This window comes from Canis lupus, chromosome 5 (genome assembly GCF_011100685.1).
Source record: "Canis lupus familiaris isolate Mischka breed German Shepherd chromosome 5, alternate assembly UU_Cfam_GSD_1.0, whole genome shotgun sequence".
NCBI lineage: Eukaryota > Metazoa > Chordata > Mammalia > Carnivora > Canidae > Canis > Canis lupus.
Genome location: NC_049226.1, coordinates 83,916,169 through 83,978,502, shown reverse-complemented (window position 1 = coordinate 83,978,502; position 62,334 = coordinate 83,916,169). Strand labels below are relative to the sequence as shown.

General features: G+C 49.4%; 1 long non-coding RNA gene across 3 annotated transcripts; it reads left to right on the top strand.

The window, feature by feature from the left end:
- Positions 1–3,679: 3,679 nt before the first annotated feature.
- LOC111096059 lies at positions 3,680–17,014 on the top strand. Of its 3 annotated transcripts, none has more exons than XR_005360237.1 (4): positions 3,680–3,750; positions 7,192–7,406; positions 15,172–15,390; positions 16,800–17,014. It is a non-coding gene; the product is annotated as an uncharacterized LOC111096059 (long non-coding RNA). The 3 variants fall into 3 exon arrangements; XR_005360236.1 differs by having other exon boundaries at positions 3,693–3,871; XR_005360238.1 differs by lacking the exon at positions 7,192–7,406 and having other exon boundaries at positions 3,696–3,871.
- Positions 17,015–62,334: the final 45,320 nt, after the last annotated feature.

Sequence of the window (62,334 nt, the reverse complement as noted above, 5' to 3'; positions counted from 1 at the left end):
GTCTTGTCCTCTTTCAGCAGTTCTGAAATGAAATAAGGCTGCAGTGACCCTATATTCCAAAGAATAAATCATGGTTTGCTGCCCCCGGCACAGCAAAGAATGTGTGTGCCCCGTACAAGTATGAGGTTCAAGGTAGAAGATGGAGTGTGGATGCCTGCATATTGGACATATTGGAACACCTCAGTTAATAAAGATGCATGGGGACCACAGTGGAGAATACTTAAAACATGATATTGGTTCATCGACCACTGTTCATGATAGGAAATGGGCTCTAGCTCGAGGTTGCTGAACTTGCAGTGGAATCTCTAATTATTCAGAGGGGAAAATGGCATTTCTAGCATTGTGCGCTACTCCCCAACAACACGGACTGAGCATCCTGAAAGAGTTTCAAAGAAGCAGAAGAAATGAGCTTGAAGACGATGCAGTTGTGAATGGCCCCACTCATATCGGGGTACGACCTGGGCAGTGTGACTTGGTTTTGTGAAGAGGAAGCTAGTTAGATTTAAGCAGAACCACAGGGCCCTAACCGAGCTTCTCGAACTCCAGGCAAGATCTCCATTCAATATGAACAGCATCTTGCTGTGTACAGGGATTTTCTCCATGATGTAGATAAACAGTGAACTAGACCATTTCTCTTACATGCTCAGCAGGAACCCACGTATTAAGCCAAAGCTAAAGCTGTGGCCGCTTTGGACGTGCCCATAGATAGTGGTGGGAGCAAGGAGAGGAGTGAGAGCGAGGCTGATGTCATGGTAACAGTTAAGGGGGCAGTAAGAATCAATCCATGGCCACCCAGGCAGGACTGGCCTTGTGTCCCTGGGCTGGAGAATTCAGGCAGGAGAACCAACCATCCTAGTTCTCCAGGAATTGAAGGGTTTCTAGGCACAATGGATTTTCCCTTTGTTTGGGAAAGTCCTTGGTAAACTGGATGAGAGGTAAAGTCCCTAGAGAGGAGATGCTGCCTTTTGCAGCTGAGGGGGGCTGGAGCAGAGGAAATCGCAAGCCTGAAGCCAGCCTGGACTCTGTTCACTCCTACTTGGATGCCCTTCCTGCTTGTCCTGTTTCACCATGCTCCACCTCAGCTCTGTCCCATTTTACTTCTCGAGGCTTCGCCATGTGCCGTGAACTGGTTTACCCAACTGAAGTCTCTGAGTCTTATTTGAACACTGCTGGCACGACTGCCACTGGCATTAAGATAACTGCCATTCATTGGACACCTTATACCCGGTGGGTAGGTACTTTGCACAATGTATGGAATGAATCTTCATATCTGTGACATAAGAATTCTTCCCGTGGTAGAGATCGGAAATTGAGACTCAGGGACATTGGACATTGGTGAGTCCAAGAGACTCACCTCCAGATCTGCTCGCAAGTAGGATGCTCCCCGTAATGGCAGACTTTGGAGTCCTGTAGCACCTGCCCAGCTAGATCATCCTCCCACTCCAATTTTAAAAAAAGGTGGGGGGCATTTCACAGCACCCACATTTGTATGTTTCTGTGACGATTCAGAATGCCCTTGGAAGCTAAACCAGGGAAAACCACCATAGGGTGAAATAGTCCCATCTATACCGGCAATATTTGCTGGCTTATAACCTTCAATGTGAAAAATCTCCTTGAGGCCTTTGTAAGTGATATATTCCCTTACAGCAGACTTTGAGCAATGTAACACTTTTCCAACACCTCAGACCCTTAGGAACACAGAGAATTCCCATCATCAACTCTGCTCTGTACCAGGCATTAAATGCAACACAGAGCATCTAGTGTCTGGGACTTCCTTCTCGAGCAGCTCCTGCAATGAATCTCTTTGTTTGTACCTTTAGTTTTCCTATAAAGAAAGAAAGGGAACCTAAAGCTGTGTCACAAACCGCATGCCCTTCAGCTCAGCCTTTCCAACAACCGTTTACAGATGATGAAATGGCATTTGGGAGAGGAGCAGCTCGTTTTTTTTTTTAATATTTTATTTAAATTCAATTTGCCAACATCTAGTATAACACCCAGTGCTCATCTCATCAAGTGCCCTCCTTAGTGCCCGTCACCCAGTTACCCCATCGCCCCACCTCCTCCCCTTCTGCAACCCTCTGTTTCCCAGAGTTAGGAGTCTTTTACGGGTTGTCTTCCGAGAGAGGGGCAGTTCTTTAAACAAGGCCACAAGGCTAATAAGGAAAGAGCCATGATTTGAGCCCAAACTTTAGATCTAAACCCGCTGCTCTCTTTCCTCTTGGCCTCTTCACCCCTGCTCATGATGGAGTGGGGGGTGGGGGACAAGAGAACCACTGGGGTACTTTTCAAAATGTCCACGTCTCATCCCTTGACACCTTCAGGTTTCTCTTCCTGGAAGGTTGTGAAAATCCACTCTCATATGACACGGGGGAAATGTGTATCATGAAGTTTCATAGGCAATTCTGCTAAGATGCCTCATATTTGCAGTTGGAAACCTGTGCGCTAGACCATAGGGCCCCTTAGGAGCAGGGATTCATGACTAGAATTCACAGAAGGTAATCTCAGAAATCTATGAGCCCCTGAGAAACATAAAGTGGTGTGTGCAGGTACCACATGCATTATTCTAGGATAGCCTCGGTCATTTTTACCAGATTCTCAAACTAGTTCCTGACTCAAAAAAGCTTAGAATGCACTCCTTTGGAGAAAATGGGTTGCTTCTCCAGCAGAAATGTTAATTCAATCCTTTCCAGCCTCAACAGGCCCTGGACTTGTGTGATTTTAAGCCATTATTCAGGGCGCTCGTTCAGCTTGCATTTAAGGGAATGATGTTTCCTCAACTTAATGTAATATTGCTATTGGCAAATAGATCACTCTTAGAGTCATCGAACTGCCAACTTTTATAACCACCAAGGTAAAAAACGTTCATCAGATTTTGTCTTTTCGTTCTCTCAACAGGCTTTAATAGATTTCTGTCTAGGATCAAAAGGTTGGTTGAATACTGGCCATGCATAAAGTTTCGTGGGTTAATTAAGACGATCATTAGTTGCTCGAGCTCACTCTTCGCTTCATGATTTGTAGGTAGAAGAGTTTGCTTCTATCAGACACGTTGCCCCCCTGGGATTAAGCTGTGTATGTGGAACGTTCAAGCCAACACACGACCCTTGCAGAAAGCCTGGCTGGTTTCTGAGGATCGGTCTTGGTGTTGGTCATCTGGCAGGGTGCTCCTCCCTTCGTTTGGTCCATTAGGCCGTTCCAGTGGGAATTTTTGTCGAGACATCTGTGGGGGATCTTATTGCTGTTTTAATTGCTTCCTGATATTCTCTACTGGTATGTTTCTTTTTCACCTGTGGTTGTAGGAATACATCCACTGTCTCTCTTTCCTTCTGTGCAGTGTACATCATTATGTTCATTGATCCAAACACTTATTGAGCGCCTATAGTGTGCCAGGGAAACTGCTAGGCTCTAAAGAATAAAAGTGAGATGGGACATGTGGCCTCCATCCTCAGAGAGCCTCTCAGGGCAACATGGGAGAGGGGGAGACAGGTGAACACATCATAGAAAGAGCTCTGGTGGAGGCAGGTTGCCAGAAAGAAACAACACTGAGTCTCGAAAGGTCGCTCGGAATTAGATGGGAGAATAGAGAGTAGGTAAAGGCTCTGTAGGCAGAGGGAATGGAATGTGCCGGAGCACGGAGGCAAGCAGCAATCCGTGTCTCACAGGCCATACCTATGTCACAATGGCCAGAATAGAGACTGTGGATCACACAGGAACCCCCATGCTTCTTTTAGAAATGTGAACAATCTCCACAAGGTTAGTTGCTTTGCTAACAAGTGAAGAAGCTGTTCTGGGCTGAATATTTGTGCCCTTCCAGATTCAGACGTTGAAGCAATAAACCTCAACGCAACGGTATTTTCGGTGCAGGCTGTGGGAGGTAATTAGGTTTTGATGAGGTCATGAGGCGGGACCCTTGTGATGGAATTAGTGTCCTCCATTTGAGAAGAAGAGAGCTGTTTGTAAGTTCAGGTCACGGGCCGTAGCAAGTACCTGTGGTGAATCCTAACTCTTGACGAGCTAGAGAGGGATAAAAGAGGTGGAATGACCATTTCTTGTTTATTGAATCTTCAACAAAATAAGGCAGCTCTTTTCAGAAAACCCAAGATGACCAATGATAGAAAAGGATGTGATAGGAGATTAAAACTAGGTGTTTTATACCCAGAGTGAATTTCTCACAATCTTCCAGGCATTTCTTTTAGGAAGGCTAAGTAAGAACTTTGATCCCTTAAAAAGTTTGGTTGGTGGGTGGGGGACATTTGGAGAAGAGGAGGGATTCCATAAGGCAGCCTACTTGGCAGACAGCCCTTCCCCCAGGAGCCTTGAGTACATTGAGCGTCCACGAGTGTGAATCCTCCAGTTGAAAACTGTTCAAGTTTTTATTTTGGTCACTATTAGCATTTTCCAAAGATGGTGACCTTGGATCCACCTCCACTACACCTTTTGCGTTGTTGTTGTCACTTTGGGTTTCATTGGGTTTGTTTTTGTTGTATTGCTCATAATGCTACTTAACATCCCAAGGATGCCAATTTAGGAAACCTGCGTCTGACCAGGGCAAAGACCTAAGGAAACACAGTCACTGGGCAAAAATGACGGGAGGCTAGCCTGTTCACAGCTGTTATGGCTATGTGATGCACTTCCATCTAATTGTGTTTTTATTTTTATACTTTTTGAGTTTCAAAGGCTTCCAAACTGAATATCTTACTTTCAAAATGCAGGGGAAATTATTTCTTGGCTTGAAATCAAGTAAATAACTATTTATGGTACCCAGGGACACTTTTTACTTACTGCTCTGCCAGTTGTACAACTTGAAATTGTTTATTTTTACAACTATTTGGGGGCATTTTTGAGGCGATTGAAGATGCTGGGCTAAGGAATCAGAGGACCAGTAGATATTCTCCTCCTTCCTCCTTCTTCTTCCTCCTCCCCCCTCCCCCCTCCTCCCTCCTCCCTCCTCCTTCTCCTTCTTCTTCCTCTTCTTCCTCCTCCTCCTCCCTGTGTCACTGGTTCTCAAAGTGTGGTTCCTAACCAGCAGCATCACCTGGGAATTTAGAAATGCGAAACTCCCACCACCACTCACACATACATCTCCATCGAACCAGAAGCTCCGAGAACAGGGAGTGTTTTACCAAAAGCAAACAGTAGTTTGAGCAGCACTTATTCGAGGTTCAGGGAGTCATGGGCGGGCTGTCAGCATTGAAGGTGACTTGACCCCGACAACCTCCTTCCAACCACCTCACCACCCCAGCAGCGTGCCTGCTCCTTGGGTCAGCGGGGGACGGGGAAGAGGCCAAGGCCTAAGCAGATCCTTCAGGTGTCTGTGAGGAGGAACAAACGGCCTCATCGTCTTGGTCAGCCTTCGGCTGCAGCCGCTTTCACGCATCAGGCCTCACCCATCGGCGAGCGGGTCCTGCAGCTGGAGAACACCAGGCACGGAGGCAGGAAGGAGGGACTTCCCCTCACCGGGTTGAGGCCTCCGCCTGCCCCCCAGTCAGGGAGCCTGGCCTTGCAGATGCTCTGCGGGGGGGGGCGAGGGGGGCTCTCTCCTCCCGGACTTCAGCACGGTGTCCCCACCCCCCCGCCGCGGCAGGTGGGATCTTTCAGCTGGGACACGACTCTGAGATCGTCCCTCCCGAGTCCCTCACTGTACAGGTGAGAATTCGAGGTGCAGGGAAGAAAGGACAGGATATACCCAACAAGGGCTTTCAAATTGTGTCCCTTGGCTGAAATCCGTGCGCATCCTAACGGGAGACGGGATTTTTACAAAATAAATACACGTAGCAATGAATCAATCATCCCCTTGTTATTGCAACAGATATAATGTACACGAGTAGTTATGTCTCACACACCGGTCACCATTTAAAACACGGCCACCGTGGAGGACAGATTGCAAATTATACAAAACGGCCCTGAATCGCCCTCTTGCCTAGGCCTCTCGTGCTGGATCCCAGTCTGCCCTTTGCTCAAATCAGAGCAATCAGGAGCCATTCTGCCCCTGGTGCTTTCAGCCGCTGCCAACTCATGATTGAGGCAGTGGGAAGTGTGGGGGACAGACGACAGGCTTCCAGCAGTCCCAGGCCTGCTGCTCGCCAATCAGCGTGACCTTGAGCCAGTCGCTGAAAATGTCTGGCCTCAGTCTCCCCGTCTCTGAAACCCAGGGGTTAGTTAATGCTCAAAGGCCTTCTCACTGACAATGACACACACTTCACACACATTTCCAATTTGCCTGCTTGGGACCGACAAAAATACCCGCCTTGAGCCCGGCGAGGCGGGCCACCCGGGTCATCTGTGCCTGGGTGTCCTCGTCCCCTGCACCCTTCCGCAGCTTCCTCTGTCACGAGGCTTAATCCCATTTGAGGTTCTTGGGAGGCCCCAGCCCTGACTAATTTGTCTGCTCGGCCAGCAAGCCGGCCTTGGCGGGCTCATTTGGCATCCCAGTGACATTTGGCGCTGGCTCCAGCAGGAATCGGCCTTGTCCCTCCAAATGGCCACCTTGGATACTACGAAATTAAAGATTAGATACCGAACACTGCAGCAGCCCACTCCATCCACTGAGCGTCGGAGATGCTTCTGCCATTTAAGGCCCCAAGAAGGGCTGGTCCCCACTTGGGCAGCTGGAGTCAGCCCTAAATTACCTAAAGAGCCCGAGTGCTGGGCCTGGGCTCCATTTGTTTACAAAATAGGCACTTTCAAAGGCCCTTTACTAGGGACTGGCAATTCCCAGGTCCCCTGCTATAGGCTGATGCATAATGCATAAGATGCTGGGAAATGTGTATTCATGAGGGCGGCTTGGCTTTTGTCAAAAAGAACTGTGAAATATTATGATGGAACAATTTTCATTTCTGCCACATTGTTTTTATAGTGCATTCATGACTGGGGATTGAGGGCTTTTCGAGTTTGTCTGGTGCAGATGTTGCCGGGCTGAGAGCTGCTTCAGACATCCTAATTTTCCAACTTTGCTGCTGACAATTACATGGGGGGGGGGGGGGTTCTCACAGGAGACAAAGGATATATGTCCTCGAGTGATCTTGTCCTGAATTCATTCAGGAGGGTGGGGGCGAGGAGGGAAGGATGAGAAGGAGCGAAGGAGGAAGGAACAGGGAAGGAGGGAAAGAAGGGGGCAGAAACTGATGTTGGGAGAGGCCTCCTGAGTGCCAGCATAGGCGAGGGCTTCTCCCGTCGTTCCTCCCTTACTCCTAGAAAGGAGCTGTCATCTCCATCTGACGTATGAGGAAATGGAGGCCCAGTAAGGCGGAGCCACTGCTCTCAAATCATGTTGCCTCTGAGTTGTGAAATGGGGTTTGAATCCACCGTGACATGGTCAAGCTTCTACTCTTCTCCAGCACCAGGCTACAAAGAAGTGAAGCCAAGGAGGACTCTCCTTCTGCAGGCCATCGAGGAACATGGGACATGGGGTGAGCGGCACATAAGCGGCCACTGGGTGAGGAAGACACAGGAAATCCTGAAAAAGAAGGGCTGGGAAGCGGGTCAGGCATCTGGGTGCCACATTGAGACAGGCACACATCTTGGGAGGTTGGGGAACTTGCCGACACCCTACAGCTCCTGCCCTCTGGAACCAACATTGCACCAGCTCAGATCTCCAGCACCACAGATCCCAGCTCTGTGTCACACGCCACTGGCTGCCTCCCAGTCTGCGAAATGCTGGCCCCTTTGATCGAGCCCCTGAGCCAGGAGGGAATGGATTCCTGGAGGTGGGAATTGTGGCTTAATTTTCCCCGGATCCCCGGGGCTGGCGTGGCTCCAGGCAAGCTCCGAGGGCGGGCTCCCACACACACTTTAAATGTATCCAGCATGACAGAGAGGCCCGGCTCCAGGCAAACTGGGCGGCAAGAGGCAAGAGGAGAATTCATCCCAGGATGGTCAGAGTTCGCACAGAAGGGTGGTGGGGGTACCCAGGGCCTGGCCCCCGGTGATCGGGGTAGGTGGGCACAGCACAGGGGTTCCCCTAAGACCAACACACACTCAGGGCACTGAGCAGGCCAATGGCAGAGGCCCGAGAGCAGGAGGGGGTGTGAAGGAGCGCCACAGGCACAGGTGTGTCCCTGCCACAGGCCGGGCAGAGGCCGAGACTCCAAGTCCAGGCTGCAGGGAGAAAAGGCAGGGCTTTCAGCTCAAGGAGGACCCACCACCCCAGCTCATGGACACGACCCAAATGAGTTAGAAAGTTCTGGGAAGAAACAGACACAAGGAGACATGGATGTGTCTCCGGAGCATCCGTCAGGCAGGAGTTCCTGAGGCGCTCGGGCCACCCCCAGGTCCACTTTCTTTCCCACACCCAAGCCTTCATTGTTCTGGAACTCTTGTCCGTAGGGCGATTCACTGGAAGCTCCGGTGGCCAAGAGCTCGTCATGGAGGGTGGGTCTCGCTGCAGACGCAGCCCCCCCATCCACTCCGCAGATGACGCTCTTTCTCCCTGGCGAGTCTTGGCATTGGCCGTTCTCTGCCTCCAGCACCGTCCGCCCCGCGTCGTCAAGGCTGCTGCCTGCCCACCCTTCAGACCTCAGGGTACCCGGTTGGCGCTCCCATCCCCGTATTTCCCATCCGAGCAGGCCGTCCCGTTCTGCTGTTGCCGGCGTGCTTAGCACCCGGGTGTCCGTCTCCAGCTGTCATGAGAGCCTGTGATAGCAGCACCGGGCCGGACCTGCTCACCCTTCTCCCCTCGGCACCCAACATCATGCCTAGGACGTGGCCAGACCTCGCTAAAGGTTCGGGAATGAACGAACCGGCTCACAGCGTGTTGTGCAAGAGCATTAATAAGGCGTATCTAAGGGGATTAAAATCCGACAATTTGCTCTCATGCAGCACAGGGCGCTTCTACCCAACTGGAGAAGCAAAACTAGGCCGGGGGCAAGTACCAAAGCATGAAAAAGCAGATCAAAGCTCACGGCGACCAGGTCCAAGAGTTGGCCCTGACCCTCCTTCCCCTCGGCAGTCAGGCACAGGCTTGAAACACATCGGAACAAACGTGCTTTCACGACCCCACACTCCCAGGCACAAGTTTTGTAACCGCTAGCCTCCGTTTTTCTACGTCAGGGTTAAAGGGAGTAGCCTGGGCTCGCGTGGCTGTGAACAGCGAGTTAGAGCAGTGTTTCAGCCAAGGGTGACTTTGCCCCTCAGGGGACATTGGTCAAATGTCCGAAGATGTTTCTGGCTGTCATAATAGGGAGAGCGCTGAGCGGGACTGTTAAACACCCCACAGAGCACAAGACAGCCCCCACGCAAAGGGATCAACTCAGCTCACGTGTCAGCAGTACCAAGGGTCAGTACCGAGTCCGCGAGGTGGCAGCCGTACAACAGGTACTCATCGCCCCCCTTCTCCTGTGACTGGGGCCCCCTGAGGACACCCGCGAGGGGTCTGCTCAGCTTTGTCCGAGTGCTCCCTGAGAGCTCCTCCTCCTGGAATACCTGTTGTCTTCGTCTGTCTGGGCCGCTGTGGGAGAGTGCCCAAGAGGGGGGACGGGGGCCCCGGGGCTGGAGGCTCAGGCCCAAACACTATTTCTCAAAGTTCTGGAAGATGGTAAGTCCAAGAGCAATGCATGGACAGATCCGTGTCTGGTAGGCGGATGGCCGCCTTTTCGGGGCGTCCTCCCAAGGTGGAAGGGGTGGGGGAGCTCTCTGGGGTCTCTGTCATAAGGGCACGAGCCCCATCACGAGGGCTCCGGCTTCATGAAGCAACCACCTCCCAAAGGCCTCGCCTCCGACACCATCAGCTTGGAAATTCGGTCTCAACATCTGAAGTGGGTGGGGCGGGGCAGTCAGTCTCTAGCGTCCGTCTTCCACCTGCTTCCACGAAGCAAGGGCCTTCGTTCACGTCTAAGCTCAGATCTGCGCATCCAGGAGCCCCCACCTGTCTGCCCTCCTGTCCTGCGCGTCCACAGCAGCGTGAGGCTTTCTCGTTGGGCACAGCCGCCTCTTCCAGCCGACCCTGGGTCGGAGCCCGAAGCATTGCCTCCTAAGGACAGACTTGATCTGTAGACGAGGAGAGGGCTTCCCAGGCAGGCAGATCCAGAGTCCTAATTAGAGGGCTTCTTCCTGTCTGGCTTTGCTCATTTGCAAAATGGGCCCAACCAAACCCAAGTATCAGGCTCCCCTTGAGCATCTGAGACACTGGATGTGACACGTTGCGTGTCGGCAATAAAATTCCATTTTTTTCTCCTCTCCTGCAGAGCTTAGTAAAAGCCCAGTAAGTCGACTGCTAAATCAACCTCTCCTGAATGGAATGGTTCTTGTTTCCTAATCCTCGAGAGCCAAGCATACTGCCAGGTAGGGGAGAAAGTCAACAGGCTTCAAGGTGTATATTTGGAGGAGCCCATTTTCTTCTAAGATCTCTTTCCATTTCATTGCTCTCCCACACAAGGCCAAAGGGGTTCTCCTTCCCTCAGCAAGGTCTGGGAGCATGGATTCCCCGCCCTCCTGATCCAACCGCCCTCCCGAGGATGAGCCTGCCACCCGTGACCAACGCTAGGCTACCTGCCAGGTGTGCGCCCCAACTCTAGCTGCTTGATCCAGTGTGTTCTGAGGGCCGGCAGGGTTTACAAGAACAACATCCTTAAAAAACAAAGAGACTCACGGCTCTTCGGACTCGTGAACATAATTTCCAAGACACACAGCGATTCCAGCAGGAGCACGTCAGAGGGGGCTGGTGGCTCAGAGCGTGGGCAGGACGTCAGTCACCTCCTGCCACTGAGGCGAGTCCGACGGCATCAGGGCCATAGAGCCAGCCTGTGGGCCTCCTTCACCTCATTCACAGCCCACTTTCTGTGAGGTTCATGCAGAAACATCAAGGGTAGGAATGTGCCGACACCGTCCGGGGGCACACCTGTTTCATTTGTTGGGAGGCCACCCAGGATGGCACCCATCGCTTTGTTCATGATTCTAGTCCCGGTGGAGGCCAGGGGGCAATGCTACTGTAGCCCTGAATGAGCCAACTAACGAGGCCCGGGTGGGAGCGGACCTCCCGTGTCGGTGCTATTACCGTGTGGGCTCTCAGGAGGGCCCCGGGGCCGCCCCCGCCCCCACCGAGGGCCCGAGGAGAGCTGGGCCTTTGCACGTCCACGCTCCTCCACCTCGTCTCCGTTACGTCTTGCTCCGGAAGACAAAGGACCAAGCAGAAGACACACCGAGAACCGGGGCGGCTTCCTCTGAAGATCGTGCTACGGTCGGTGTGCAGCTGTCTGTGCAAAGACGGGGAACCAGCACAGGAGGCCTCAGGCAGGAGGGGATAAGGATTTGGGAGGAGACGGCAGGAGCTGGAACAGACACTTGGCCACAGACCTGGGAACGGCCACATTTGAAGAGGCCAGCCGATGGGAGCAGCTGCAAAATATTTCATTTCAGTGACTCAGAGTCTTACCACTTCTGAGAGACCAGTCACAGCTAAGTCTGATCAGACTTAATCCGTAAAGCATAACCCAGAAACTGGCAGATAGAAACACTCTCCTCGCCAGGCTGGCGGACACGGGGGACAGCGCGCGCCCCTGGGGCACACCAGGCTCTAGGGAGGGGGAGATCTGCTCCGGCCCCCTCCGTGCCTCACGGGCCCCATCTGCCACATGGGGACCGTAACTCTGCCGGGCTTCTCTATCGTGAGGACCAGCGTAGAGGAGGATCCAGAAAAGATTAACCCTTACGTACTGAAGGACTTGGAATCACCCTCAGCAGAGGACAGTTCTAGTATCGTTTCTTCTGGAAGCTTCTCAGGTCCTCCCCGACCCAATCAATTTTCAGCATTAGCTCTCATGGTACCCCATCCCCCTCCCTCAAAACACTTACCATGTTGTCGTCTCACATTTCTCCATTTGACTCTCTAGATAGTATTGGCTCACACGCGAGGATGTGAACCCCAAGCGGGCTTCTGTGTCCGCCACTTTTTGTCCTCATCATGGCCTCTCAGCGTAGGTCTTGACATAGGCCAAATGCCTGGACAAATGAATGGGCACGAGCTCCGTGGTGCTGGGCACCCCTCCCTCCCCATCATGCCGCTATCATTCGGAGAAAAGTGATCCCAGGCTCGATGACCGACCAGATGCCTCTCCCGGAGACCATTCCCTCTTCCTGAAGTTTAGCAGGTTGATGACGGCCGCCACTATTTACCCCATTTGGGGGACGGGGCCATGGAACCTTCCCTTAATCTATAAACCACTGAAATAGATGGTGCAGGCGTCCTGAAACGGCGACTGATTTTATCAGGTTTGCTCTTTAAAAAAAAAAAAAAGAAAGAAAAGAAACAAAAAACTGGTTTTGCATTTAAGGTTTCCAGCAACCACAAAGAGCAAAAGGCAGAAAGGAGAAGTGTTGGGTGCGTTTTAAAAAGAAACCACGCAGACAGTAAGCGAGGTACTGCTTTGTGCTGGCGGCACAACGCGTGGCAATTATTAATCCTTCATTATGCAGAGAGCTAAAGACGTACGACCCTGCAATGAAGCGTCCAGTGGTTTCCGACAGGCGCTCACCACCGCGACTGCACCCGTTAGGGAAAAGCAGGACCCTGTGCTTCGCGCCCTGTGGCCCCGTGTTTGGGTCGACTCCATTTTCCCCAAAATTTTGAGCAAAAAAAAAAAAAAAAAAAAAAAAAATCCAAGGAACGGTACTTTTTTAAAAATTAATCTTTATTTGTTTATATATTTATTTGCTCCCTTGTCCCAGGCTGGATTTGCCCTCTTTTTGCAGTGAGCTCTGGATAATGGCATTATTAACTCGGTTACGTGCCCATTTGGCAGGGGAACAGGTGCGCAGCACAGAGGTAATGGTGTTAGAATGATGAGAAGAGCAAAAAGTAAATTGTGTAAAGGCCCCAGATGATTAAACAATTACTCTCTTTGTAGTTCATATTTTAGAGTAAACAGCATTTACCCTCGACTGCATTTATTTTTTCTGTCTCGGAAACTCTGCCTCTGCGGGCTGTGCGTGCGTCCCGTTTGTCCCCAACGAAATGAGATCCCGCCCGGGACAGCTCGGTGGCCAGAGGCTGCTGATCGGGGCCGACGGAAAAGGCCGCCCTCCCGCTCCTGGTCCCTCGCACATCAGCTCTGACTCCCAAGCGCGGGGCGCCCCTCGCTGCTCTCCGCCCGCTCATTCAGGGGTTCACCTCCTCTCCCTAATATGTACCAACGTGCCCACCAGCCAGCCTCCCCTTTTCAAGGGGTTTCTGACTTCCAGAGGCGCTTTGCCATTCGGCTCCCCGCTCTGACGCCCGCATTCTCGAAGCTTCTGCGAGTGGATTACAACGAGGTGACCGCGGAGCACGCGGCTGCCAGAGCTAACCTGAGCCGGGCGTCTGGACATTGCTCACGGCCGCAGCATCTACATGGGAGTCGGGGAGGGGGGCTGGGAACTAAGCGAGGCCCAAGTGTTGCCGAGATGTGAACCGATCTGAAAATTTTGACCAGAAAAGATGAAGAATGCAGGTGCCTGTCTGTGATAACACAGTCACTCCCGACCTGGGGGGTGGAGGGTTTGTTTGTTTTTGTTTTTGTTTTTTTTTTTTAATTGAGACGAAAAGTGGATTGTGGATTGACGGCTTCTCCTAAAAGCACAAAGTGATAAAAGCGTCATAAATTTGGACCGAGTTCAAGTTCTACACCATGCGGGGCGGCCCTCAAAATCTAGCACCGGCAGGATATCCAGCAGCAGTGAGGCCTGTTCCTGCAATCTGCTCCACTGCAGGCAAGAGTCGTGACTCCAAGACTCAGATGACTGTACCTCTTCGAGGTCTCTATCTGCGCCCAGAGGGGATCTTTATCTCCGGCCTCTTCCTCGAGATGATAAATGGGTTTATTGAGTATGCTGAAGTCCAGGCTCCGGAAGGAGAACTTGATTCATGGGAGTCCACACACTGAAGTAAATAGACCACATAGAAAATACGGTGGGCTTTGAGCCCAAGCTTCACCATTAACATCGAGGATGGGAAAACACCAGCAGTGGCGGTGGCGGCCGGGACTTGGGGGAAATGCAGATTCCTGGGCCCCAGCCCAGACATTCTGAATCAGAATCTGCATTCCAACAAGACCCCCATTTGGAATGTGCTGCCCTAAGAAGTCTCTGATCATCTGCAACCCGTGTAGGGGAGGCTGCAGTTATTTCCAGTCCACATCACCAGCATTTAGAAAGTGCGCTCTAGGGGCACCTGGGTGGCTCAGCGGTTGAGCGCCTGCCTTTGGTTCAGGTTGTGATCCCCGGGTCCCGGGATCGAGTCCCACATCTGGCTCCCTGCACGGAGCCTGCGTCTCCCTCTGCCTCTCTCTCTCTCTGTATGTGTCTCTCATGAGTAAATAAATAAATTCTTAAAAAAAAATGTGGGCTCCAAGGGCAGTGGGTTCATCTCCCGTTCTCTAGGAGGCCCTCAACAAATAGGCTTTGAATGAATGACTCTTCTCCTCTGTGCTCTGTATGCACTGGACTGCCCACTTCTGGCTTCAGGAACCACGCTCCTAACTTTTGAAGTTTGCTTACTAGTTGCTGGCTTATTCTCAGCCCAACCTGTGGGGTCCTGGTGTTTGCAGGCTAACCTCAGGATGAGCAAGCAGCATTGTGCAGCAACCAGAGCTCCAATGTGACCCCTGGGGCAAAACTTCTATTTTTACTTCAGCTCTGTGATTTTTTTTTTTAAATTCACTTATTTATTTCAGAGAAACAGAGAGAGCATGAGCAGGAGAGGCAGAGGGAGACATCATCTCAAGCTGACTCCATGCTAAGCACAGAGCCCAGTGCAGGGCTCGATCTCATGATCCAGAGACCCAGACCCGGTGTCTGTCCCACCATCATCACCTTTCTCAAGATATTGAAAGGGAGGCAGGGAATGTGAAATAAGGAGAATGTTTAGGGCAAATATGAAGATTGTTTCTTTTTTTTTTTAGTTTTCACATAGGGGGTGCATGAGAATCTCCAAGGAGATGCTCATTACCTTTAATTCCATCTTTTCTAATGTCACATATGGAGGGTGAGAGGCCCTCCCTACTTTCTCTCCGAGTCTGGAGTTGGCCTGCCGCACACTGAGCCAGGACAAGGGTTTGCTTGAGCACAGATGGGCTCAGCCGCAGCCCTGCCCTCCCTGAAGGCCACCTCCTGTGCCAACTCCTCTCCCAGAAGCTGGCCTCCTCCGTGTGCCACTCCCTCCCCAAACACAGCTGCTAACTTACTATCACCTTCGCTTATTCACAGACACTCATCACCCTCCCCCCTCCCCCAAAGGGAGACATGGTGACCCATGGATTTTGAAGTTAGATGCCAGTGGCTTAAAGTCTCTTCCTGTCTCCTGCTTGTCAAATGATACTGGGTAACTCGCTCATCACCTCTATGTCTCTCTACTTCGTCCTCTGAACGATGGAAAGAATAGTATATACCACATGTTCTGCAAAGTAAAAACTGAGCCCGTATCAGGTACGTAGGATAAAGGTCAGGGCACCGTATCTGCTCCCATACTATCCACCAGGCCCTGCCGCCTGGGGTCCCGAGGCATCTCTATAAATCAGGCCTAGAGCGGAGGAGAAGAGGCTTATGGGAGCCCACCTCCCCTCATCTGTGAGATCAGATGCGACTCTTTCTTAATCCTGTATCTTTCCCAAGTGCCACAGAAAACACACAAGAGTCAGAGCCGTCTTGAAAATCAGTAAGTGGGATTCTAAGGCCGAGGAGGGGAAATGTATTATAGAGGAAAGAGACACCGATTTTCCAACCAGACAAACCCAAGCCAGACAAGCTGTGTGACCTCAGGCAAATCACTTGAGCTCTCTGAGCTTCCATTTCCTCATCTGGAGAGTGGAGGTAGCCACGGCTCCTTGTAGAGGTTGCAGTGGGATTAAATAAATGTGTTTAAACATCGAAAACAGCAGATTCGTAATTGGGGATAAACAAGTGAGAGCCTGTCGTCTCTCTTGCCTTTTCATAAAAGGTCAGGGAACATGGACACGGAGGAGGCTGACATCATAACCTGCTCCTCGGGCAGTGACAGCTACTCCTGAGCCATCAGCGCAGGAGTGATCACTTGAGCTATTCATTAGCATAAATATTCCACAACAATGTCATTTTAATGCTCCCAAAAGAGCACCTGTTATCTATCCCACAAATTGGGCCTTCCATGGCATAAATCATCAAGAAGCACTTCCCATGTGCCTTAAATGAAGGAGTGCCATTCCAACCAATAAAGCAAATAGTAAACAAAACAAAAAACAGACAAAGCGCAGAAACACCCCATGCTGGGACTTTAATAGCTGATCAATTGCAGATCAAGAGCTTTAATTTCTCCTTAGCACTGGGTTGGCAGCAGGAGCTGAGTTCCCACTCACTTAGAGATGATTACTTTGGTGAAAAACAAAGGCTCCTTTCATCAGACCTTGGCCAATAAACACCCCTGAACTTGGGGCTCTCTCCCAGAGAAAGATCCAGAAAATAGACCATACCACAGACCTGCAAAATGACCCCCTCAGAACAGGGCTGGATAGTGACCATCTTGCCACCATGTGGCCAAGGTGTGAAGCCGCTTCCGTTTCCCTGAGTAGATCACGGGTTATTGGAAGGTACAGGACACGCTCCGTCTACGGCAGGATTGAGACCCAACCACGTTTGTTTAATTTCCTCAGGCGAGCCAGTGGTGGTCAAGCCAAACTTTGCCTCTCCCGCAGGCCTGGCACCCACCTGCTGCTCAAGGTCTGTCACTGACCATCACATAAAGGTTGCAAAGCTCTAATTCCACTGGGCCCACCTACTTGCCACCTTCTCTTTGAGCTCTCCTCTGGTATTTTGCAGAAAAACATAACAGTAATTACAATAATGACGCACACTTCCTCCAGCCCACCTAGAACTCCTGGTTCACACCCATGGCCCGGTTCAGATGACAGCATCTGTGCCCTTACTTGAGGACAATGAGTCATCGCGCAAGACTGGGAGAGGATGCGGACATGGAGACGCCATGTCCACTGGAGTCGAACAGACCAGACGAGAATCATGGCTCTGCCACATAATGTAGCTCAATGGACTTTGACAAATGATTCAACTTCTCCATAAAATGGTACAATACTATCTACCTCATAGTCTATTCATTCATTTTTTTTTTCTCCAAATACTATGGAGTACCTTATTTGCCAGTCACGGATCTAGGCACTGGGGATTGAGCAGTGAACAAAATAGACCTGAGTCCTGGTCCTATTCAAGGAGGCATCGAGAGATAGCCTCTTTAGAGGCAGCTAGTCCGTGGAAGTTACTCAACCCAACAAATATACAGTTGTTTCATTTATAATGCCCAGGACCAGGCCTTGACATATAACACTGGTTCCATAAATAATGAGAGAATAAAGTAAGTAATTGCTTCTAAATTAGCCAGAGCCAAATCCAGCTTACTTTAAGTAATACGATCATTTCTCTGCCTAGTGAAGTGCAGTTCAGTTCAACCATCATGTCACGTCATGGTGCCTTCACGGGGCCACACTTAGCTCAAGGTTCGGGGAATACCTAGGAGATGTAGACAGCTCAGTATAATTACCACATGATACGCACGTAAAGTTGACAAACGTGCAAGACTCGACAAAGGAAGGGGTGAACTCTCAAGTTAGAGATGGCCTCGCCAAGGCAGTCACACCTGAGCAGGTATGGCTGAGGGAGTGAGGGAGGAGCTTTGTTACTGGGTGTCCACATCACTCCAGTGCTCGTTGAGGGGCTGTGTGTGCCCAGCTCCGCACTAGGTTCTGAAGGCCAGGCTCAGAGTCAGAGGCTCTGTCCCCAAAAGTTTCTCCACAGCATAAGCAGGGCTGTCCCAGAGCACTCGGAAAGCCGTGTGCCTACCGTAGTCAGGGAGGCCTTGGAAGAGGGAATGTGGATCTGGAGGGGAGAGCAACATTGAAGCCAGGGGAGAACATTGAGACACACGGGCAGGTTGGTTGCATTTTCTACTTCTCTTGGCCTAGAGTTTTTCTCTTAGACATGACTTCAAAAATGAGCTATCACCTCTGGGGAAGAATAGAACAAAAGGGGCCCCTGGGGGGCTCAGCGGTTGAGTGTCTGCCTTTGGCTCAGGGCGAGATCCCGAGGTCCTGGGACGCACCTGCATCGGGCTCCCCGCAGGGAGCCTGCTTCTCCCTCTGCCTGCGTCTCTGCCTCTCTCTCATTCTGTGTCTCTCATGAATCAATAAATAAAATCTAAAAAAAAAAAAAAAAAAGAAAAGAAAGAAAAGAAAAAGAATAGAACCAGAGAGGGCAATGACCCCTCAAGAACAGCTATTTTGGGCTTCCAAGGGCAAGGAGCAACGAGCTGAGTGGCCTTCAGCTGCAGGGCATTGCTTGCTTAATCCTGGGCAGAGCACAGCTGCAGGCAGACGGGTCTTGGGGTGCTGGGGAAGCGGGCTCCCCGTGAGGTAGCCGTCCCCAGGCCTCCCCAGCAGACAGGAGCCAGGACAGGCTCAGGCAGGGGCCCGGAGTGGGCAGGGGATGTGGCCGGTGGTCCTGGTGGTCCCGGCCCTTCCTTCCTGCCCGGAGGCCGTGAATCCTAAGCTGCCTTCCAGCAGCCAGGTGCTGTGCCAAGCCGAGCTGCCCGGAGCGAGGCACCTGGGGCCAGGCCACAGCCCTGCTGCCCTCCTGCCCTCTTACTTGCATCTGCTGGTCAGAGGCCGTGCAGCCTCCAACAGCTGCACCGTTAGGGGAGGGGACAGGAGAAGGCGGAGGGCTGTGATGGATCAAGGACCGAAACTGCAAAACAAAGGGCTGAGCTCTAACCTCCCCCCAGGGTCTCTGTATTTTTTCACCTCCATCCCCAAATATCTATCATCACTAGTAAAACCTTGTTCACAATATCAACCGAACAGTAAAATTCAGCAAGAGAGACGGGCCCCCTCTGTGGTATGTGAGGACGTGTCCTGGCAGGAGGGGGGCAGGAAAAGCCTTGTCACCTCCTGGACAGAAGAAGGGGTGCAGGGCTGGAGCCACGTGGAGGGGGCCTGAAGCCCGCGTGAAGGAAGGATCCTGTCTCTGTCTCCATGAGTCTCCCCAAGAGCATCTCTGCCCCAGACTCTTCACAGGTCTTCACTTAACCTTCAGCCTCAAACACTTGGCTCTTGGTAATGTGGGGGTAGGGGACAGGACAACTGTTATGAGCTGAATTATGTCCCCAAAACGTAGACGTCGAAGCTCTCATCTCTACATAGGGCTTTCAAAGAGGCCATTAGGTCAAAAGAAGGCCACTTGGGTGGGCCCTGATCCCATATGACTGGTGTTCTCACAAGAAGAGGGGATGAGGACACGGGAGAGACACCAGGGATGCACACGCATGGAGAAATGACCATGCGAGGACACAGCGAGAAGGCAGCCGTCTGCAAACCAAGGGGAGAGGCCTCAGAGATTGACCCTGCTGGCACTCTGACCCCAGCCTTCCAGCCTCCAGAACCGGGAGAAAGTGTACGTCTGCTGCGGGACCACCCTGGTCTGTGGCAGCCCCGAGCTCCAGCCCCAAGCAGGCCCCAAGCCCCAGCCCTGAGCCCCAGCCCCAAGTGGGTCCCGAGCCCCAGCCCTGAGCCCCAGCCCCAAGCAGGCCCCGAGCCCCAGCCCCGAGCGCCCTGCCAGAGCAAGCCCCAAGCCCTGAGCCCCAGACCCGGGCCCCAGCCCCAAGCCCAAGCCCCAGCCCCAAGCAGGCCCCAAGCCCCAGCCCCAGCCCCGAGTCCCAGCACCGAGTCCCAGCCCCAGCCCTAAACCCCAGGCCCGGGCAGGCCCCAAGCCCCAGCCCCAAGTAAGCCCCAGGCCCCAGCCCCAAGTTCCAGCCCCAGGCCCCAGCCCAGCCCCGAGCAGGCCCCGAACCCCAGCCCCAGCCCCGAGCCCCAGCCCTGAGCCCCAGGCCCCAGCCCCAAGCAGGCTTCACCTGGTCCTGTCACCTGTGCAGTGGCCTCCACGCGTCCTCCAAGAAGGAACAGGCCGGATTGCTCATTAAAAGCTAGAGAGAGAAAGCAATTAAAATACAAAAAGCCGAGCAGAGCTTAGCCCTTGGAAGTTGCAAGTTGAGCAAAGCCTTGTGGGAAGGAGGGGAGGCCGATTCGGGGGGTGGGAGCCGGAGAGAGGCTGGAGGGCCGAGGCCGAGAATCCGCCAGGCGGACAGAGGCAAAGCGGAGAGTGGACGGGGGCAGGCCTGGTGCCGAGCATGCCTTTCCTCTTCTTCCATTTAATTTATATCCATTTAAATTCATTTAATTCACTGAAATGAGCTGGGCATGAAATATTATTTCTTTTTTTTTTTAATTTAACTTCAATTTGCCAACATGTAGTGTAACACCCAGCTATTTTCTTTTTTTAAAAAAAAGGGCAAATAAAAAAAAAGGCAAATAAAAAAAAATGTCCCCTTCCTTTTTCTCTACGAAGGTCACTTGCAGCAGACAGGGGCAGCAGGCTTCGTGAGCATGGCGGCTGCACAGCAGAACAGCCCCCCCCCCCCCTTGCTTCGAGGGGCCACACTTGGTTTAATGTCGTACTGTCATCATCTTAAATGGACATTATTTCCAAACAAGGGATCCTGCGTCTTCATTTTGCACTGGGCTCCCCCCAAATTATGCAGCCAGTTCTGCTGCTAGAATAAATGACCAGTCCCACCACAATTGTTCTTTCCAAACCCTTTTCCAGAACCCCAGCTGGGACAGGCCCCGGGCCCTCCCAGCCCCCTGCTCTTCGCAGGTTTGTCGCCAGACCCATTGGAGTCCCTTGCCAATAGGATCAGGGTTGATTTGAAAGAGGATCCACGATGTATTACAAATTAAAATAAGAATCCCGGATGGCATTTCCTGGGAGGATTTTTGGTGGGCCTGAAGTATTTGTGGGGAAGTGTGTCTCCCTTCAAATTGTTTTGCTCCTGGGTAAGCAGCAGAGAACTATCACCCTACAACCATTGTCCCAGGCAATGAAAATTTATCCTAGGTGTTAATTAGCTCAATATTTATCTCATCTAATATGCAAATTAAGACACTGCGGTCTCATTAGCGTCATCTGTGTTTCCTTTAAGCAAAACTAAATCTCTTGCCAATGTAAGAAAAAGGCAAAAAAAAGAAAAAAAACAAACATCAGTATTTCTCTTTGAAGCTAATGAGGGTGTGATTTGGCTCTTTCTTTCTTATGAGGTAGCAAGTAAAGAAAAATGCATTTTAAATATGCCAAGTGGGGCCCGACCTCATCTATCAGAGGCAAGAACACGGCGTGGACTGGTTATTAGGCTTTCTGCTCCAGCTTGTCCAAAGAACTGGGGCCTGTGGAGCCAGCGGGTGAGTTTGCAACAACCCTCCCCCCCCCCAAGGAGGAGGACTAGGAAGGGGCCTTCGAGAAGAGCCCACTTAGCAAACAGATGTGGTATTACTGCAATGAGAAGAGAGGTAAGAAGTAACTTATGCCACAAATCTTAAAATGAGAAAATGTCTCTCAAATTGAGAGAAGAACAAGATTTTAGCTCAAAATTTCTACTCCTTCCAGCTTCCCTTCTTAAGATTTTAGAATTAGAATACAAAGAATAAGCAAACAGTCATCGAATACCCACACTGAGCCCCCAAAGGCAGGCTTTACGTGCTGGTGACAACAGATGCTACGGACGGACTGACGGACAGACGGACAAGAACATCAGGAGCAACTAGAACGTTCTGGGCCTTCGGCGGGCTGATGGGAATTCCACCTGCGTTAGCTTTAACCTTCGTGGTAACCCAGAAGAGTATCATTTCTCCTTTTTCACAGATGATGACACTGTGGTTCGGGGTGTTCAGGTCACTTGTCCAAGATCATGCAGCTAAAATGTAGCCAAGGTGGGATGAAAAGGGAAAAGGACTATGACAGGCCATAGGGACGGCGGCCTAATTAGCGAGGTGTCCTATGCCCAGTAGTGGCGGGGGGTGCCCGACTCTCTCACCCCGGAGGTTAATGCACACTGCGGATCCCTGAGTTCCGAGAGCACAGGCCCCTGTGTGGCTCCTTGCTATCTTCCTTTTTCTAATTTGACAAGTTATTCAAAACCTGTTTTGTGAACACCATCTGCTCCCTGGGGCAGGAGAGAGACCGCCCTGCATCCCAACACCTCCTGGCCGGAGCCTGGAAACTAAAACCCACTGCGCAGGCCGAGGGAGGCTGATTGCCGCATGTTGCCGATCGTGTCCGGTGTCACAGCCGTGGTGTGAGGCAGTGGGAGGCCGAGGAGCTGCCTTGGCTCTCAGGGGACACGGGAGAAAGAGCCATGACCTCCCCGGGACCCATGGCCCACAGATGACAGATTCCTGCGGTGACTTCACCTTGTCAGAGCGCATGCCTGTGAGCGTGGCCTTCACCTTGGAGCCAAGCAGCTGAGCAGGAGGGAAGGCGAGTGAACGTGGCTGGGCTGTGAGGGAGCTGCGGGAACTGCTGCCAGTTCAGTAAGTGTCTCCACTGAGCCATCAGAAAGCTGCGTGGACAGATGCACCAGCTCTCTGGGGACACTGACACTGCTCTACTGGAACTTCCGGAGGCTCTAGCCAAGTGCTTTCCCTTCCCTCCCTGCCTCTGAGCCCCATGAACGGCCAGAGACCGACAGCCCCATTTGACTGATAGGAATACTGAGGCATCAAAAGGCCAAGTGGTCCGCTGCGGCAAGAGAGCCACGTAGCTTGGTAAAGAACCTGTTTCCGAACTGTGTCCTCTGTTCGGGTTCCCGTGCTGGGCGGTCAAGCACATGGGCTTTCTCCTAGCGCTGGCACAATGTCCACCCAAAGCAGGCATCGCCGTCCCCATTTTAGGGATGGAGAAACGGAGAATGGGCATATCCGGGAATGAGAGAAGGAAATGTGCATCTGTTGCGTGCCTCATGCTGGGGGTGTTACAAGGCCATAGGAAACAGGACCGGGTGATAGAGGGATGGCATGGGAGTCCCAAGTGCAGAACGACCCTCAAGGACAGGATGGAAAAGTGAGACCAAAAAAGCAAGCAGGGTACTTGCACCTCCGGCCCCGGGGCAAGAGTTTCGGGGGAACCACAGGGAACAGGGCAGAAAGCAGAATGGTAGCCTGTGCAAAGCAGGGAGCGGGGGACACGGAAGTTCCAGCCCGGGGCCTGCCGGGCCTGAGGATAAAAGAAAGCCGCGCCTGCTGAGGGTAAGCAGGTGGGGATGGAAGCTCGCGGTCCCACGGAGTTTGTGTCCTTGTGCTGCTGTCTCTACCTCTGGCGACCGAGAATAGGTTTTGGATTTCCTTCTTCCACCTGATAAACCTCTTCACATAAACTCCCTTGCAGAATGGTGGCCCCGGGTTTCTTTAAGTCACGTACTATTTGATGCATAATGAAATACGCATCAGGTACGAGCAAGATATAGAGCGAAATCACAAAACCCATTCCCACGGACTGACCACGCCCAGCCTGAGAAATAAAGTCACTAAAGCACTGAGACTTTCCGAGGGTCCTTCTCTCATTCTGTTTCCACCGTCTGCCGGCCAGAGGCAAGCTTTAGTCTGAACCGTGCGGTCATCACAGTCAGATGGCTGGTGTAGGCTCACAGGCGTGTTTCGTACGCCTGCACATCACGTACACACGTGTCCCTTCGTGGTATGTTGCTCAGGTCTTTTCGTTTGGGAGCTTTACAAAAATAGCATCGCAGGGCGTGGACACCTGCATTCCTCTTTTCTCACTTTATATCCCGTTTTTCAGATAGTCTCAGTAAAGGGGAATTTGACCTAGCAGGAAATTCTATGCAGAACTTTAATGAGAATTCATGGGGAAAAAAAAAAAAAAGATGGTGTTGCAGCGGGTGTTATAGATCCTAGTGATTCATTTATTTTTTATTTAGCCGAGAGAGAAAAAGAGAGAACTCCAGCAGGGGTGAGGGGGAGAGACAAGCAGATTCCCCAGCTGAGCTGAAAGCCTCACCTGGGGCTCGAGCCCGAGACCCTGAGATTATGACCTGAATGAGCTTAACCTACTGAGCCACCCAGGTGCCCCCTAGTGATTCATTTAATCCTGACCCCGTTTCATAGACAGATGTGCAGCCCAGAGGGATTTGGTCATGTCATCTCAGCAGGTGCCTGGGGAGCCAGGATGTGGCCCTGGGGCTGCCTAGCGCTCCGTGGAGGCGGCACGCTGCACAACTCCGGGAGGCACCGCTTGCTGGCGGGGTCTGGGAATGGTCCCCTCCGTCACCCCCCGGGGAGGGGTGTCATGGGGCCGCGCCAAAGTTCCTGCTTTTATCTCTTTGCTTTCTGCCCTGCCCAGAATGGGGCTGACATTCAACCCTTTGCCAAGACAACGTGCCTGCTTTTCAGGATACCGGACACTGGAGGTGTACTACTGCCTCGAGTCTTAGTGGTTTTATTTCCCGTTATCCGATCTGTGACAGTGAGCCTACTAAAAATCCTTTTCAACTCAGATGTCCTCCCCATGCAATATCATCCCGGAAAAATCACATTTTGCGTTACAGAGAAAGCGTCTCTCCTGCTTGACTATCCCCAGCACCCGGAAAGAAATGCCACCACTGAGAGATACGACAATTTAGAAGAGGAAGGTGAGGATCTCTTAATGGGACTTCGGCTGTGAAGCAGGGGCCCTCCGCAGCTGTGTCACCCGAAGGGAGAAGGAAATGCTCTAAGGGCGAGAGAAGGAGGCAAGGGAGCTGCATTCAAGGAGCGCCCAGGGCACACGGGGTACCGCAAGGTATGTTTCCCACAGGCATTACCACAAGCAGTCCTTGGGGAGGCCTGGCAGGGAGTGTTGTTTTAATTCCCATTTTACAGATGAGCAAACCAAGACCCCAAGGTTTTAACTGCCATGCCAAAGGACAAGAGCCGGCCAGTTTGTTGACCAGCAATTCAAATGATTTTCTTCTCACCCAAGCTTCTTGCTTCTTTGAGCATGACTTCGGCCCACTTGGAGGCAAATCCCATTAGGCATCTACGGAGTGTGAAATCTGTGGATGTGTGAAGGCTTGTGAGCGAGGAGACCTCCATATGGGGCAAATAACCCTACCTCCAGAATGTGGAAGAGGCTTCAGAGATCACCTCGCACCTCTCTCCTGTTTCATAGCCGGTGACAATGAGACCCAACTCTGAAACCAGTGGAGCCACACACATCAAAGCCTCCCCGTTTGGGGCCACGTTCACCGACTGCCAGAGAGGAGCTCAGAATTGCATATCCTTTGTTGCATTAACTCTGCATGACTGACTTTTTTTTTTTTTTAAAGTTTGAATAAACTTTTTAGCCTTCAATAATTTTAGGCTTACTGGAAAGTTACAAAGGTGATTCGGGGAGTTCCCATATCCCCTTTATCCATCTTCCCCTAATGTTATCCTCCTCCGTAATCGTGGTCCATTTGTCAACATGAGGAGCTTAACATTTGCACATATTATAACTAAACTACAGTCTTCCTTTGGATATCAACAGGGTTTTTTTTTTTTTTTTTTTTTTACTAATGTCTTTTTCAGCTCCAGGAGCCAATCCAGGATTTTAAATGCCAATTTAATTATTTATAAGTCTCTCAGCCTTGAAAACATGTCCAATATCTGCCCACCCACTAGGCCATGGAGTTCCAGAAGGCAGAGGCCCCAGGATATGTACCTCTTCGTGTGCAGCCGCAAGACATGCATTTTTAAATGTGTACTAAGCAATGTGGACTTAAGAAAGATTTGTTATACTGGCTGTTGATCGATGCCAAGACCTCAGAAATGGCCCTAGGACCACAGTGCCTCCTTCACGCCCCCCCCCCCCTTATTACCATGAAAAATAGGAATGTAAAGAATTCAGATCTACAGATCTATGTCTGTACATATGCTATGCACACCCACACGTACCTGTAGAGAAACACATATGCATGAGAACGTGCTCCACACAAGGCATATTTCAAATCCATTGAGAAATGGTGTAGGAGCCATTTGCTATTCATTTAATTTTGGCTGTTCGTAAGTAGATAGATGTGTAAGTAGATTCCTACCTACTCCTTACCAAATATCATTCGCAAAATTAAGTTCCAGAATTATTAGAGGGTCAAATGTCGAACAAGGAAAAATATCAAATAACTAGAAGAAAACAGAGAAATATATTTATCCTATTGGGGTGAGTCAGGCCTTCTGAATACAAACACCACGAAGGCCAAAAACGAAATGCTGCATTAAATATATGACAAAATATATAACAAAATATTAACGAGGAGAAGGAAATTTAAGATGGGAAGATATACAAATGTCTACAAATCAATAGGTAAAAGATTAAACACAGCGACAGAAAGCGACCTACGTTCTGCGGATTGGCAAGGCACAGAAATGAAATTACAAACCCTCAAAGCGCATCAAAGGTCTGCCCTCCCCAGGGATCAGGAAGCAAACATGGGAGCAGCAGGATGTCACTGTCACCCAAAGGTTCCCACGGGGTATGTGTGTCACCACGGGAGTCTGGGTGAGGGCAGGACAGCCAGCCTTGCATGAGCCGAACTGCTGGAGCCGTACGGCTGCGGGCAGCCTTACCCACTGTCGTGAACCACTTAGTGCAGCGCCCACCCCCGCGGTAACAAGCCTTGAGGTCACCGCTTCCAACATCCAACCCGGGCCTGGGCGGCTGAGACCAGAGCCCTACACCTGGGAGCTGCGTGGGAACCAGGACTGTGGGCTCCAGGCCGTGCACCAGGGCCTAGTGTCAAAGTAGGAACTTGGCCTTGGGACAATAATGTTGGTCCAGGTGGGGGCTGTGGCCCTGTGTTGGGTGCTATATCCAGGTGTCCCTGGCCCATCCTCCCCCAAACTCAGATCCCCAAAATCGGCTCATGAGACTGAAGGCAGAACGACCAGGGACCTACAGTGGCAAGAACCCCTGGGAACGCTGCTGGCGGCTCCCGCGGACTGTCCTGAGCTTGGACGACTTGCAGCCGGGCCTTAGAGCCCTGCCTGAGAAGGGCCTGGATCCCTGCACCCCTCTGGGCCAGCTGCCAGCTCTGCCCTCCCAGGAGGTGCCTCCGAAGGTCCCTTCAACAGGGACCACCTACAGTTCCTCCCCTGGTCCCACTCCACTCACTACAAAGCTTTATTTAGAGCCTTAATACCAAGGGGCCCTGATGCAGCACCCCCCGTGAGTAATATTTTGTATGTTCCCCGTGAACCATTGTTGCTGCCCCCAGAGAAAGGCCAACCATTTCAGGCTCCTTTGGGGAGCATTTGCATGACTTACGAGGTTTATTTGGGGCCTTGGGAGTGCCTTCCCAGAGGAAGAGCGGGGCTGGGCCTGCTCCTGGCTGGAGGCCCTGGTCAGTAATACGCCCGAAGATTTGCTGGCAAGAAGCTGTGAAGCTCTCCTCACGCTGCCAGGCAATTTGTTCTGGAGTCTCATGATTGGAGAGGGGGAGTGTTACGAGGAGCCAGGCAAGACTTCAAAAATATTGGGACACCTGGGTGGCTCAGTGGTTGAGCATCTGCCTTTGGCTCAGGTTGTGATCCCAGGGTCCCAGGATCGAGTCCCACACCGCATTCCCTGCGTGGAGCCTGCTTCTCCCTCTGCCTGTGTCTCTGCCTCTCTCTCTGTGTCTCTCAGGAATAAATAAATAAAATCTTAAAAAATATATTGAGGAAGGAGCTCAAAAGTCCTCAAATCCAGACTCAGTAGCCTGCCAAATGGAACCGTTTCCAGGGCTTCCACTAGTAAAGCATGAGGCCTTTGAAATGGCATTAGCTTAGCCACTAAGTTTGGCGGCTGAATGTTCGAACCCCCAAACTAAGGCCGGTCAGTGCCGGGAGAAGTCCGCTGGGCAGACAGGTGTATCTTCTCCCTGACGTGGTTCCGAATTCCCGGGCAAGGTGGTGAGAGGCCCTCCCTCGTCGCGTCCACCCAGTGTGGACTGGCCCAGAGACCTGCCCTTGGTGTGCTACTGCCTGAGACCTGCCCTAAAGCAAATACTGATCCGGGGCTTATTACGTGGGAAAGACTTGGCAGGTCAGGCCATCAACCCATAGTTAGTTATGTAATCGACCTCTCGATCCTAGGGGAAAGGGTAAAACCACGAGGGCGTGGGACCGTGGTCTGCATTCTGCAGCCAGGCTGGTGACACACGGAGGTCGGCCCGGGCCCTCCTTCCTCAGCCGCCCATGGGAGCAGCCCCCCCTCCCTACAGTGGCAGGCTCTGGACCACTCCGTGGTCCGGGCGTCACCTGCACTGGGGCTGGGCGCTGACCTTCTATGTGGCTCTCACTCATCCCCGGGGGCCCCCTCCACATCCGCCCGCACCGCACAAGTGGCCTCCTCTGAATGTGCATCACTACTGTCCTCCCACTGGTCTGACCTCTGAGGACCCCTGCCCACCACTCAGGCTGTGTCGACTCCTTCCTCCCGTGGCAGGAAGCCCGTCTCGTCCTTCAATACCCATCCCAGCCGCCTGGCACCTGGAACTCAGCATTATCAGTGCCCTGAGCCGCTTCTACGCCGGCCCGGCTCGGTGTGCTCCGGTGTTTGGATTGCTGTCTGGATGGCTCCTGGCCTCAGGGTCAAGCTCAGTGTGGCTTGGGGATTTCTAATCCCTGTGGGCAGCAGTAAGGGTTGGGAATCCAAAGTCAGGGCTTAGGGCTGGTTTCACGGAAGATGGGCAGTGGGTTTTGGGGCCCCGGCTTTCTCTCGTGTAGTGAAAATACAAGCCTGGTCTCCCTGGAGGGTGCCCCCACCCCCGGGATCATCAGGCAGACTGGGAGGGGGTGCAATAAAGTATTGGGCACAGAGCCAGGCCCCCAGGAAGCCCCAGAACAAGCCCAGTCTCTGCTGGGGCCCAACTGGCTGTGCCGTGGAGGAAGTGGGCGCCACTGAGAACGTGGAGCCGGGGCAGCACCCACCGATCCCGTCGGCAACGAGGTGCGCCTCTGGGGCTGAAGTTAGAGTCACGGCCACACTCTGCCAGAGACGCTCGCCGCACCACAGCCCGACGGGCCAGGCCCAGCCTCGGCAGCAGCTGCATCCACGCGCAGCCAGGTCCTGCTCGAGGGGCCCAGGTTCAAACGCCGGCCCCGTCCCAGACCCCCCCTTTACACTGGGTGAGGTGCTCCCCTTTCTCTTCGTGGGCTTCCTCTTTTGTTAAAAGATAAGCGGGTCAGACACTAAGATACTCACTGCTCCTCCCAGCAGCGACTGGAGGGGGTCACTTCTCCCTTGAGGCCACAGTGGGTCCCCATCTGCCCACACGAACTCCAAACACTTGCGTGGGAGGAGGAGACTGGATGGCCACTGGCAAGCAGGAGCATGCATTTGTCCAAAACCAGTCTGCTGACCTGTAGATTCTATAGGAGGTTCACAGGGCTTGGAAGGGGTGAGGGTCCCTTGTCCATACGTTTGCAGGACTTCTCAGAACCTTTAATAAGCAAATTGACTGTGAGCCACCAGTTCTAAGACGCGGAACCCAACATAGCCCAGTCTCACCTGAGCATGGAGCCTTTTCTTTCCTCTGGCAGATTCTCTCCCAGGACCAAGGGTCAGATAGGAAGCACTTTCAGAAACCCCAGTCAGGTGGGAACCACTACCAAGTTGGAGCCGAAGCCTGGCTCTTCATTTATTCGTGTGAGCTTGGGTAGATGTAATGCTTAATGTACTTGCATGAAAATGGAAATGTGAACCGTATCTAACAGGTGGCGTATTTTTCTTTCCTACATTTCTATATTTTTCATAGTAAGCATTTTAGTAACTACTTCTTAAACTTATGAATAATCTGATTAGGATGCAAGGTGAAAATTCAAGGCCTTCCCCCAGCCCCCTCGTCCATCCCCCGTAACCAAAAAAAAAAAAAAATTAACGCTTGTTTCGCACGACCTTTTAGAACCTCCACGTGAACATTTTAAAATGGAAAAGGAAACAGTATGCTTTACTTTCAACCCGGAGTGTCCATGACCTCCAGCTCCGGTCGTCGCTATGACACACGCGAAGGTGGCTCTGCATAGGCATGAGCCCAGCACAGAGCTTGGCACGCGACGGGCACGCCGTAAATATTAGCTGAAGGCAGACTCCGACTTGTGGATTGGAAGACTCGCTCAGGGGACCCCGTGCCAGGTGCCGTCAGACTTGATGACTTCCAGAAGCTGCTGCCCTGTGCATATTCAGGAAGAAATGTAGACCTTCCCAGCTCCAGGCCCCGGAGCCTCGGAAAGCAAACAACTGCAGGAGAGCCGTGCGCCCCACCTCTCCAAGGGGCACAGGGCTGGAAAGCAGTGCCTTTGCCTCCTGACAGTTGTGCCAAGAGCCGTCTGCCCGGGAGGGGCGAGGTCAGAGCAGGGAGGAGGAGGAGGGCTGACCGGGTCTCCACCCCCTGCCCGGGCAAGCTCCCGCTCTTCTCCAGAGGGTTCTCTCCGAGTCCCTCCCCGGCCGAGCTTGGAAAAACTCCTCGTGGATCTTTATCATGGTCAAATTACTCATTTACAAAACACCCTGCTGCAGATGGGCAAGTCCCCACGAAACCATGCCAGGGACTCTTTAGGGCAGATCCTGCTGCTTGGCATCATAAGCGCTTATTACCGTAGCACTGAGGGGTGCAGGCTTGCCAGAGGCCTGCTTTTAATGAACTTTAGCATCCAAAACTGGCCGAGAGAACACAAGTCAGATTTTGCCAATCAATTGGAATTGATTACTTCTCGAAAGCCAGGTCTCAGCTTGCAGGAAACACACACAAACACACCCAACATTTGGGGGTTAGTTTGATTTCTTGGAGGAAAAAAAAGGAGTTCTTGGCAGCCAGAGATAATGACGGATCAGCCTTTTCAAAATTCCCAGGACACTGGAAGGAAATGGTGTTTCTTGAGAGAGCCTGGGCAGATGGAGGAAGCTTGGCAGTCCCAGAGTTCAGATCAGGCTCTTCCATTCTTTTTTTTTTTTCTTTAAATTCATCTACGCACGTATCCATTCATATAGCAGACGGCGACAACGCTGAGGATTCACTCTCTTTCAGGTCTGGTACCAGGGTCTGGGACATCAGAGGAGACATCTGTCCCTTGAGGGCACCAGGCTCACTGCTGGGCCGTGACGTGGGGTGTCCCGAAGGGCCAGGGAAGGAGCTACAGGAACTGAGAGGAAGGAGGTTCTAGTTTGGGCTGAATTCTCAAGGATAAGGTGAATTCTCCTGGGGAACAAAGCCAGGCGAGCAAAGTTCTCCTTGACATCTGAGCCCTCACAGCCGCTGTTCCTTCTACCTGAATAACTGCTGGCCCCCAACCCCTGCCACCAGGGAAATCTAACGCCTGCTTCAGTCTCAGCTTGAGGGACCATCGGCTCAGGGCAGGCTTCCCTAACCCTACTGATCTGGGTGGGTGCCACACCCACACCCCAGGGCCCTCAGGCCACGCACATCCCCCATCAGAGCGCTCACCCCAGGCACCAGCAGTTTTTGTTTGCCTGTCTGACATGCCCATGTGATGGAGGGGGTCGTGCCGAGGCTGTTCCCCCATTTTACAGGTGCTAGAATAGTACCTGCCCAATACCAGGCACATAGTAGGTGCTCAAGAAATGCTTACCGCATGCGGAGTGGGCAGCTGGTCTCCAGAGCTAGCTGGAGGCACGGGGGTGGGGGGCAGCCCCCCCTGAGGACTCACCATGCAGATCCCTGGCCTCCCGAGGCCCCTCACACACACTGTGGGAGGTGAGGACAGGTGAGGAGGACGGGTGCAGCGCTCTGGAGGGGGGCTGCTGGCGCAGGCGGACAGCAGCGTGGGGCTGACCTCCGGCCCCATCGATCTCCAGAGATCCAGGCCCCTGTCTGGGGGCATCTCCAGGCTGAGAGGGCCTGAAGGCGGTGGTTGTCCATCGGAGCCAGGCCTGGGCCTCAGCAGAAGCCCCCTGGTGCCTCGACATGGGGGTGTGCATGAACGAAGAAGGGTGTGCGGCTCTGCAGGGAGTGGCCAAGCTATGCAAGGGAGGACACTGGGGGGCAGGAGCCAGGGCTGGCAGCAGAGAGAGGGAGAGAACCGGGGAGGTGGGGAGGAACAGAGAGAAGAAACGGGGAACGGGATGGGGCAGGTGGGAAGAGGGAGCAGAGAGGCGGCAAACAAAGTGAAATGGAACGCAATCCCAGAGGACAAGTGAACAAAGGGGAAGATGCTGGCGGCAGACAAGGACTTGAAGAGGGCCAGAGCCAAAGACCCAAGAAGACCACGACAGGGGTCCCGAAGGCCAGGAAGCCTAGCGGTGGCTCCAGGCCTGCAGGCCCCGGCCGCCTGCTCCAGCCTGGGCCACAGCCAGCTGTCTCTGGGGCTCAGCTCCCCCGTCCACGGCCTGGCTCCCCTGTGGCAGCCTGGGTGCTGTCAGGTGCGCTGGGAGGTGCGGGGGGAAGAGGGGTGCAGGAAAGGGAGGTGGGACTCCAGTGCTCTGAGCAGCACGGGCCCGTGGGGACAGGCTGCCTGGCCTTGAACAGGACGGGCTGATACCAGGCCTCCACGTCGGGGTCACCCCATCCGTGACCTCAGGCCGCCACCTGACGCTACTGCTCGGACTATGCCCCGGGGCCCAAGGAGTGGAGGCCAGGGGCCCTGTGACGCCAGCCCCCGCTGGGTGACAGGGTCAAGTTCCTTCACTCTCCTGAGCCCGTTTCCCCACCTATCAGTGGAACCCTAAGTGATCGCCCACAGACTGCGTCTAGACCCACGAACCGTAACAACCGTGCGCTTTCCGTGTCCCGGGGTTCAGCCCCTCCCCCTGCGGACAGGCTGACCCTCCTGGGGTCAACGTGCAGGACAGTCACTTCTCCCCACGCTCCTCCCCGAAGGAGCATGGCCCCGTCCCAAATACGGTGGCTAGTCTTACTTATTTTTCATCTTCTGAATTACTCTTCCCCCTAAGCCAGGGAGAGTGAGTCATTACCCTCTCTTCTACTTAACCTATAGATGTCTATATGGTTTTCTCCAGAGCCTGCCAAGAGAGCCCTGTTTCAATTAACTTAAAATTCTTTCTTAATGAGCAGCATGAAATAATAGACGCACAGTTGGAAGGAGCCTTGGAGATCTCCCAATCCAACCAGAACATTCTATAGCCCAGGACACCAGGCCCAGGGAAGCACGTCTACACGCTCCCAGCCACTCAAATTCACTGAGGCGTGGGGACCTGCACGCCGCTTGCCCTATTCCCAAGCTGGGGGCTCTCTGTACAAAACCCACCGTCATTCGTTTGTCGATCGACTCATTCATTAAGCAGTCTTTGGCCTTGCAATGCACACCTGTTGGTTTTGCCTCTCCCAGGATCCTCCCTTTCCCTGGTGCCAGGAGTCATTTCTGCTGGATAGCTGTCCTTGCCCCTTGTCGCACGGTCCCGAGGGGGCTGCGCCTGTACTGCCCAGCCCCGGGCCGGCTGCGAGGGCAGGAGTCCGGGGGGCCCATCCCCCGCACGTGATCCGTGGGTGCAAGTGTGACCCGAGCTGCGGCCAGGCCTCCTCGGGACGCGAAGCTGTGAGGGTGTGATTCTGCTTCGGGGCTTTCGCCTTCCATGGTCTTCACCCCAGAGGGAGGCGGCCGGCCTGCGGAGACAAGCGGACACACAGAGGCCGGCTGAGCCGCACGGTGGGGCGGGAGCCTCGGGCCCCTGGCTCCCCAGGAGCCCCAGAGGAAGGAGAGCCACCCAAAGCCACACGTGCAAAAGCCATAGAAATAGCACGCGTCTTTCACGCCGAGGCTAATGTCATATCCTTCAACAAAGCAATTCCACGAAGCAAATACCTTCAAGCACGTTCGCTGAAATACGTGAGGCTTTGAGGAGTTAGCTGCCTTGGCCTAAATCCTAATCCAAGCGGGAGTCCAGACTACCCTCACAGGTGCCTCCCTTGGCCCCACTGCTCCTCTGTGGCGGTGAGAAGTAGAGAGGGTGGCGGGAGCCCAGGGTAGGGGGCACATTCACCAGCCTGGGCTGGAGGGAAGAAGCCAAGGGGCGCCCTCCTCCGGACTATGGACGGCGAATTACGTCTTAAAGAAACATCCAGGGTCACCTGGGGGGCTCGGCGGTGGAGCATCTGCCTTCGGCCCAGGGTGTGACCCCAGGGTCCTGGGATCGAGTCCCGCGTCTGGCTCCCCGCATGGAGCCTGCTTCTCCCTCTGCCTGGTCTCTACCTCTCTACCTCTCTCTCTCTCTCTCTGTGTCTCATGAATAAATAAATTAAATATTTTTAAAAAATGAAAAAGAAACAGCCAAAGTGGATGAGGCCCCGGAACAGGAGAGGACCGCCTTCGAACCATAGGCCTACAGGTTGGAGCTGACGCACACGTCCTGTTTCATCGTTCCTGTTGCAGCCTGCAAAGAGGCTTCTCGGCGGTGATCAACGCTGTGCAGAAGTTACTTTTCAAATAAACCCCTCTCTCTCCGCCTCCCCCCTGCCTCCCTCCATCTCCCTCCCTCCGTCTCCCTCTCCTCGATCCCTGCCAGAGGCACTGGAAGTCTGGAGTCTGAGTTCCAGGGTGATCTGAGGTGACAGCAAAGCTCGGCCGGCATCTATCTGTATTCCAGAGCGCCTCGCTGCAGCATTACTTAAAAGGCGTTCCGCAACCTTTTGCTGCTGCTTTCTTTAAAGGCTTGAGCAATTTCGATATTTTGGTTCAGTGTCACTATAGAAAAGCTTTACAATTCTAGCTCGGGAATTAGAAGATATATTTGTAATAAGAATTGCTAACCACTGTCAGCTGGCAGGCCCGTGTCCGTGCATGAAAATGATGCCATTAGCTTTCACGACTGTGGGCAAAATGTAAAGATCGTGGATCATATAAGAGACTGAAGAGAAAAAAAAAAAGAAGAAGAAGAAAATCCTCCGTACTCAGGGGATTTCTGGCCATCAGGGTGACAGGGCTAACATGTGTGCATTTAGCCCCTTGATGAGGTGGAAAGCTCAATACGACTTGTCTTTGCAAATACTCATTTTTCCCCTGTATTTTATCTAACTGCTTTCTCCTATAATGTTGATGAATCGCACAATTGCATTTTAATGAGGCGACTGCAAAGTCTGAGAGAAGGGGAGGAGAAGACAAGAACCAAGGGGGAGAGGCAGGAGCCGGCCCCGAGCACACAGGTCCCCACGGGTCGCCACAGGTCCAGAGTATGGAGGCGACACCCAGCCTGTCCCTGGCATCCAAGCTTGGTCACCCACGTGGATGAGCACGGAAGAGCCTGGGCCTCCGAAGCAGCCAGGCTGGGTCCTGCTCTTGCTGTGCCGTTTCCAGGCCACGTGGCCTCTGGCCGATGGCTGATATTCTCGCTTCTGGTAGAATGTACTCCCTTCTGGAGGGAGAAAGCACGACCGCAGCTCGGCCACGTCCTAGGTACTAGCGGACACAAGGGTCAGACACTCCGGCATTCATGACTCTTGGCTCAAGTCGGGGAGGACAGTCATAACCCAACAGCACTGGCCTGGAGAAGACTATATGGAAGCACAAGGCCCAAGGACCAGGCACACAGTAGGTGCTTAATTGATGCCCGTTTCCTCCACTCCTTATTCCCATTTATTGATCACGTCGCTAAAGACAGGACCTTATCCTCAGCACCATCTCCCAGACGAAGGTGAAAGTGAGGCCCAGAGCTGTAAGACGCATCCAGGACAGAAGCTCCGGGGCCCATGGCAAGCTTCGGTGGGCCTGACTCGCAACCTGTTGCCTTTCCCCTCTCCGGCTCTCTGCAAGTCACACACAGGAGCCAGGGTCACAGTTCCTGAAATGTGGATTTTTCTCATTGCAATGAGATACGTGCAGCTGGCAACAGGCGACGTGCCCTCAACACCACCCCATGGAGCACAGGACGGGACAGGAGGGATGTGTGGATGGAGAGTGGAATGTGGGGAGCAGGCGAGGGGACCAGACTGGGATCTTCAGCAGGGGTGGGAGAAGGAGCCCTGGGACTGTCCCAAGCCGGACCTCAGTTTGGCCAAGCTTGCTCCGGGGACATGGCAGGTCACACGGCTCTGTCCTCGGCGCCTGCACCTGAGGGATTGGGCAGGGCCCTGATAGCCGTGTCCCCTTTCAGCACTGCCTCTGTGGATTGCAGGTCGTCCTCTGAGGTGACTTAATTCCAATTCACCTAATAAACGATTCTTTATTCAAAAAAAAAAAAAAAAACTAGTTTCGTGTGTGGTATTTAGAACGTGGATTTGGAGGCTCATCGTAAAAGAAAATGAACCCATCAACTTAAAAAATAACATTTGAAAGATACTTTCTGGTTTACACTTTCCTCATACAGTATCGCATGCGATACTCTTGAAAAGCTCCCTTCCAATCTGTACGTGCAGGTGAGGAAAAAAGTGACGCCCTCCTGCCCCCAAAGTTGGCAGCTGGTCTTATCTCTCACGGCTTATTTTTTTTGGCAGGTCTGAAGTTTAAGCCCAAACGTCTTAACATGAAATCCAGCAGACACCCCACCACCAAGATCTCCCCATCAACCAAGGGAGAGGATGTTGGAGTGGACTGAACACCCGCCAGGTGCGATTCATTCCTAGCCGCATCTAGGCCTCCAGGTGCCCTCACAAGGCAACATCGCTCAGAGTGTAGTCCTCGGGGCACCCACACGGCACCCCAGTGTCCTAGGAGCTTGTCACAGTATAAGCCTTAGATCCCATCTCAGACCTACCAGCATCTCTGTGGACAGGGCTAAGGATATGTGTCTTATTTAATGAGCTTCCCAGGGATTCTTACTGGGTAACCGGTACAGGGAGACCACTGGGGAACCGGTATAGTAAGATCAGTTCCAGAGGAGGAAGAGGAGGATCAGAGAATCAGGATCTTGTCAGGTTTATGTAGTGTTAGATGGTGGCTCCAGGCCCTACACCTTATGAGCCTTAAAGCCTGGGGCCTGTGAATAGACCATTCGGTGAGCACATACGAGGCTCGGACGGAAGGCTGGCCACTTGCAGATCACACTGACACACAAAGATGACATCTATCCACTTCTTTGTTTTACTGGGTACTTGATGGCAGGAATAAGTTTAAAAGCTTGGGCTGGGGGGCAGCCCGGGTGGCTCAGACGTTTAGTGCCGCCTTCAGCCCAGGGCGTGATCCTGGAGACCCGGGATCGAGTCCCACGTCGGGCTCCCTGCATGGAGCCTGCTTCTCCCTCTGCCTCTCTCTCTGTGTCTCTCATGAATAAAGAAATAAAATTAAAAAAAAAAAAAAAAAAGCTTGGGTTGGGGCAGAAAAAGGGTTTCAGGACTAAAAAAATTGTTGGGGACACCTGGGTGGCTCAGCGGTTGGGGGGCTGCCTTCAGCTCAGGCCATGATCCCAGGGTCCCGGGATCGAGTTCCGCATCGGGCTCCCTTCATGGAGCCTGCTTCTCCCTCTGCCTGTGTCTCTGCCTCTCTTTCTCTGTGTCTCTCATGAATAAATAAATAAATATTTTTTTAAAAATTTAAAATTGTTGGGTCTGTCGCTGTTTATAGAAAGAGAGATGGATATTGGGCGCCCTGAGATAATGTGCAAGCTCTGTGGTCTCATCTCATCTGCCAACAGTCTAGGAGGAGGTATCGTTATTAATTATTATTCTCCCTAGATCAGAACTGGGAACTCTGAGAACAGACAAGTTGAGTGAATCCACAGTGAATAAAAGGCAGAGCCAAGCTGTCTGATTCCAAAGAACACACTCTCGAGCCCAACACTAGAAAAGTCTCCAGTCTCCATTCGAGCTCATGAAACAAGCAGGCCCCAAACACCAAGTTCAAGGGCTTAGTATCTTCTGTTCTTGTGACTGGTTCATTAACAGTTCCCCATAAAAGAGACAGCATTAATAGCTATAACCTAATACAACAATGTAATAATCATTAGAACAGCAATCAACATCGCCAAACACTTTAATGAATCACTGATGAGTTCCCATCACCTTAAAGAAAAATACATTTGAGCAGCCATTTCCACAAGAAGACAAGAGACACATCATGATTAATCAGCTAATCTATCGCAAATGGGATCTTGGGCTTGGGGGGCAGCCCCACACACTGAGGATTCAGATTTCTACCAGGGGCAGGGTGCGAGCCAGCCAGTCCAGGGCTTGACCAGCAGCTGAGGGTTCTGGGGATGAACGAAAGACATGGATTTAGAAGACAGACAGCTCCTGTCCTTCCTTCTCGCCCCTCCCTCCCTCCCTCCCTCCCTCCCTTCCTGCCATTCTTCCTTCTGTCCACGCTCAGCCAGGGGCCAGTCAGGAGACAGAAGTCAGCCGAGTTATGTGAATGGAGACCCTTCCATCCGAAGAACTGCTCACTGGGAATAAAGCTGATAACTAGGTAACTGAAGGGTAAGAAGAAAACTCTAGGGCATCACAGTTCAGCCAACTGCAGGAGAGAGCCACCACCTCTCGGGCTGGGAAAACAAAGTGAATGAGCATTAGGAAGCCCAAGGGAGCAGGGATGGGGAGTGACTCCTGCAGGGTGATGCACGCAGGCTGAGGCAGGGATCGCCAAGGGGCGCAGCGGGACTGGTTCTGCAACTCTTGCAAAACCTGCAAGGTGTGGTCCAGGAAGGCTCTGCTCCTGCCCAGGTGCAGAAGCAAGGCTGAGGTGCCACCACAGGGTCAGCAAGCCGAGGTGCCGTCCGTGGGAACAAGCAGGAGGGAAGACGGGAGCCACCGTATCCCTGCCCCCAAAAGCACTTCCATATTCCCTGCTGTCTGGCTCTCAGAAAGATGAATGGATTTGGGGCATCAGAGAACACTTGGGATTTGGGGTTTCCCAGACTTCTCCCACTCTGCCAAGATTCAAAATGTACCAACTATTGTTCTAGCACACCTGGCAGCTGCTCTAGGCTGGTGCATCTGCTCTCCCGTGCAATTGTCCTCCACGCTCCTGGAAATCCGGTATCACCATGCCCGCTGCAGCGGAGGCCAGCTGCCACCCAGGGAAGCTGAGTAGATTCTCCAGAGTCACACGGCTCATCGAACCTAGGCCTGAAAACTCGCAAACACTCTCCTGGGAGGACCCCACCTCAGTCTCACACCCGTGTCCTGATAGCAGTGGCCATGGAACTTCGACTGCATGCGATGCCCCGCATGTGATGGATACATGCAGAGCAGAGGGAAATGAGACACGGAACGGTCTGAAAACCCTAATTTCCTAGAAGAGCATGTGACAGCTGTCAAACCTCCTCCTTGTTGTATGCACCGCAACCAAACACCCACAAGCATCTTCCTAGGTGAGAAGATCTTAATAGAGGCTCTAGGATAAAGGGCCTGTCTTGCCAGGTACATTTGGGAAATGCTGCTTAACTCAACCTCTCTTGTAGGGTCACCATGCACGGTGACAGAGCAAAGACTCTGAGCGGGGAACAAAAAGCCTGCAGTAAGAAAGTTCAGCCAAGTGTTTTGCAAGCTTCTACTGTGAATCTTGTTTGCCCACAACATTAATTAATGTCCCAGGGACAGTGTCTGGCCGCGTGTGCCTGGGAACGCTGCTCTGAGGAAGGGAGGCCTGCAAGGGGGAAGTCCTACTTGCTGGAACAGGTACAGGCAGTGGCCTCTGACCTCAGAGGCACCGAGGTGAGGGATGCCGGAGACCCAGAAGTTCATGGGGGACACTTCCAGCCGAGGAGAGACAACATGAGAAGTGTGATTGACGGTGGACGCCCAGGTCCTCCGCTGGGAAAGCAGGCACGGGAGCTGGGGAGACTTCGCTGCGAGAAAAACTCACTCATTATCTCAGGTAGCAGCCATTTAGCCCGACGCCCTTCGGAACACTTGCGGTGCAGCATCTTCGTCTCTTCTTGTGCCATGTGTATAACAGACAAAGAATTACCATGCGGGGCATATAAAGAAACAATCATACAAATCAATAAGAAAAAGACAAACCGATACAGAAGGAGGCGCAAGAAAGGAAGACACAAGTTATCAACGGGAAAGAAAAAAGGCCAACGAACTTAAGAAAATTCATCTTGACAGTAATCAGTGAAATGCAAATTAAAATAAGACATCTGTTTGTTTTTTTTGTTTTTTTTTTTTGTTTTTTTGTTTTGTTTTTTGTTTTTTTCCATCAGATTTGCTGCTCCTGTGAATGCTGGTAACGCGAAATGGTCTGGCCATGTGGGAGGGCACAACCCAGCGTTTTCTATTAAAATTTAGAGCGTGCATACTCTGTCTCAACAGTTTCCCTTCTTAGCATCTACTGTAGATAAAGGTACAAGGAGATGTGAGCGCGCTCGCTGCAGCGTCGTTAGCGAGAGGGCAAACTTGCACTAACCCAAGGCCTCACGCCATGCAGTGCAAAAAGCAGCGATTGCAATGAATGAGCCAGGTCTGAACTCACTAACGTGGTCGGAAAAGGTAACACATCGGTGTGTGTGAGATAAAATCCCTAAGTTCACAGACGCACAAGATAATGGTGATAGAAAAACCCAAGAACCAGCCTGGAAGGACACAGCTCAGTCTGATGCCAGCGGCGGTCTCTGGGGTGACGGTAGCCTCGCAGGAGGCGGCCAGCGAGGCCTGAAGCTTTATCTACGCTGTTTGAGGTTTTGCAGTGACCATGTGTCTGTGTGGTGCTTACCTACCTACTTGGTAAAGAAAAGCCATTTTATGTGAAATGACAAACTAGTATGTGACACGCAAGCAGGACAGACATCTCTTGCAGGGAACAGAGAATGAAGAGGGTTGAAACATCTGCAAATAGACAGAGAGACTCTTCTGCTCCCGGCCCAGCTAGGGGTCCTTTCTGCACGGGGGCAGGACACCGCCCTTCCTGGAGCACGACTGGATGTCGGGCTGGGGGAGCACTCGGCGAGCACTCACTCACCTGTTCTTCCCCCAGACCTCAGGAGGCCAACATCGGGAGCTCACAAAGCCTGGCCTGAAAGCTGGGTGTGTTTGAAGACACATCCCGGGGCGTGATGCTTCACCTTCCATGTCCTTCACTGGGCTCGGGGATGCCCGGCCAGTCGGCAAGACGTTATTCCCGAGGTTTCCAAAAGGGATTAGCACTTGCATCCGCAGACTGAGCTAGGAAGACCTCCTCGCAGAGGCAGGCGGATTTCATTTCACCTGCTAAGGGTTTGAATAAACCGAAAAAAGTGGAGGAAGGGTGAATGTGCTCTCTGGGCTGGAGCTGGGACGTCCCTCTTCTCCTGCCCTCGACTCTGGCGCCCGTGGTTCTCAGGCCTCCAGACTCACTTTATTCTCACTTTATCATCAAGACATACAACATGCAAACTATGTGTTACTCGACTGTTCATGTCAACAGTAAGGCTTCTACTCGACAGTAGGCATTGCCGGCTCAGTTTTTTTTTTTTTGGGGGGGGGGCAAAAGTATATGAGGATTTTCAACTGGGCAGGGGGGACAGGGCTCCTAACTCCTGTGTTGTTCAGAGGGCAACTGCGTGTGTGTGTGTGTGTGTGTGTGTGTGTGTGTGTGGCTCCTGCTGGTTCTGTTCCCCAGGAGAACAGTAATACGCAGTCTTCCCAAAAGCCATGACCTTACTGCAGAGCCGTGTATAGGTCTGTCCGTGTACCCTCACCTATAGTCTATCACTGCATCTCTATGACCGTAAATAGTTGTATCTGTACCAGTAGTTCTCAATCAAGGAGGCTTTTTGCCCCTCAGGGGACATTTAGCAATATCTGGAGACATCTTTGATCATCACCAACTGAGGGGAGAGGGCTGCTACTGGCATCTAGTGGGTAGAGGCCCGGGACGCCGTTAGACATCGTACAACGTGCAAGACAGGCCTCACCATAAAGAATCACCCAGCCCCAGATGTGCAAACCCTGGTCTCTACCTATAAGAACTGCTTGAAATCAGAAACCCTCAGAAAGGTCTGGCAAGGTCTATTTAGTCCCTAAACCCAGATTTGGCCAGTTTCCACAGCCAGATAATACACGGCAATGAAAAACTATTGCTCACTGCCCTTTGGACAAAAGCCGGCCAAGTTCTCCGTAGCTTCTTGCGAGACCAAATGGGAGGGCAGCAGGGTCCGGCCCAGTTAAAGATAATGCAGCTGAAGTTGAGGTAAAAGGTCAAGGAACAGGTGAAAATAGTCCCTTTGTTATTTCTCACCCAGAAAAAAAAAAAAAAAAGCTTATGGAAGTCCTGACCCAGTGGACCGCAAAAGTGCAAAGAATATTAATAAGTAAACAGAAATGTCCCATTTTGTGTTTAGATTCTTTTCTTCTTATCAGATAGCATTTCGACTTGAAGATGTGTTCGGATAAATAGTCCTTCAGAGTTTTCATCAACACTCCGTTGGGTGAAAATCCTTCCCATTTTCTTTTTAAGTCTGTTTCCAATTGTGAAAAAGGTGCCAGTGATAATTAAAACCTAATTCCATCCCCGCGTCCCTTAGAAAAACAAAAGTACAACCCAGAATATGATCCCCTGTAAAGCTCTCAGAAATAATCAGGTCTCCGCATCCACCCCTGATAACAGTGGTTTCAAATGGATCGGGTTTGCAGAAGAACAACCCAGAAACGCAGGGAAATTAATTGCTGTTTTTCACAAAGCAGCTTTAAAATGCAGTCACTAATTGACCTGCTGTTGGAGACGGTTTCCTGCTAGTTAGTGACCGCGCTGCCCAGACATGAGGAAGACGGATCGCGTCCCTTTGAGAAGAGTCTCCACTAAAACCAAATGATGGAAGAGATCGCCACGGTTTCGGGAACGTGCACCTCAGCACAGGGCCTCCCGCGAGCTCTGTGATGCTTCGGGCCCAGCGACGGACCTGTCAGCCCCTGGACTGCTGTGTCCCAGGGGACTCGCTCTTGGAAACTGGGTCTGGTCCCCGGGCGGCAGCAGGTGCCGGGGCCGCGGCTGTCTGTCCTCATCTGTCTACTGTGCGCAGCAGAACCAGGAACCCCTTCCCTGTCGCACTGGGGGTCGCAGGGCAGCGGGGGCGCCGTCCACGCCTTGTGCAGGTCATTGCACGCGCCTGCTCCTGAGCCGGGCACCACCACCCTCCGGGAGGGCCCCTTGGGACCACCTGCGGGGCTCACTCCCTTCTGGCAATCTCTTTCGGATGTGGCCAGCGGGGAGCCTGCTGGGGAGGCCGGGCAGAGGGAGGCCAGCGAGGTCAGGGCTTCTGCTGCCCCCCCCCACTCCCCCAGCGCTCCCTGAGGCTGGCCCTGGGCTCCTGGCCGGGCTCCAGGCCTTGCCGGCCTGTCCTTGCAGGTGCTGCCCACCTTCCCTCGCTCACCCCCATAGGCTCAGGGTCCACCCCAGGACAACCACTGTCCTACTAGGCCCCTGGACAACCACTACCCGTCGGGGTTTCCCTGCATCCCGCTCCACCCTCCTCCAGGGGTGCGATCCGGGTTTGTCCTCCGCTCCTGCTCCGCTGGGCTGATCTCGGGTCGCTTATCCTGACCTGGGGCATTTGCTTCGCCATAATCTTCTAGTGCCTTGCAGGCAACTTCCCTTCATGGGCCTTCCCACCCCAGCTGCTCTCGTGAAGTCCGTCACAGGCCCCCGGGCCAGGAGGCCGGAGAACCCGAAGCTAGAACACAACCGCTCTGCTCATCTCGGGGTGGAGGGTAGAGAAGCCCCCAGGGTCACAGGAAGGCAGTGGGTGCCGACTCGGGGCGGGGGAGCCAGAGCTGCCGATGGACGGTTCCGATGTGTCTTTCTCTCAAGTGGAGAGTTGAACTCGAAGTTTTCCAAAACCCTCTCTTCATGCATCATATCCCTTGAGCCAGGATGCGCAGCGGGGGCTTCGGTTGACTTTCCACCCCTCACAGTCCTGAGGGAGAGAGATGAACTAGTTCAATTGGTTTGCCTGGCTCTTCTGTTCTATTTTCTCTTCAGTCTTTGGCTGGAGCATGAAAACAAAAGTTCCTTCGCTCTTACTCAGGCTGGATGCAGAATTGAGGTGGATTCTTTTATCCAAACTTCCCTCAAGGGAAAAGAAATGCACATATTTTGGTCCTGGTCCTTCTCCTGATCCCCCACCCTTACTTCTTCTTCCTTTTCTTTTTTTCTTCATTTGGCAAAGAAAGTCAATAATACCACCCCAATGATGACACCCAGTACACCCCTAAACGGAAGAGCTAAGACACATGGCTCCTAGAACAGATTGAGCCCTTCTGACATCCATCAGGTCAGGCTATTTTATTCAAAACTTAGGATGTTCATTTTTTTATAAATTTATTTTTTATTGGAGTTCAATTTGCCAACATACAGCATAACACCCAGTGCTCATCCCGTCAAGTGCCCCCCTCAGTGCCCTGTCACCCATTCACCCCCACCCCCCGCCCTCCTCCCCTTCCACCACCCCTAGTTCGTTTCCCAGAGTTAGGAGTCTTTATGTTCTGTCTCCCTTTCTGATATTTTCTACCCATTTCTTCTCCCTTCCCTTCTATTCTCTTTTACTATTATTTATATTCCTCAAATGAATGAGACCATACAATGTTTGTCCTTCTCCGAATGACTTACTTCACTCAGCATAATACCCTCCAGTTCCATCCACGTTGAAGCAAATGGTGGGTATTTGTCATCTCTAATGGCTGAGGAACATTCCACTGATACATAAACCACATCCTCTTTATCCATCATTTGTCGATGGACACCGAGGCTCCTTCTAGTTTGGCTATTGTGGCCATTGCTGCTAGAAACATCGGGGTGCAGGTGTCCCGGCGTTTCACTGCATCTGTATCTTTGGGGTAAATCCCCAGCAGTGCTATTGCTGGGTCGTAGGGCAGGTCTATTTTTAACTCTTTGAGGAACCTCCACACAGTTTTCCAGAGTGGCTGCACCAGTTCCCATTCCCACCAACAGTGCAGGAGGGTTCCCCTTTCTCCGCATCCTCTCCAACATTTGTGGTTTCCTGCCTTGTTAATTTTCCCCATTCTCACTGGTGTGAGGTGGGATCTCATCGTGGTTTTGATTTGTATTTCCCTGATGGCCAGTGATGCAGAGCATTTTCTCATGTGCTTGTTGGCCATGTCTATGTCTTCCTCTGTGAGATTTCTGTTCATGTCTTTTGCCCATTTCCTGATTGAATTGTTTGTTTCTTTGCTGCTGAGTTTAATAAGTTCTTTATAGATCTTGGAAACTAGCCCTTTATCTGATACGTCATTTGCAAATATCTTCTCCCATTCTGTAGGGTGGCTTTGAGTTTTGTTGACTGTATCCTTTGCTGTGCAAAAGCTTCTTATCTTGATGAAGTCCCAATAGTTCATTTTTGCTTTTGTTTGTTTCCTTTGCCTTTCTAGATGTATCTTGCAAGAAGTTGCTGTAGCCGAGTTCAAAAAGGGTGTTGCCTGTGTTCTCCTCTAGGAGTTTGATGGAATCTTGTCTCACATTTAGATCTTTCATCCATTTTGAGTTTATCTTTGTGTCTGGTGCAAGAGAGTGATCTAGTTTCATTCTTCTGCATGTGGATGTCCAATTTCCCAGCACCTTTATTGAAGAGACTGTCTTTCTTCCAGTGGATAGTCTTTCCTGCTTTGTCAAATATTAGTTGACCATAAAATTCAGGGTCCACTTCTGGATTCTCTATTCTGTTCCATTGATCTATGTGTCTGTTTTTGTGCCAGTACCACACTGTCTTGATGACCAGAGCTTTGTAGTACAACCTGAAATCTGGCATTGTGATGCCCCCAGATATGGTTTTCTTTTTTAAAATTCCCCTGGCTATTCGGGGTCTTTTCTGATTCCACACAAATCTTAAAATAATTTGTTCCAATTCTCTGAAGAAATTCCATGGCATTTTGATAGGGATTGCATTAAACGTGTACATTGCCCTGGGTAACATTGACATTTTCACAATATTAATTCTGCCAATCCATGAGCATGGAATATTTTTCCATCTCTTTGTGTCTTCCTCAATTCCTTTCAGAAGTGTTCTATAGTTTTGAGGGTATAGATCCTTTACCTCTTTGGTTAGGTTTATTCCTAGGTATCTTATGCTTTTGGGTGTAATTGTAAATGGGATTGACTCCTTAATTTCTCTTTCTTCAGTCTCATTGTTAATGTATAGAAATGCCACTGACTTCTGGGCATTGCTTTTGTATCCCGCTGCACTGCCAAATTGCTGTATGAGTTCTAGCAATCTTGGGGTGGAGTCTTTTGGATTTTCTATGTAGAGTATCATGTCATCGGCGAAGAGGAAGAGTTTGACTTCTTCTTTGCCAATTTGAATGGCTTTTATTTCTTTTGTTGTCTGATTGCTGAGGCTAGGACTTCTAGTACTATGATGTTTATATATCTCAAAAAACAAAAAAACCCCATTGGGGCACCTGGGTGGCTCAGTGGTTGAGTGTCTGCCTTCAGCTCAGGTCATGATCCTGGGATCCTGAGATCGAGTCCTGCATCAGTCTCCCCACGGGGAGCCTTCTTCTCCCTCTGGCTGTGTCTCAGCCTCTCTCTCTCTGTGTCTCTCATGAATAAATAAATAAAATCTTTTAAAAAAAACTATAAAAACCATCCATAAGGGTATCTTCTTGTCTTTTGGGTGCTCAGAGAACAAATAACTGATTGTCCTACAAGCAGATTCCCAGCCCGTCTGCGGAGTTTTAGAGCATGGGATGGTTGGAATGTACAATTAGGAACCGCCCCCGCCCCTCAAGCCAACAGAGTCCAGCACCTGGCTGGAGGAGGGGGTGCCCCTGCACTAACCCACACCACCTATGCAGAAACAGTCTGTCTCTCCTTGCGCCATGACTGTACGAATTAAATTTCAAGACATGGAAACAACTGAAGAGAGACTTCATGCCATCAGCATCCCTGAAGCTATGTTTGGCTCCAGGAAGGAAGCTTCAAAGAAAGTACAAGCCCAGGTGTTCACTGAATTCAAGAACAACTACGGGTGGGGGTGGAGGGGTCATCCCAGGTCCTAGGAATCTCAGAAGAAATGTTCCATGTTGATCCTCATCTCTAGTCCTTCCATCTATTCCTACAACTGAGACAAGAGTCACTAGGCCTGTTATGAAAACAGTGACCCCATCTTTGTGAACTAATCCAGGAGAAAACCAGTGACCTTAGCACACCTGCATTCTGCAGATACCTCCAAGCCTGTTGTGTAAATGTGCACTTCAGTCAACACTCGTCAGGATAACTACACACTTAAGTAACTAAATCGATCTACTATGCATAATGAGAGTAAATAATGATAGAGGGACCAGGAAAGAAATATGATGGCTTAAAATAATGATCATTAACATCTCTTAACAGACTCGCAAAAAATTCTTCACGGTCTAATGCAGCACCATTTAAAAATGTTGATGTCTACGGGTGATTATTTTTCACATGCTTGTAATAAAATCGGTTGCTCTTCTGGTGCATAGCGGCCTAGAAGACGTCCACTTACAAAGTAATGTTTGGAGGGAATGGAAGAAAGAAATGAATACGTAGCTCAGAAATAAATGACAGGGGCTGGAGCACCTGCTCAGGGGATGCTGAAGAAGGCACGCTCTAAGGACTCAAGCACCGTGCGGCAGTCTGGGGCAGCTTTGCACAGAAGCAGAAAGCCACATATACCCAGGAATTTCTGGAATAATCATTATATTAGAGCCGACTGAACACCTGGGATGTTAAAAGGAAAATTCTAGATTATTAACCAATAAAATAGAAGCATGCTTCAAATCCTCCCGTAAGAAGGCATGGGAGATTATAATGTCTCTCTCACGCTTGCTCTCCACATGACTGAGTCCACTTTCTGTGATGTCAGTTCTGTTCTTGGTTGCCTCCAATGCAGATTTTTGAATTCCACCACGATGTTTTGAGATTTATCTCCTCGTCTTATTCCTACTAGCTCTGTGTCTCTGCCTTCAAGTGAAGCGCTTGCACCACTCTGATTCTGTTTCAGAGAGGCTCATTGTTTCCAGGACATGCCTTAGACTTCTTAGATTTTTAACTTATCTTGGAGAATATTATTTTCAGATATGTACTTTTTCTTTGAGTCCCTAGGGCAATGCTTCTTTTCTCTTAGGCATGGTTTTCACTTTGGTATATTTTTTGAATTGTTTATTTTGCTCATCCCAATTTGGGCAAAACTAAGCCCTGTGTTTTCTAAGAGCTAGGATAAACAGGTCCAAAGTCACCATCCAGCTTCCCTGGAATACTGGCCACATTCATGCATTCACTCATTGGGCTTAGATTTAATTTTCTCTTGCTCCAATGACTGAGTTCTTTGCCATTATTTATGCAACTTTTTCTCTTGCAAATAAGTAATCTAGAATGAGACACTTCACTTGCCACCCCTATTTTTTCTGCATCTCTTTGGGTTATTATTTGCACATTTTTTTAAAGCAAGCAGTAATAGTTACTTGAAGCCCAAGCAAGGAGCAAAGTTCTAGAATGATCAGATTAATCACGGCTTTCTCATGTTTGTGGATGGCCCCCTGTCATTCTCATCATGAAACTCCCGGGACTTAGACATTGAGGGTCAGTCTCAAAGTTGTGTGTGTGTTTATGTGAGAGCAAGTACATGTATATATGGTGTGTGCATAGGGATGCATATGTGGAAAAGAGCAAGAGAGAGAGATTGATAGATTGAATTGATAGATAATAGATTCGGAGATGTTTTTCCCATAGATTCTTTGAGCAATAGAGCCTGTCTGGTTTTAAGAATGTGCTTTTCAAAAAAAAAAAAAAAAAAAAGAATGTGCTTTTCAATCTATTCCATAAAACCAGCAACATATGGTCCTATACTCTTAATTTTATGCTGTTTTGCTAGTTTGTCTTTTTGTATTTTGATAGAAAGGTATATTAAATATACACAGTCTGTGACATTACTAACTTGGAAGCACATATTCATATTTGCCTAATGCTCTAGAGTAATTTATGACTCACAGAAATGATCCAATCTTCAATAGTAGAACAGAACCCATCAACGGAATTGCCTGCCACGTTAGACAGTGTGCTTTCATTTTCTTCCACGGCAATTGGTCAACTCAATTAATTAGTGGGTTGTGGGTTTTTTAGCCAATTTCGGTTATTTCTATTTCTTCCCTAAATAATACATTTTATTAATAATTTCATCGATGTATTGACCTGGAGTTGTACATTTTCCTTGTATCCTCTTATTTTTGAATCTTCTCTATATTTGGAATGTTCTAGTCTCTCTTTAATTTTCCTTAAGAATAATGGTGAATCCATTTTTTAACAAGATTCTATGAAATTGATCCAGTTGATCAATTTGTTTATTTTTGATAGAGGGGAGAGAAAGAGAAAGGTAGACAGACATTGGAATAATTTAGCTCTTTTATTTTCTAATTATTTTCTAATTATTATTCTTATCTTCATCATTTGTATTTGCCTGGTTTCCTCACGTGGGTTTTGGGTTCTCAGTCTAATATCTGAAAGAGACTGATTAGTTTACTTTTATTACTTCTTATTGAATAAGGAATTGACTTCTGTTATGAATTTGCCTTGGAGTAGAGCTTTGGAAATAAATACAACATGTGTTTACAACAAAATATTCTTACTTTTATTTCTAAATAATTAGTAACTTAGATCATATTATTCTTTAACCAAAAATTATTTAGAGAGGAAATTTAGTTGTTATCATTTGTTATGACTTTCATTTTTAATTTGTATTTATCTGACATTAGATGTGGAGAGCTGATCTTATGAAATACCCACTTTCCAGAATTTATCATGCTTATTCTTGTGACTTAGCAGAAGATAAAATGTTATCAATCTTCCACGGAAGACTAAAAAACATTTATATTTTAATATATGAATGTTATTCTTTTATTTTAGTTTGTCTATGTACTTACGTATTTTTAATCTCTTACCTGCCAAGGGTAGTAAGAGAGGTATGTCGCAGTCTCTCCAAACAAACGTGTTTCTGTAAATTTCCCATTTTATTTCTAACATTTTTAGCTTTATATATTTTGATGCTCTGTAATTCAGCAAATAAATTTTCATGACTATTTTATCTTTCCTGTGGATTGTAAAGTGACATTCTTTGTCTCCTTTAATATTATTCGGCCTGGAATAAAGTTTGCTAGAAACAAATGCTGTCAGTCCCGCTCACTGTTTTTGCATTTCCTCAATAATGGATTTTATCCAATTTTTTCAACTTCCTCTGTCATTTAGGTGTATGTAACACCTAAAAAAGTGGGAATGTAATCTGCCGTTGAACACAATGAGAGAAGTTTGGTCTTCTCAATTTGGGGGCAATGTCATTAGTTATAGAGACTCTTTTAAAAGGACCTCAGAAACGTCGACAGCAGCCCCTCCCGGACAGCCCTGTGCGGTGTCCTCGGGGAGGCCGAGCTGTGACCTGCCAGCCGGTGGCATCACTGCACCCCTGACTGTGGCTGTAACCTGCCGGTTAGGCAAGGCTGCCTCAAGGCTACAGGAGCTCAGAACAGGTGCAATGAGCCAGGTAAGACGGGCCTCCAAGGTAAAATCTCAGCGTTGAAGGCAGCAACCTCATCGGGCCCTCGTGTGTGACTCTTCTCCCCCTGCCACCCTCCACCCTCACAGGACAAGGGAGCCGGGGCCACACTGTGCTGCTGGCACCCACATCAGATTGCAGGGAGAAAAGCACTTTATAGCTTCCAGATGGCATCCTCCCTGTCCTGCAGGCTTAGCTAAGGACGGCGCCTGCCCGCAACGCCAGGAGACGTTAGGGTCAATACCATCTGCTGGGAGATCTGCTCAAAGCACTGTGGGGGTACTGCAGACCCCCGTGCCTCAGTTTACTGTTCAAGAGGGTGTAACGAGGCAATGACGTGCGCGTAAAGCCCTGAGAGCAGATTCTTGGCAGACAGTAAGCGACAGCCAAGACTTAGCTAGTCTTACTGACTTGACCATCTTGTTCTAAATCAGCTTTTCAGACTGCTTGCCCGTTTCCTCTCTTGACCATATTTTTATTTTTTTGGTCTACATTTTGTTTGTGCCTATATTTTTTTTCTCAGCAGTTTGAAAGGAACACACTGTTTTTTAAATTTTGCTTTGCTTTGATATATTTGAATCTTTTTTTTTCTCTGATTCACAAGATTTAACATCAACTCTCACGCCCCTCGTAGGATGAGCAATGCAGTGAGTTCATGTTTTTCATCTCCCTTTTATAAACCCATTTTCTTTAGATTAGTACTGAAAGATTGAGAGCCATCTCTTTGGAGAATCGTATTTGCATTCAAATGAGAAGGATATTTACAGGTTTTGATTTTGTATTAATTACTTTCTTTGCTTGTAATCATCCTTCTTATGCCATGGTTTCTCCTTCTTAAGGCTCTAATTTCGAGTCAGCATCACTGTGTGTAACTCACACTCACGTTCTTTTTCCCTCAAATAAGATTTTAGGAGAAATTTATTTGACAAGGTTTTCAATATACTTTTTGGCTTGTTTTGCATTTGTGTAGGTTTCTTGGAGATTTTTGTTTTGTGTTTTGCTTTTAACCTTTACCCACGAATGGCCATTTGGCAGGTGATCACATTGTTGGGTCACACACTTTTCTCTGAAAACACTATACATGTTGCCCCATTTCCTGGCATTTGCTATGCTCTTCTAGGTGTAAATCTTCTTTTCATTATCCCTTCTTATAATACAGTGGGGATGTTTGATCTCCGTATTTAGATCTTTTCAGCTTCAGAAAATTGTATCTAATTATACCCTTGATGATTGTTTTCTTTCCATTGCTCTTTTAATCTTCAGAAATATCTAAAATTTATGTGTATTATTTCCATTCTCTATCCTTTTCTCATCTTTTTCTTTGTATTCCTCTGAGACATACTGAGTGCTCAGCAAATTTGTAAGAAAGAAAGAAAGCAAGGAAGAAGAAAGAAGGAGGGACCGACTTAGGGGACATGTTTTGAATTTATCCTTACCAACTCGGATTTGACTTTCTGATCATGTCTGTCCTAAGTGTGGGTAAGTAGCTGTTTACCTCCTAGTAGCTTCCTTGCAACCTTTCCTTGTGTCACTGACCTCACGTATTTTTTTCAGTTTGTGTAGTTATTTTCAAAATCCCATCTTCCTGTATTTTACTGAAATTCTCTATGCTCCCTCCACACCCAACTTATACAACAAATAATTTTCAGGGTGATATTATTTCTTCCTTGCACCACAGTATTTCCCGGTCACACCACTGACTTGTTTTGTGATGAACATTCTTGAAAGGTACCACATGGATTTGCTAGCCTGTTCAGTGTTCTTCCATCCGGGTGCTGAGGGACCAACGTGCGATCCTCTCTCCTAGGGCATCTGGTTGGTTCTCTGACACTTGACACCAATGACTAAACGAAACACACAAGTCATCTTTGTCGTTAGCGCTGCTGCCAGGGACTCTCCTGTCTCTACCCCAACATAGCTCTTTCCCTGTAGGAGTTATGGCCCCTAACATGTAAGGGGGCCTGTTCGCCCTCATTGCTCATCTTAATTTCCTATGAGTACGCATTGTTGGAACAGAGCAAGATGTGGGGGTGCCCACTGCACCTTTCAAGAAAAGTGCTTTAAATAAATGACTATTTTTATGATTCATAATAAATCCTGAGTCTTTGAGCCCAATAGAGAGAGTGTGAAAGTGTGTGTGTGTGTGGGGGGGGGGTATTGTGTGTGTGTGGGGGGGGTGTATGCGTGTGTTTTGGGTGAACTGGAGAAGAATTCATCCTCCATACTTTATGCATGCAAAATACAGTGCTGCAATCTACTGTTTTTCTTCTTCTCCACTCACTTTTACTTTCATATTTGTTAAATCTTAGAATATATTTATTCCAATAGGAAATTAAGCTAGACTACAAACTCCCTGAGGACAGGGACTATGTACTTAGCTCCCCAGCTAATCCCATGGCCTAGCCCATATATATGATAGAATGAATAAGTCGGGGATTAAATGAAGGTTGGGATGGACTGAAATGGACCCACATTTTTTTTTTATTATGGACGATCTTCTCCATATCTTTCTATTTATTCTATTTATATTGGTTTGCAAATATGTTTTTCGAGTTATTAAGTTAGAAAATTATTCCTGCCAGCATCCTCATCTGGTAATGATTGTTATGGGAATTTCTTGTTGGTCCTTTTTATAAATTTCAATATTTCAGTTTCTCATGTGTAAGAAGTGTTGAAATGAACAGAATTAGCTCATGCAATGTCAAGAGGTTTGGTATGCACATTAAAAAGTACCATGATTGTTATAGAGTTTTTTTAAAAACTCTTTGTTTTGGGGGGAGGGGGTCAAAGTCATTAAAGGATATTTGGAAAATGAGCGAACAAAACAGCCCCCAAATCCCAAGATTGAAATGCAATCACTGTATGACATCTCCACATGTTTCCTCCCAGGCTCCTTTCTCAGTGTTGAGCCTCGAGGCCGTGGGTGGGAAGGGATGACCAGCCAAATGCTAGTGGGAGGGTGGAATTTGTGGTATTTAGAAAGAGGCACAGAATCTATATTCATGCAGCTGAGCCATTCCTTTTATTGTTTGTATTTTCCCTTTTTGAACAGTAATTGCTGCCACCAAAAACCCTCTACAGCACGACACCCCACGGCAGTCAAAGGAATTGAACCATCTCAGGGTGTGGAAATTGGGGAGCTGCATAGATAGACCAGGGAAGTGGCTGGATGCCGTGAGGCTTGTTTCAGGAAAGCAGAATTCCCTTAAAAATTGACTTAGAACAACTTTTGTTATTCACATTCTATGAATTTAACTATTTCTAGTTACAGAAACCTAAAAAATCCTGCAACCCATAACCATGGGCCTGATGAATGGAAATGTCATCTTGGGGTAAGTCTCCCTGTGTCCAGAATGGCGTGGGAAAAGAGAGCTTGGATGGTGAAAACGAACAATCTGAGCAAGAACAGACAGTTCTGATAGTAAATACAAGCTAGATATTTTACCATGTCTTAGTAAGAGGAAATCAGAGCTTTTTGTTAAGGCCCTGCTTTGGATAGTCAAAGGTTACATGAATTATGGGCATGCCAACTGTCTAAACATATGAAGTTTCCATTTCAGATTGGTTTCAACTATGCCAACCCATCCTCTGACCACCTTTGTGACAGCCTTCGCCCTCCAAGTTCATGTGACCTGTTCTGTCCATCACAGAGATACAAATCAGGCCCAGACTAATGGGATACAGATTCTGATACTCAATGTGGACAGAGCAGATGAAAGACCTGCCCCCCACCTCACAGAAAAGGGCTCTTTCCAAATGCATTCCTGCATGATGTGCTAAGTTTCAGGCATTATTAGACATTATCAGGTGTGTTTCTGGGGCACCTGGGTGGCTCAGTTAGTTAAGCATTTGCCTAGGGCTCAGGTCATGATCCCAGGGTCCTGGGATGAGCCCTGCATCCACTTCCTGCTCAGTGGGGAGTCTGCTTCTCCCTCTCTCTATGGCCCTCCCCCCTGCTCATGTGCTCTTACATGCTCGCTCTCTCTCTCCCTCCCAAATAAATAAAATCTTTTTTAAAAAAGATGTATTGTTTCCTTTTTTGCCATTAAGCATTTTAATATATGCTTCTTTTTTTTTTTTTTGCTCTAACATGGTATAATCGAATCTCTTTATTTTATTAAATGGCCGTTCATAACCATTTTAGTAACTACATGATACCCCAGGCAGTACACACCCTGTCCACACCACCATCTCCGTCCTCCATTGTTGGAGATCTAGACCGAAGAAGTTGCTTTGTAAATTCCCAATGTGGAATATTCACTAGAAAAGTTTAATGATTTACATCATGGGCTTAGACTTTTTGATATTGTATGAAGACAGATGTCTCCCACCGAAAAAGGAAATGCACCATTCAGAGTTCTGTGTTTTGTTGTGGCTTCTGTTTTCTTTTCAGCACAACTAACCAACTCTCTGTTTATAGAAAACAGCTATTTATGTAATACAGCTATTATATAAGTAGCTCCTTTATGTAAAGATGCTAGGGCATTGGGTACCACTTCAGAAAGGGGCATGGAATAGTAATAACTATGAGCCAAGCCACACACACCTCTTCTGGGGTCAGTTGTTGCATATTTCGATTCCTAATTCCCAGCAGGAGGTATTTTGGCAGGGCCCAGGCCTGAAAGCTGGCTGAAGGATTTGAGGTTATTTGGGAAGGAGGAGGAAGGCTGAACCCAGAGCCCACTAGGTCTTCTCTTTTTAAAGTAATGACAAATGATGACTCTTCTCCATCATATATAATTTAGCAGTAAGGTTTGGTAATTTCTGAGTAAAATGAACACAAAATAAGATGTGAAGTCATGTGAAATACCTTTGGTTAACCTCTCCTGAGAATGATTGAATTCAAGATACAAATGTGAGTGTGTGTGTGTGTGAGTGAGAGAGAGAGAGAGAGAGAGACTAAATTTAATATGCAATAGGTAGAAATAAAGATAATGCTCCTCTGTTCCATACAAGGGCGGATGGGTTGGCAGTGGAAGCCATCTGCCCCAATGAGGAGTATTTTGCCAGTGACATTGTTTAAAAAGTCAGTTGTGTTATTACTTCTTTTTATAAATAAATACTTCATTTATTTTTAGTTTTCTCTCTATTGCCTGCACTCAGGACAGAACATTCCCATTTGTCAGCCCCGGGATGCCACTGACTCTTCCTTATATGCCTTCTCTCCTTTATAAAACAAAATCAGTGGGGTAGGGATTATTAATTCCACTTTAAAGACCAGGAACCTAAGACACAGAGAACTTAAGCAACCTGCCCTTAGCTGTATGGTGAATAAGAGGCCAGCTCAGGATTTGAACTCTGTGCATACAGATGCAAAAGCTTATAATCTGCAAAACATGCTGACTGCATAGAGATGGCAGATGGAGCTTTTTTTTTTTTTTAAGATTTTATTTATTTATTTATGAGTCAGAGAGAGAGAGAGAGAGGCGGAGAGAGAAACAGGCTCCATGCAGGGAGCCCGATGTGGGACTCGATCCTGGGACTCCAGGATCACACCATGGGCCAAAGGCAGACGCTAAACCTGTGAGCCATCCAGGCCTCCCTGGATGGAGCTTTTATTCACAGAGAGAGAAAGAAGAAAAGCAAGAAGAGTAAGAGGGGAAGGAGAAAGACAGACATAGAAAGTTAGAGAGTGGCCACTTTTATAGTTTGGGGCCTAACACCTTATCTTCTTACCTCATAATATTTTTTAAGATTTTAGTTATTTATTCATGAGAGACACAAAGAGAGGCAGAGACATAAGCAGAGGGAGAAGCAGGCTCTTCGCAGGGAGTCCGATGCAGGACTCGATCCCTGGACCCGGGATCACAGCCTGAGCTGAAAGCAGATGCTCAACTGCTGAGCTACCCAGGCATCCCATCTCAGCATATTTATTTTTAAAATGTTCTTTTAACCAAAATTCATATGCTGAAGCCCTCCCCCAAGTACCCCAGGACATGACTGTATTTGGACATGGGGTCTTAAAGAGATCACGAAGTTAAGATGAGGTCATTATGGTGGGCCTCAATCCAATATGACCAGGAATCTTGTAAAAAAGAAGAAATTCTGAGACAGGTAAGATACAGGCACAGAGGGAAGACCTCAGGGAAGACACAAGGAGAAGATGATCACCAGGCATCTGCGAGCCACAGAGACAGGACCTCAGAAGAAACTGAGCTAGACGACACCATGATCCTGGACTCCTAGCCTCCAGAACCGTGAGAAAAGAAGTTTCTGTTCTTGGAGGCACCTGGCCCGTGGTATGGTGTTATGACCCCCTAGGAGAGGGACGCGCCATCGGGCTCACATGGAGGCTGCACATCTGGGGGGCTGCCCCACGCCGAGACCAGCAAAGCCGTTCTCCCAGTGTGACCTATTAAATGGGCTCTGCTAGCCCCCCCGGGAACAGGTCTACGGGATCAAGGCCAAGACACCCCTCTTTATACCCGCCGCAGAGCTGGGGCTGGCTGCAAATCAACATTTCTGCTAGGGTCTTACCCCACCTTTCTCTTTTGTCTCTGTCAAGCTGACATTTCCCAGAAAGATGTATTAAACATGCAGTGGCTGCCTTTGGCAGAGATGGGCCCTGGTTTGAGCGCTAGTGAATCAGGGCCTTCACCAAACACAAAATGACAGAACCGTTTCCAGCAGAGGATTAATTGAGCCAACTCAAGACAAACACAACGTATTTTGGCATTGCTTTTGACAGATGGAAATAAAACAAACATTAGCAACCGGATTGTAGCTAACAATATGCAAAATTAAAGAAGGTACCTTTTTTACTTTGTCTGGGAGCCCACTGGCTTTTCTTATAAAATCTGCAGAAGAAGAAAAAAAAAAAAAAAAAGACAGAGCTGTTAATCTCGTTACACAACCAGTTAGCACATGCAAACAAGGGAAATTAAAAGTCTTTGCATTCAGGGGAGGAAATAGATATTTGACACATATATTTATTAGGGAGACTGGACTGGAAAAAATAGCACTGCTGTATTAATCAGAAATGGTGTAGAAAATACTTCAATAATAGAACAGAATGTGCACAGACAGCATAAGCTGCTTACAAATGGAAGCCTGAGGTCTAAGTATTTTTATTTGAAGGTTAAATTTTCAATTAATTTTTTTTCAGCTTGTTGCCATCTTTTCCAAGCATCACTGTTAATTGCTATAAAACAATGTCTCTCCCTGTTGAATTCCGGACATGGGGGCCAGAAGCTGTCGGCCATCTAATGGGCATCAGAGGATCGTGGCAGAAATCAAAACCACCGTTTAAAAGCTGAGCCAAAACATCGGGTCCTGAGAAGTCAAATGAGGAGTTAAAAACCCTTTCCGTTCATTTGCTCAGTTTTGCAGAAGCCACGTTTAGAAGCTCTAGCCTGTCATCACAAAGCACAGAGAGCAGCTTTCTATTATTGGAATTTCCAAATATCCCAACTTCAGGAGTTTGTGGCAGCCCTAGAGCCATATGCCCACTTCCTCAGTGGGTCACCAGAGAAGGAATTTTAACCATTCTTCTGTAGGATGGGACAATATGCATGTCCCGGACTGTAAATGGGCCTATCCACTTCCATTGCTGGGTCAGCTGGCACTGGAGGGCTCTCTTCCTGTCTGGGACCCAGCCCTCACTGTGTAGGATGCTAGGAAACAGAATTTAGAAAGCACTCGGATGGAGAACTGGGGTTGGAAATAAGTTTACATCTTGAGTTGTAGACAGGATTAGAATGAAGATTTGGGGCATAAATAGACTCACATAGGTTTTGGCTGGAAGACCTATATGTTGGCTTGAGAGTCAGAATTAACTCTGAAAATGATTTTTGGTTGAGACAAAGAAGAATAACAGCATTGAGGACAAGATGTGTAGCATTACATTTCACTTAAAATAGCCTCGCATTGGGGATCCCTGGGTGGCTCAGAGGTTTAGGGCCGCCTTCGGCCCAGGTTGTGATCTTGGAGTCCGGGATCGAGTCCCACGTCAGGCTCCCTGTATGGAGTCTGCTTCTCACTCTGCCTGTGTCTCTGCCTCTCTCTCTTTCTCTCTGTCTCTCATGAATAAATAAATAAAATCTTTAAAAAAATAAAATAAAAGGCTTCTTATTGTAGAAAAAAATAGCTTTTTCTAATAAGGTAAATTTACTTTGTAACCCAGCTCCACCCCTTCCTGCTTATGCACTTTTGTAAAGTCATCTAAACTCTCAGCCTCAATTCTTTCATCTGTAAAATGGGAATGATAATGTCTACTCCGTACCTTCTTGAAAGAAGCAGTAGAAATAAGTAAATAGAAAATAGATCCATTTTGTTTCCCCCTCCTCCAAGGGGACATGTGGCATTGTCTGGGGAGATTTTTGATTGTCATGGCTTTGGTAATGAGTGTCACTAAAATCTAGTGGACAGAAGCTCAGTATTCTGCTATACACCCTACAAGCACAGGATAGACCCCCAAGAATTATCCGTCCCAAAATGCCAAAAGTGCTGATACTAAAAATCCCTGGATAAGATATAGATAGATAAAAATTAGTGGAGAAGTTGATTTGAGGGATTTCTAGATCATCTATAAATCTATAATTAGATTAATTAATAGAATGATGAGAAATATTCTGACACGGAACACTCTAGGCATCCAACAAACAGAAGTTTTCACTAAATCCAAAGATGGGATTAACAACATTGTGGTTGGGACGAAGGGTCCGATGATTCTGAGGGTGAAATGATGTTAATAATGAAAACATGCCAGCCATCATGCTGAGTACCTTGTATTTTTATCACACTCAAGAGTGGGATTCATTTAAGTCTAGGGCTAGGACTAGTGTTAGACCTGTGGGTCCCAGGAAGACCAGGGTCAGAGCTGGTGGACCTTTGTCAAGGAGCAGCCAAAGCTCACCAATTATTCTGCTAATATGCCCACAGTCCCTCCAGCACCAAGCATCCTGAGTCCCGACAGTTCCAGGGGAAGGGGCAGACCTGATGCGACCTATATGTGTCAGGGTGGTCTACTCCATAATTGCCCACTTTCTCAGGCAATGGGACTGAGATGATCTGGAGCATGTGGATGACCCAATTCTATCAGTCTTTGTATCCGATTGCACAAGGAAGGAACAGACATAGCTGAAGGGATTGGGGTTTCATGTGAAGAGGAGACGCTAGGACCATTTCAACATTAAATCCACTTTGAGAAAAGACAATGGTTCAATGCGTATTTAAGAGAATAAGAAGTGTATGAGGTTCAGGCCAATGTCTACACCCCGCATTCAATCTACAGGAGGGCCAGGCATCTCCAGAAGGTAGGAGAACAGGGCCTTTGAGAGATAATGGGAGCGCTGGCCACCTGCAGTCACATCTTTCTGTCAAGAATGTGGGTCAGCATAATCACACCACAGTTTCAAGAAGATAAATCTGTAATGTCATCATACGTATGGATAAAGGAACCTAAAATATTGCATGGTGTCCCGGCTGGAGAAAGACAGCTTGAACAGAAGTGAGTTTTCTGAATGGAACAGGGTAAAGGGGAGAAAAAAGAAAGAGACTTGACAACTAACTATTCACTTGCAATGTCCCGGCTGAGAGTCGCTGAACCTGGGAAACACTAGCAAACTGGTCCATTAGTGGGCATCTCCAGGAAGTGGCTGGTTTGGTCCGTGGGCCTCTTGGGCGGCTGGTATGAAACATTCTTGACACCGTCCATCTCCATGTTCTGATTTCATCCCCAGAGAGTGGGCTCCTGATGACCTACAACCTGCCAGATATTCCATGCAGAAGCTGCGAGCCCTGGTAGGGCAACGTAAACCTTCTTGTTCCTCGGAAGGCCAGTGTCTTCATATAAAGTTATAGAGTGGAATTCGGTTTACATATGTCTCTTGAATCTAGTTTTGGTAGGATTCTCCATGGGCTAGACGTCTGACGCTCTGCCAGAAAGTTTTGGTGAGTGATGGAGAAGTCATAGTCTCAACTCCAATGACCTTGCTGTGTTACTTCCGACAGGCTCCTAACACACACACACACACACACACACACACACACACACACGTCAGTGAGGTAAAATTTATATACCGTAACATTTACCCATTTTAAGTGAACAATTAAATGATTTCTTTTCTAATAAATGTTCGTAGAGCTGCGACCATGACCACGATTCCATTTCAGAACATTACTAACAGCTCCCGGAGATCCTCCTTGTACTCATTTGTAATTAACCCATTCCCACCTCCTAGCCCAAGCGCCCCCTGGTCCATGTGCAGCCTCCAGAGTTGGCCTTTCGTGGGCATCTCGTATAAATAGAATGATAGGCAGTTCTCTGCACCTGGCTGCTTTCACTTAGCACAGTGTTCCTTGAGATTGTGCATGCTGCAGCGAGTGCTTCATTCTCTGTTCAGGCTAAATAGTGTTTTTACTGTGTGGACAGTCCACAGTTTGTTTAGCTATTCATCCGCTGAAGGACACTTGTGTTGTTTCCACATTATAGCTATAGAATAATGCGGATATGGGATCTCTGGGGGGCTCAGCGGTTTAGCATCTGCCTTTGGCTCAGGGCGTGATCCTGGAGTCCTAGGATCAAATCCTGAATCGGGCTCCCTGCATGGAGCCTGCTTCTCTCTCTGCCTGTGTGTCTTTGACCACCCCCCTACCTCCGTGTCTTTCATGAATAAATAAATAAAATCTTAAAAAGAAAAAAAGAATAGTACAGATATGAAGTTTTGCATACAAGTCTTTGGATGGATGCATGTTTCCATTTCTTGGGGGACAGGTATCCAGGATGGAACTGCTAGGTCACTTTGTAAGCTTCTGTTTCCCCCTGATGGGGTCTTGAGCAGCCACCGACCCAGCCTCCTCCTCAGCATTACGCAGGATCATAATGGGACAGCCTGAGAACCTAGCTAGGATGAGTGTGTAGCATTGCTTCTCTGGGAGATTTTGAAATTTTTGAAACTGCAACCACCTTTAAGTGGAGGACGGCCTTATAATAGCCACCTGAGGTTGCTATTTCAATAAGAGGATTTTCTGAAATACAAAAGATGTGAAAGCATCTTAGAGGTAGCACATGAGATGATAATGTGATATTACTGCCATCATTAGTGTTACTCACTTGTCATCTGTGATTTGAAATGATGGGGTTTTAAGCTCCACGGTAGGATGAGGAAGCAGCTAAAATCTAATGTAAAGAACCCATGACTCTGATGTTTGGTCTCAACATTTCCACCTCCCCAGTTACGGGAACTTCCCTACAGTGATTTGCCTTCCCAAGCTTTAATTGCTTCGCTTAAAAAATGGGGCCACCAACCTCATCTCTCAGGGTTTCCATAGGATTAAACAAATTGGCAGCACATTTAATCCAGTCCTGTGGGGCTGTTGGGTGGTTAAATTACCTGACCCTAATTTTAATCTAGAAAGGCTGTACATCTCAAGGGAAACCTCCAAGAACCAAAATACATAGCAGGATAGACCGAGTAGGACTCTGAGAGCAATTTCAATGTGTGTGGTTTCCCCACACCGAGCAATTCTCTGACACCAGCTGGGTGTCCTGCAATTTAACTAAATGCTGTCACTATCCACCTAGAGATAGTTTCAGATCCCCCAGGCTAAGGGCCCAGTCCTAGAGGACTCCTCCTTGCCCCCTGGAGATGCCAGCCACAAGTCCAGTTTGTCACCTGCTCCTGACCTAGCAGCTGTAGATGAGATGTTCCGATGATGCCCTCCTAGGGTTTGAGTAACGTGCTACAGTGGTCAACAGAACTCAGAGAAATATTTTACTTACCAGATTACTGGTTTATTATAAAAAGATATATAACCTAGGGACAGCTAGATAGAAGAGAAACATAGGTACGTGAGCAGCTGTGTGGGAAGGGACACAGAGCTTCCTCACCCACGCTAGCAGGCCTTCTCCCCCAAATCTCCACTTGTTCACCAACCCAGAAGCTCTCTGAATCCTGTCCTCCGGGGATTTTTACAGAGGCTTCGTTTCACAGACATGATTGACTAAATCATTGGCTATAGGTACTTGAACTCAATCTCCAGGGGCTTGGGACTGAACGTCCAACTGTCTCATCACGTGGCTGGTTCCCCAGCAACAAGCTTGGGGGTGGCCAATCATCTCCCCCATCCCCAGCTTCAGGGGATTCCTGAAGTCACCTCATTAACATAACTCAGTTGTGGTTGAAAAAGGCTTATGAATAACAAGACACCCCC